This window comes from Phaethon aethereus (assembly GCF_964289735.1).
Source record: "Phaethon aethereus genome assembly, chromosome: 1".
Lineage (NCBI taxonomy): Eukaryota > Metazoa > Chordata > Aves > Phaethontiformes > Phaethontidae > Phaethon > Phaethon aethereus.
In genome coordinates, this window is record NC_138575.1 from 115303013 (window position 1) to 115368109 (window position 65097).

The window sequence follows — 65097 nt, forward strand, 5'->3', positions numbered from 1 at the left end:
GAGACAAAGGGCACAATGACTGTAAAACTGAACTTGATGAATTTCTGAACTGAATTACATGTATCTATCTCCTACCACAGCAGAGGAAGGGATACACTGATGAAAGGAGTGCTTTCCAGACTGATGTCCCTAAAATGCCACAAACTGCACCTGCATAAACTCCCTGCTTGGGCTTATTGCAACATCCAAACAAGCTTGTGGGCAGTGTTTGGTTATCCAAGAGTAGGGGAATGCAAACCTTCTGAAACCTCCAAAAGGCCTCCAACAAGCACTTGGACTAGGAAACAGTGCCTGGGGAACATTTCCACACAGAGATAAGTTTAATTGCAGACATCAGCATTTTGTTGGGGAGGCTGCCTTGTCCAAAATTTTGCTGTGTGTGCATATGTCATTTCAACCCTAACAGCTAGCAAAAAAGGATCAGCTGGTGCTTTAGATTCCAAAGCCAAATGCTGTAAATATCTACAATAAATGCTGTTCCACACATGAGTAATTCCTTTGGCTCTGTCTGTGCTGTCTCTGGGACCATGAGTCAGGGAGCACAAGTACGAACCCTGACCTGCTCTTTGTGGGCCTATATTGCTGTCAAGGGAATATCCAAAGCCCAGCTACCTCCAAGCCCCGAACTCTCCCTGTTGCACGTGAAATTAGGCTTTGCTATGGGAAGTAGCTTGTTTGTCCCAGGGTAGAATGGGATGAGGGGTAGAAAGGCCTCTCATCTCGTTAAGGGAAAAGGAAACCCTGCTGAAAGCATAACCTGCTTCACTGCACTGAATTTGTTCTTGCCCAAGATGAAACCAGTCGACCACTGACCTTTTCAAAGGGACATTGATCCTAATCCTATTTTAAACCATCTGTGGAAAAGGCAGGGTTTTACGGCTATATTTGGTTATTAGTTACCATGTACCAGGTACCATGGGCATAATATTTAATGTGCACTTCTAATTCTATGGCATCAGTGTAGGTGTTAAGTTGAATTTTTGGATGCTCAGGGTTTTTTGTGGTTTTGATATATGATCTGTTTTTAGAGCTAGCAAGGAATATGGAACAAAGACAGAATATAAACAATTAATTTATGGTCATGTTAGGAGTCAGAAGAAAGAAATTTGGTGATATAGGGTGTGACTGGGATTCATAGATAATTATCTTATAAAATAGCATGAACATTGGCCAAAGTTGGAAAAAAACAGTGTTTCTAAATAGGAAAATATTTTGCTGCTGGGGATTTGGGGATTTGTGTGGTAAGAAAGGGCTGGGGGGTTCTGTTTGCAGCATGGAAACACTCCCAGCAATTCATCCTCACATTGAGTTTCTTTGTCATCTGACTACTGCCACTCAGCTGTGTACGGTCTTCTCTTAACTGTGGCTGTAGGGAGGGCTGGAAGCATTTTGATACTGGAAGAAGACTAAAATCTCGTAATTAAAGTCACACACTTTAAAAAAAAAATCCTGAAAGAGAATTAACAAAATGCAGCAGACTTGAGCTGTCACATAGGTGCCTGCTGCCTATCAAGGTAATCTGCAGTTATCATGAACCAAACAGTGTAAGCAGAGGGTGAAATTTGATTGATTTTACGAGGATGCACATATACTCCCGCACCATAGGAGTGCCCTAAAGGAGTTTGTAGAAACCTCAGTATCTGTCCTGTTTCAGAGAGCTACTGCGGGGAAGGCTCTCCGACCCATTTTTGCTTCAATTCTGAAAGCTAGTACAAGATCGACACAGGCACTTCCCGTACCCAGCAGCTCCACAACAGCCTTGTGCCAAGCAAGAGGCCTAAGCGTGTATTTTCTCACCCAGCTGTCGAGCATCAGTCTGCCTCTGTGGTGCCACTACACCCGCCGTCACCTGTTGTACCACCTTGCCTTCACCTCACTGATTCTGCCAGGCTGGTCCCACCGTGCCAAATAGTGCCCCCGCTCCTGCACCCCTGACTCACATGGCCTGACATCAGTGCAGCCCCCTTCATCACTGTTTGTTCTTTAGAGAGCTTATACACATGGGAAAGCAAAATCTTATGGAGAGCTGTAATCTAGAATAACCCCCCCAAAACTCTCTAGACTCAAGTTCAGGGGCTTTGTAACACAAGGCTTGCTAGCCACATGAATGATGGCAAGTGTGTAATTGATTTGATTAAGTTGTTCTGTAGTATTAGGACCACCCAAAAGATGGCACTAAACAACCTTTAGTCACACACACACATACACACACACACACACACGCGAAATTTGCTAATAATGTGCAAAGTAGTAGTTCACTAGCTTAATTCTGTAATTTTGTGTGCAAAAGTAGAAGTCATCTTAGATAATTCTATGTTAGACCTACAGGAAAATTGAGGACAAACACTTTTATATAAGCAGATAAACTTTGTACTGTAAATATTACTTTTCTAGACCCACATGAAAGCATTCATACTTTTGTAAACATGACACCGACATTTGGTGAGCAGCGCAAATGTGTTAAAATTACTTGGAAGCTAGGCACTGCACTTACTTACTTAAAATATTTGTTTCTTTAAGGAGCTACTGATGCCATTGCTGTATATTGACCTTTGTAAATCTCTGGTTATTGGGCCAGAAGTGCTTTTATTTAGTGAGTGCAATGTGGAGTCATTCTACTAATGCCCAGAGAGCTGCATGGAATAACAAGTGTTAGCAAGGGGAAGCTCCGGCCTATTGTCACTACTTTTTTTTATTTTTAAATCAGCTTAGCTGGTCTGCAATGGGAAGAACAAGACACGTTTCTACTAGTCACCTTCCATTTTATGATGTAATAGTTGAAGGGGGAAAAAAATCCCTTTCATTTTTATAACCTCTGAAAACTCAGTCAAGGGATTTAATTTATAATAAACCCTAAAGATGAGAGTGTTCAGAAAAAGTGCTGGAGGAGGAATCCTCAGGTCCTGTAGGAGTAGTTTTTTACTATGACTTCAGTTTCATGATTTTAATCAAATACCACGTGTTAATAACAAATGATACAAATGAAAGAAAACCACTTTTTCTTCAGAAATCATTTGGGTACCAAAAGGAGTTGAGAGATCTGGTGCCTTCCACAAATGTTTGATTCCCCTGTATTGTGAGACTTCTTTTTTGAATGTGGTTGCCTGTAAACCTACAGCCTAAGGTAGAAGGATAAAAAGAAACTTCCCAGGAACCAGGACAGACGTAGTGGGAATCAAGCAGTGTAAAGTCTGCTGGATACAAAAACTTCTTTCACTGCTTTCTCCAAAGCTTGTCCCCTTGACGAGTCTCATATTTTGCTCACTTCTGCCTTTCTTGCTGCCACAGCCAGCATGGATGCATACAGTCTTGAGCTCTCCATAGCTCAGTGCACTGATGACATTAAAGGCATTTAAATCAACTGTATCAGCTGAGAAAAGGGAGTCAAGGTTTTACATTTGGGTAGGTCTTTTTTTTCTTTTTTCTTTTTTTGGACAGGTAAGGTAAGGCATTTGTCTCATACAATAATTTGGTTATAATATGGTTAAATTATAACCTCTATTTGGTTATAATAAAAAAAAGAAACTTGGATGTCGGTCTTCAGGGAATGAGCTGGAGCATATTCAAGAGAATTTAGTGGCACCTGCAGAAAAACAGTGCACAGTCATGGAAGCACCAGCTGTCTTGATTGCATTTATTCACTGTGGGGTTAAGAAGCCAAAAAAGAAGAGACAACAGAAATATGCTTACAGTGAATGGGCGAGGAGCTGGGTTCTCTTTGTGCTTGCAGCACAGCAACAAGATCTACTCACTGAGAGATTCTGCACAACACATAGCATTCAAAGCCACCATATATTTCACCATTACATTTTGGATCTCATTGTCACAGCTTGTTGAAGCTAAAGGCTTACCAATATTAGATGTGTAACAGGGATACTGAGTTGTAATAACCAGTGTGAATATGTAATTCAGTAACTGACTTTAAAAGCTCCGTAGTAATGTACGATTTTAATATTGTATATCAAGGCTAAGTGAAACAAATACTGCCGCATCTCTCCAACGCCTTCATAATTTGATTTTAAACAATTTCATATTAGTAAAAAAACCTGCAAATAAGTATTTGCATGCAAATTAGATCACTCCACAGGGCAGGGGGAGGGAAGCAAAGCATTTTTCTGACAGTCATTGCAGTATGTAAAACCTTCATATTCTGAGGGGTTTTGAATTCACTGCAGATATTTCCTATACTAAAGACCATGTGTAGTTTCTTATACAAGCTTAAAGATAACTTTGCAATGAAGTAAGAGCTGGAAGACATAAGGGGGAGGGATGATAGGGAGGGAGAGAGTCTGAACTGGAACATTACTAATTCTCACAATGGTAGCTCAGTGAAAAAAAATGCTGCAGAACAAACCTGCCTTCATCCAGTCAATTTTTGGAAAGAATTATAGCCATTGGAACTGAGTTTTTACTTGAAAACTCTGTGGAAACAGGATACTGCTCCCAAGCACTTTCAGCCCTTTTGAGACCTGGAATGAGATTCATCTCACTCAGCTTCAGACATCTGCACTGTAGCTGTCTACATCTGAACCCTATGTCCCTTTGTCATGGGAAAGAAATAGACATTTGTAATGTGCAATTCATCCAACCTATTATGGACGTCTACTGTAGGGTGAAATGAATAGCATGTGTGAAGTGCCCATTTTCTCTCTGTTGAATCTAAAGGCACCTACAAAGACTATTTCAGATGCAGATTCAGAAGTCCATGAGAGGAAACCCCTCCCCAGTGTCACGATTTTTTTTTTTTTTCAATTTTTGAAAGACTATGAAACAGTTGCTATAGCTTTATGAGCTTAGACTTAAAAAAATGAATAAGAGGAACAGTGCAATGCACCCTTGGCAGATAACATGCCACTGGAATAATTTATGACAGCACTGTTTGTCTTCATGGACCAACTTGCATAGAAGTCAACCATTGTACCACAAAGCTGTCTGTAGAGCAGTCTGAGGCCAGGGTTGGCTTTGTCTGGTCAAAGGTGGAAGCCTTCTCCACATCTTATAACCTAGATGGTCTCCATCACCTTTATGGCCAATGGAGAGAAAAAAGAGCCTGTGGGGCACAGCTCATCTTATCCTAAGGTCAATGGTAAAAGCCACAAATCTTGTACCTTTCAAGTACCTACTCTTCCCTGTGAGTTAGCCAAGGTGCCTGGGTTGACTAGTTAAAGGCACTTCAAGAGCTGCTGTAGGCAGGCCCAGGGCTGCAGGGAACTGCTTCTGTGGATGCAGCTGCACGAGGGGACTTGAATGAAAAAAATGAGAATGTCAACCTGATGCTGAAAGCAGCTGTTAAATACCCTGGCAAAAGAGGAACAGTTGTTTTATATTGCTATTTTGGAACCTGGAAGCCCATGGTACGTTTGTGGCTCTGCTTCTGCTCACTGTGTGACTTAAAACAGGATAATTATGACTTTTATGTCTTCCAGTTGCTTCATCTGGGAAACAGGGGTAAGGATATCTTCTGGTGCCTCTTTGTTTGTCATCACTTCATTTGACCTGCATAAGCACAGGCAAATTCTGAAATCTTGCAGCTCAACTTCACACTTAAGGGAAACTTGGGGATATTTGATTAGGATTATGCTTCGAATGGAGACACTTTCTTTTAGCTAGCTTAGTCCTGGATCAACCCAGCATAACTTGTTTGGGGAGAAAAACCAAGCAATGAATTAATCAGTGAACCCTTGGAGATACAAACTTTGTGCTGTTTTGCAGCATCTTGTGTATATGCTTTGCTTTGCTTTGCATTTCTTTTCATTCTCCTGTTGCCACAATGCGTGCTGGCTCAAGTTTGGGAACTGGAGACAAGAGCAGGGGCAGACATCCCTGCTGGTGTGCAGCCTTCCTCTTTTTTGGAACTACTCTGCAGAGAGGGCTCGTGTAACTCCACCATTAGCCACAAAACTCACACGCTAAGAACATGTGTGACGGGGCCACTTGATGACTCCTGCCATTAAGCTAACCAGTGCGAAGGGATTTCTAAATACTCTCAAGTGCTATTGCAATAGCTGTCTATGTTTTTTGTATAAAAAAAGCTAAAATGCCTAACATAGCTATACGTCACTTGCACGGAGGCAGTGAAAATAATTTTGATGGCAAAATTCTCAGTGAGGTAGGTACCTCATGGGGATAAAAAGGGTTTTAATCAGTGAAAACTGCATTGACACAGAATACTAGGCAATATTTCACTGATTAAAACTGTCCTGTTGTTGAGCTTGCAAGCAAAACCTTAGTAATACTGGCCTCACAATTTTGAATTGGGCCTGTGTCTCTGCTGTTACTTTTCCTTCCGCTCGAATTTTCATAATTTCAGGTTTGTCTGCTGTATGTGCCTTTGGGTGCTTATGCTGTCTACACTGTGTTTCTGCAATTTGTTTAGAAAATATTTTGTAGGCTGAAGCTACTGTAGTGGAAATTATTAATGGTCACAATATGTGCAGTGCCTGATTAGTACTGGAACTTGAGCCTTCTTCTCACACCCAGCCAAAAACCTCAAAGTGACTTGTATCATCATGGTTGTGTTACATTTTAATAAAACTTCTAAATTCAATCTGTAAGAGAATTCCTGCTTTGTAAGTGGCAGTTTGTCTCATTGTTATCATGATTCTTGATTCATTCAATTTTTTGACATTCTTGTACATTTGTATTCATTCGCCATACATGGGCTTGAAAGAGCAGCACATTAGAGTGCTGAAGTGGTCTGTTACAATGTTTTCTCATAATAAGAGAGCATGAAATCATCCAACTATCTGCTGGAAAATGTGCTAATTATTTTCTGAGTGGGTAAAAGGTCACAGCCAATGGAGCAAGGGAAAGACAAGCAAGCTCCACATAATTGCATCGGAATTATGCCTAAGGTGGGAAAATAATATTTATAAATACAGCCCATAAAAATAATTTTAAAGCATTTATAAAATATAAGAATTGTAAGAATTATTCTGTGTCAAGACCAGAAAGGCCTACTCAGACTTCTGGTGCTAGCAAAGAATAGGAACATTTTCTTTTTAAATTTGTAAGGCAAACTTTGATCACCATGCAGGAAATACACCAGACTTAAGAAATCCTGCTACTGACCTCTGTGGTAGAATAAAACTAAGGGAGAAGGGGAAATAACTCACCAACGTTTTAATTACTATTATGCCAAGACTTTTAAGAGAGTTTGAATCCCAAACGTGCATTCTAAGAAAGGAAAACATTTTCTTTCATTGAACAGGCCTGGGGGGTGGCTGGTTTCCCCTCCCCCCGCCCCGACACCTCCCTGAGAGGTTTGGTTTTTTTTTTTTTCTTGCATGTACGTGTAAAAATACAAAGTAATTTGTAAGAAGTTCACTTAATTCCTCACTCTCAGCTCACATTTGTTACAGATTTTGTTTGGCTTCCAGTTTGCCAGAAGGGAAGGGAAGAGTGTGCTCCAGCCAGGGAATGTTGCTGTCCACTGAAAAAAGTCTTTAGATGGAGGAGCTCTTTTTCATGGGTGGATTGTGGCTTTTGGCAGCAGAGGTGGCAGGAAGCAGTTGCTATAACTACTATACCATTAAAAAAAAAAAAAAGCTTTAAGTAAAGAGACATTTTTGAAATTATGCTTTTATTAACAGTCCTGGTAGAATCAATCAGTTCAATATGATGGGTGACAGGATACTGAATGTTGTCTCTTGGGTACATGCTAAGGATATGCTTTTAGGGCTATATTCAGGCATTGGCTTGTAAGGTACATAGGGGAGAAAAATATGTAGACAGCCAGAGAACTGAACATAATCTGCTGTGCGTGGGATTTCAGGGCTTGGCTAGAATCACACTATGGTGATAAAAAACAGACTAAAAAAATAATAATATATGTTTTTCAAAAACTTTAAGGATGGGATTTACAAATTCACTGAAATGATTTAGAAACATCAGTTACATTTTAAGTCAACACTAAGGACTCTGCCTTAAGTGTAGACATAATTTAATGTTTATCTATATTCAAGTGACAGATACTGCTCAGATAAAAAGCCCAGATATAGTTAGTTAACACTGAATATTACTGGATTAGACCCAGGGATGGTTTATATTGGGTCAAACCCAGCTGAAGGTTTTTCATCCTCAACATTACACCACACATTATTGTCACTGGCAAATTGCTTTGGCACTTTTTTCGTGTGGTGTTGGAATCAGAAAACATTTCACACTGCTAAAATAACCTCCGTCTGCTGCCATATGGATACCACTGCAGTTTTTGTGGTCCTCTAGCTACTTTCCTTCAGTGCTTTGAGACGTGTCCCAAATGACCAAGTTAGTTATTTACTCACGGGATCTTTACTGAACTAGTCAGGTGAATTGGACTCATACCCCTGTGTAAACACCGGTTCTCAGAAAGGCTGTATCCCTTAATTCTCACAAGTTTCTGGGGTCAGCACCTATGAGACTGTCCCTCAATGAGCCTTTGTAACCCATGGTCATGGTGCACCTTCAGCCGGGTCCCTTACTGTGGTCCCACGGAGAGGAGAAATGCTCCCATGTTCCTGCTTAGCTCGGCCAGCGGCCTTCTCTTGTGTAAGGACATCAAGAGCCCTTGGGGTATTTGTTAGTCAAGCTTAAGTCTAAATCCCTTGTCTGTGAGGTGTGTTTCCTGCACGTACATCTTACTGACCTGACCACGTGTATGGAAGAAACTTTCTAGTCTACCAACTAACCCTTTGCTTTAAAGGCAAGTGTTACATCAGGAATGATGCAATGTTGATTGATGTTACAGTCAATGACTGATTGACTGCCACCCCTTTGTGAGCTGCAATATATATTACAGCTACAATTGCTTCCATGCAAGAGTAGGGACCTCCTGGCATATCTAATTCAATACATCAACTATGACTTTGTTTCAAGCTTTAAAAAGGCTTAAAATGATAAACCCATCCAGGCTAGCGTCCTCAGGGGTCCTAGTAACAATATCCACATTATCATAAATAATTGGGCTATGAAGTCTTCAGCTACTAGTTCTAATGGAATGCCATATTTATCCTTATAGAATCAAAAATTTTTGTTCCATACATTTATCTGATAAGTTTAGTCTTGTATGAAATTATCCTAAACTGCCCGAGCTCCCTTCTTAGTTACTTCTTGTCCCTTGCTGTGTCTAACTGAAAAGTAAAACATTTTTTTTCCTCTATTGCTACTTCATTCTTTCATTTTAGCTGTTCTGCTTTGTATTTTGAAGTTTATCCCAATATACGGATTTCTACAAGATCCAGATTAACTTCCTGCTTTCCCAAGTTTTTGGATGCTGCATGGTTATGGCTAACATCCAGATTCCAGGTAGAAGAGATAACTGTAGATACTGTTCCTTGTTGGAGCTTTTTCCTCCTTTTTCTTTTGTAGTTGTAAATGAGGGGTAACTACGTCTCCTAATTTTTTTGCCAGTGTCTTTTTTTTCGAAGATGTTAGGTTGTTATCATCCTCTTTTACACATTTATAGAAATCTGACTATCTCTGAAAACAAACCAGGTGATGATTTAGCTAAACATTATGAATGCAGCCAAAGGAAATGTCTCCTGGGGTAGAAGGTGCAGGCTCCGCGGAACAGGAGCCGGAGACTGGAGTCATACTGGAGAGGCCTTCAGCGGGCTGAGGCAGGCAGAGACCTTTTGGAGGCAAAGTTGTTCCACAGTAACCTCACAACTTGTCTTAGCTTCTGGCTCTGGCTCTGCCTTGCCTTAAGAAACTATTTTTGGGGAAAAAAATAGTCAAAAATACACAATGAACTCACCCCAAAATAATAATTATTTTGATGGAGAGGGAAACAGAACATCTTTTGCTGCTTTCTCCTCTCCTCTGAAGGAAGAGTTCTTCATATATCATGCTTCAGTTCAGCGTTCCGTTTTAGCCCGATGAAGGGCTAGCGCTTTGATGGTGATTTCCTGCAGGCATGAAGAGGCTGAGGTTTACACAGAGAGGTCCTGCTGCTTCCTGTCTCCCTTCCAAGTGAAGCTGAAGAGCATTACAGCGTGCCTGTACAGCCAAGAGTCTGACTGTGTATTTTGGCATTTGAATGCCAGACTGGTTGGTAATTTCCCCTTAAATCCTCTCATAGCTCAAATTCCTGTCGAAAGAACCTATATCTCCGTAGCCGCTGGTTTACCATATGGAGCCTGTCTGTGCTATCCGCGGCCGCTCTGCCATTCGGTTTACCCCTCAGAAGCAATGCCATTTCACGTGCTTTTATTCGGTTGTGCGCAGCATATACTTAAAATGAAATATTGGCTGAAACCCCTCTGGATGGCTGTCAGATCTTAGCATGCCACATAAATATCAGTGTGAAAACATTCCTCCCAGCCCACACAGAATGCATCTAACACTGTTTTTTCTGGACAAAACCATCCTTAAGTACAGTGAGGCCTTCAGCAAAGGACCACTTCCAGTGGGCAGGGCCCTGTCTTAAATTGACCACTTTAAAGTTCTCTGAAAGTTTCCAGTATAATTTTCGTTACCCTTTAGTTACAGACCACCTTTACTAGGTAACTAAGCTTTTTTGCCAACCCGTTGGGTAGCTGCCACCTAAGCAATTGCCTCAGGTGGCCTGCTGCCAGCTTTCAACTATTTCAAGATGCGAGTTACCTGATGCTCTCGGGCACCATGGGACGACGTTCGCTGCGCCCATGCCTTCCTGCTTACCGAGCAGCTGTTCCTCTGTGGTACCTTCACGGCTTTATGGCTGCACGGGGCCGGTTTCTGATGGGCCTCTCTGCTGGACTGCCGGTCGAGTGCAATTTGCACATTTTTTTTGCAGGGACGTGCACTTTATGCGCTCTAACACATGCGTACGGCCCTTCTGCGGTTACCAGCACGGCTAGAGCAGAATTTACGTCTGCGAACCTCACCGGGGCGTACGGCCTTCGACCGCTACAGCAGATAAAACAGAATTCCCAGCGGGAACGCCCAGCTCCCGTCAGCACAGGGCCCGGGCACAGCACCTGCTACCGCAGCACCCTAAAGCTTATAAGGAGTTAAGTGCCTCAGTGCCTCCAGAGCAAAAAATGTAAAACCCGTTTTGACTGTGCCTCTCTCAAAACGACACCACCGGTGTGTAAGGCGGCGGGGGAGGAAGACGACTGGCAGAGCCGGCGCTATAAAAAGGACCGATTTCTGATGCAGGGGAGGCCGCTCCTTCGGCGCCCGTCTGGCCGCAGCCACCGCTCACGGGGAAGCGTGGCCGCCAACCTGAGTCTGTTCAGCAGAACTCGGGCGTATGCGGTCGGAGGCGTGTGGGAGGGTTTGGCTTTAACTCTACAGATTCGGGTCCTTTAGGCAAAGTCTTACTGAGACAGAGGAGTACGTGGAAGGCGTACAACAAAGACACACCGGTGGACCAAATTACAGGTAGGCAAAAATAGACGCTTACGAGCTTCCTGCGGCAAAATGCATTAAAGCCAATGAAGGTTACAGAATGCAACGCTTCTCACCCCTTACGCCTTCTGAGGCACCCCACTCTCTCCCACACCTAAATGCACATTCATGCTCCAGAATTTCACTCCCCTTTCCTGTCTTACAGTATTTGTTTAGCAATACTTGGAGCACTGAGACTATGGTGGCCATGGCCGCGCTGGCCGTTTTAATAAGCTCGCACATGACTGCCACAACAAAGCTTTCTTGAGCGGCTGCTTAAGAAAATGTCCGTGCGCTTTCACTTAGATGTACTTTTCCCAGAATAATGAAGGGAAAGCAAATAGGTTGCTGCCGTGGTCCTCCAAGCATGGAAAATAATAATTTTTCCTCGGCTTTTGTTAAGTTGTTTTTCCCACACATTTTCTCTTCAACCCCATCCTTGGGTCAACTTAGAATGCTGAGTGGTCTAAGTATGATGAATTTATTGCTTTAAACTTCACAGACCACAGCACGAGAAGAGTGAGGTCACGGTGTAAGCAATGTGGAAAGACTCAAACATTTTCTAGTTTAATTATTGGGTATATTTTGAGGTTTCCAAAAGTTATGTTTTTTTTTAAAAGGATCAGTTTGGCTAGAGGACTGAAACTGGATCAAATCCATCTTTCATCCCCACCTAAAAATGAGATTTAGGTCTACAAGTTCAGAGTCTTGGGAACAGAAGTCTCCCTCCTCACATGTAATTATGTATAGTTTCTGAAGAGGTGAAATGTTGCATTATGAAGAGATGGAAAATACATTAAGAGAGAATGAGTTCATCTTCCTGATACAGAACAGTCCCTGCACAGTAATGGGATTATGACAGCCTTGGACATTTGAGAAAGTCTATACTGCTGTCTCTGCTCTATTTGATTTGTATACGAATGGATTTCCGTTCCCAGTAATGGCTCTCTCTGAGCTACTGCAAAGTCTAACATGGGAAATAAAAATGGAATTTCGGGAAGATAGGACCTGCCATAATCAGCCGGTGACACTGCAGCTTGCTATGCTGACAAGAATACAGAGGAGGTACTGTAGCGTCTCCGAGGCAGTAACACCTATGGAGATCTCAAAGGGACAAAAAATATCCCAAAGCAGAGGACAAGGTTGTGGCTTCGTTTGCATGTCTGCTATTTCTGCCTGCAGGTGGGCAAGGGGAGAGACAAGGACCTGGTGGAGGTTTTGCTCTGCCCCAGGACGCTGGCTGAGGGAAGGTGCAGGGAGGGATGAAAACCCATTAGCCAATTTTTACTGAAGACCGTGTGCAGCAGCAGACGCATCTCCCCAAACTCTTTAGGCAGGATGATAAAGCTGCCTTCTAGCACAGGTTTTTCCCTGCCCCCTTCACTGATGTTGACCACTGTACTCTTTCTGATGGGCAGTGACCATTTTATAAACAACCAGTGTAAATGTATAATCAAGGTTTTCTGAAACATCTACACATATAGACTATGTAACAGTAATATTACAAATATGTAATATTGTGCGTATATATAGGCATACACTGTACCAAGCACCAGCAGGACCGCTGTCTTGTACTGTGGTTTAAGCAGATTTATATAGAATGTAACATCATTAGACAATTTTTTTCTGAAGACCTTGGGCCTCTCTATAGGTACTGGCAGCTCTGCAAACCTTCACTGCTGTTGTTTGAACAACATAGGAAGAAAAGCTATTGCTAGGCATATGTAAATTGTTTCTGTAAATAAGAACTGATTTCATTTACAATTTGTAAAACAAAATAAAGCAAAAACCTCCACATTAAGGCAAAATCCAAAATTCATGAAAATGGCAGCAATCAATAGACTAGACATGCACATGGGGCAAGATTTAGACAGGATGAATCTGCTTTCACTTTTGGAAGGAAAGCATCATTTTCAGGAACAAGAAGAACTCCAACTCAGTGTTGTGGAATGAGAAAGGATAACTAAGAAATCACCATGAAAATTGAATTATAATGCATAATAATACCGTGCTATTAGAAAAAAGTAAGTCTTGGTAATAAGAGCCACAGTTCAACTGAAGTGTGTATACAACTCTCTCTCACCAGCCCAATCCCCTAATTACTGCTTTTATCTTCCCTTTGACACATCCACAGACAGGAACTCTGAGAGGCACCGAGTGCCGCTTTCTGCTCTTCCCCGTTATATTTCATGAACTCTCAAAACCAACTTGACAGAACTCCACCCCACCACAACTAAAGTGCAATGTTTACATACAGAAAGAACGTTTACGACTTAATGTAAGCATCAGCTCAATCTCTTTGTGCTCGCCTGTCTCTAGTGGGGCAGAAATGGCAAACGGCAGCCCACAAACATACCATATAGAACAAATATTTTGGACCTATGATACAGTTTATATTTATTACTTTTACTGAACTCACAGAATCAAATGTTTTAAGATTACAGCTGGTAAATTATACATATGTAATAGTTTACAAAAAATATTGGCCTTCAATGTGTCATAGTACAGTGTAGACCTTGTACAATTCAGTTCAAATGAATTTATATTTTGCATAACATACTATTTATGATGTAAACTGGCTGACATAGTAGTGCTCTAAAAATGTTAATTCTCTTCGATTAGACACATACCAGGAAGAAAAAAGTTTTGTGACACATCTTGGTTTTTCAGAGGGTACTGGTATTTCAGTCAAGTTATCTGTGATGCACAAAGTGACACCTGCCAGAATACGCTGACTCCAATAGAGTGTATAAAGAAAGAGGCACATGAAACAAACTAAGCAAAACCAAACGATGTGCTTTCCCTTTAGTCTTCCCTACAATACCTCTCTCGTTTTATCTGATGTTGGGCAGATGACCTGGCAATAGAAATTAAATGGGTTTATTGCTATACAGGAGTATTACGCTGTCTCCAACTTACTTGAAATCAGTATATTCTTTCCTGTATCTGATGGGATTTCAACAACACATTTATGTTTGACTGTAAGCATGTTTCATATGATAAACTATCTGAAAATTTCACAGTCCATATGATAAATTGTGTAAACCAGTTCCTATAAATTAGAAGACAAATTATGCTGTCACCTAAAGTGGTATAAGTCTGAAGCAGCTCCTGCAAAGCCAATGATGTAATGAAGTTACTCTGAATTTACATAGGTATAACTAAAACCGGTGTAACTATTTTGCCCTGCGAGTGAGAGTAATGGAGACCCAAATACTCGTTTGTGTATATATGTACATGTATGTGTTTATATATACACAAATATAGACATGCACACACAAAAAATGCGCATTTGCATTTAGCCACAGTCAAATTCTACACATGCCCATGTATGTGTTTCAACATGGACTATGCACAGCTGATGTACATGGACATGATTTTAGTGTCCCTACAGTGACCGCGAGCCTCCATCTAGACAGACAACTTCCAGGGCAAATGACATTGTGAGTTTTGGTTTGGACCTGCAGCTCCGCAGTGTGCAAGAGCAGCCGGACAGTATCGAGATGTTTGGTACGGTGTACCTGGAGATAAGTTCTTATACCACTCACTGGGAAGACTAAGAATATGTTTGGGGCATTTCAAAATTTTGTACGCTCTCACTGAAAACTTGCACTTGAAGGGGAACAAACCCCTTCAAACAAGCAATTTTTTTCTGAAAATTGCAGCCCATGCTCAGGGAATCTAATTTTGCCTCTTGCCATAGGCTCCATCTTCCTTGGTGACAAAGAACAGCATGGCATTCACTACCACGAGGAGAAACCCTCACCTAAACCTATTGCTGAAACCCCACAATTGCTGATATTTCATCCTTACAAATCCTGTTTAAAGCCAGCTTTAGAGATTGTGAAAATCAAGGCTTATAGTCATTCCCTGACATTTTGGAGTGGGTCTTCAGTGAGGAAGCATCACCCACTGGCCATCGCAATTTCATCTCAAGCCTTGTGGCTGGCTCTGGGTCTTCGGTAGTGCCTGGACAGCAGCAGACACTGGCCAGAGAGGCTGAGCTGGAATTTAACTTGTGTGAATGTGGGCATTGATAAGCAAGATAACTTTAAACAGTTTGAAGTAGGTTATTTGCAGTCGGTAGGACCGCCTTCTGTGGCTACAGAAGTCATTTGTATTGTTAAATAAACTGACTGTAGAAAAGCTGTAGGTTTGTCTGTACTGCATCTTTGTCCTTACACTGGGCCCAATACAAGTTCCCTTGAGTTCAGCAGTTAGTTGTACTGGATGAAAAGCGGAAGCAAACAGATACTGTTATTTTCAAGGAAACCCTGGGAACACATGCTTTGCTGGCTTTATTGCGTCTAACTTTGCCTGGTGTGCTGCAAAGAGCTAGAATACAATGAAACAAAACATTGCAAAGCCTTCCAAATTGGACTTTGGACTTTTTACATCCATATATACATACTTATATATGTATATAAACGGTGGAAAGACTGAAAAAGTAGCTTTTTTAATGGTTCAGTCTTCATAAACCAAATCATACGTTGTTTCAGCTACATTTTTAGAGGCACACAAGACCTTCTCTGTAGTGTTTTCACCTAAACATAAGCAGCTGCATGAGAGAAGACTCACTTGCCACCCTGACAACTCAGAGAAACTTCATTCACATGTAAAGGACTCTCACTTAATGACAAGCCTGAACTTGCTCCCGCTGAAGCAAAGGGTAAGAATGACTCCTGCCAGCTTCGGTGGTAAATCACCGAGGCATGCAGCATGAATTCGTGCACCCACGCGCAGCGAGTCTGTGGTCTGACTGCTTTAGGAGCTGGTATGGGTTTTGTTGGGTCCACAGACCTCTGTGACTTGCTAGCTGAGAGATTCTCAAAGTAAGTGAAGTGTAACAAGGAGCTTTGAGCATGAAGTGTCACAAAATTAAAAATCTACAACTTCTCTAAGAAAAAGATGGTAGCAGAAAAAGAATATACATCTATACAGTGTGCACACATGTATACACATATACTCCTGTTTCATGCAGAAAGCTTTCTAAATAAAAACATACAAAAAATAACCAGTGCCATACATTATGTAAACTCATAAGGCATACTTTAAACACAAATTCAAAGCATAAATTAAAAGAGAGCGAGAAAGAGAGAGACAGAGACGATAGCAAAACATTTTAAATATAGAATTTGCACAATTGGTATTTCTGTTAAATAAGAATAAATAAATTCATTACATCCGTTCACATACCAGTTGTAAAAACAATAAATTATTTTATTTTTTTCAGTGCTGTGTTGCTTTTTTTTTTTTTTTTACAATTGTGATTAATCCACAAGATTAGTCCCTCTCCCCCTTGTGATAAAACTGTTTCCACAGGAGGGCAGCTGAATTTAATTTCTTGTATGCAGTCAAACCAAAGACGACAGGCTGTTTCATAGGAGAATGTCTTATTTGAGAAGCAGATGCTCTAAAACCCACCAATGCTCAGGGGTCCAACTCCACCCAAGGGCATTGGAGATGTGTCCCAAAAAGTCAAGAGTGAATTAATACTGAGGATTGTTTCTTCTTATGCAAAGAGCAATACTCTGGGTTTCTAGCCCCTAGATGCATTTTATGAATCCTGTTTGGCAATACTCGGTAGTAACGTAAGTAATGACATAACAGTGCGAGTGGCAAGGAATTTAGCCAAGAGCAGAAGTTGAAATGACAAAGTCACACACCTTGCACCACGTTTTCATTCATTAGTCACATGAAATAACTGTAACTGACAAAAGCAAGGTTTGGAATTGGAGTCCAATTACAAAGAATGGCTAAAAGTGTTAACTAGAGCAGGCTGACCTAGTTTATCTTACACTTGTAGGGTTGCTTCCTTGGTCTGTCCCCTTTGCCCTCTCACCATATAAAGGCAACTGCTTTTTGCTCATGCTAATTTGCTTCATTACTGCACTGGAGAAAAGGGAAAAATCACTATAGTGGTTTGTTCTCATATTTATTTATTTATTTTTTATAAATAAACTCTGTCTATGAAAAAAGATACTCTTGATCTAAGGAAGCTTTAAATTTATACCCGCGTATGGTATTACTCTTCTGGAGCCTGAATAGCATCCAAAAGCTTTATTCATCCTGTTGAACATATAATAAATTATTACTATGATGCAAACACAAATACTTGCACATTCTGTCTCTATTATGATAGAACACAGGAAAAACAAATGCCACTAAATACAGCAGCTGTATGTCAAGACAAATATTAAGTCTATGCTGAGACACATTAAGTCTCCTTATTTTTCCTCTCACGATGGTTTCTTTTTGTTATGAACTTTTTTGAGAGGTTCTAGAACATGTGTAATACATATACAAGTATAAAAATTAGATTACCTGAAAGGAAAATAAGACTCTTCAAAGTGATCTTATGTTAACAGGTAGAGAAGGCATAAATCCTAACTTTCCAGAACTCTGCAAATATTCAGAGCCTTGATCTCAGTTCTTAGGGTGGGATCACAGATTAAGTGGGGAATTTTCCTCAAGATCCACAGTTTTGCATAGGACTACTCCTAATAAGAAGGCCACACCATTTTTGAAAGCTGAAGATGACTAGTAACATTCGTTGGCAATTGATTTTGACAGAGAAGGAGGCCCTGCCCCTATTACTGTTTATTTAGAACAGGGTACAAAAATAGATACTTCTCCAGGTTTTATAGTTGTAGATGTAGCAATTCCATGCTGTTTTGAAATCATCACATGCTTTCTAAGAGTTCATACAAACATGCCACAGTTGCAAAAACATGTTTGTGTCAGCCTGGAGCGAGACCTGCCCTTCTTGCTACACTTACGAACAAGTTTTCTTCACTGATTTAACGACTGGGATTTTCAGAAGAGCCTGAGGTATTTCAGTGCTCAAGTACACTGACTTACAGCTGTGAGGCTTGTCTCAAAATCCTCCTGCAGTCTCGTACTCTCCTGTGTGGATGAATGAAGGAATAAAAGACAGATGGGATTCTATGTTCATCAGCGCATTATAACCATTTCTTCCAGTACCTGTTATTCTAAGGCTTAATTCAAAGCCTGCTGGTATAAAAGGAAGCCATTTTAACAGGGTTGCTATCAGGCCTCCACCTGTTACCCGCATGAGGTGGAATGCCCATCCTCGGTCACAGAACTTCTGCCAGACAATAATGGGATTCAGAAGTTGCTGCCAGTGAAAACTATTACCAGCTACTGCCTGTACTGTGGAAACAGTCTTATTGATATTGGGCAAGTCCTCCACATCCTGATGTGGTTTGACTTCCTAGTCACCCCTCTTCCTCCCAAACGGTAAATACACAGAACATGAATGCTTTAAAAAAAACCAAAACCACACACAAAACAATCAAAGAAGACAAATAGTTACAAACTTTTGCTGGTAAGATGAATACCAGAGTTAGACATGATGGACAAAACAGTGATAAAATATTAACTGCTTGCTGTGTTTTTTTTGACCTTTATAGCCTCTTCAAAAGATGTAGGTACATTACACATTGTTAGATTCAAGGTGGAAGCCATAGAGAAAATAACAGAGAAAGCAGTTGAACACAGCCTCAGAATATCTGAGTTAGAAGACACTTGATTATCTCACCTGTAATTTTTGGTTCTCTAAATAGTTTCTACAAAATACAGTATGCCTTTGTTTTATGGAAAGAAGCTAGCAGCTATTGTTCATCGGCAACAAGGACCCTAAGCTGCGACGCAGCTGGAACTAGTGGAAGGTTTACAAGCAAAGTGTACACAAATTCTTTCTAGCAGCCAAATCCTCCTTCTGTGTGTGTCTGACATACACATGGTGAGGAGTTGCTGATGGTGCTGGTATTTGAGCAACGTACATGTCGGGATCCCTGGTTTGCAAGCTGCTGCAATGCTCTTTCTGAGAATTTCTTGGTGGAAACACAGTATTTGTCATAGAATAATGATCTGTAGTCAGGAAATTCCTAGCATGAACATGTTTCCTTTTGTCAAAACCAAAAGGTATTACTTTTTAAAACCAGCAGCAAGCTCTTCATTTTCCAGTAAAACATCTGCAGCCCCTTCTGAAGAATGGACCAAGTCCACAAGGGCTGCAGATATACTTTGGTCAATCACTTTGCTTATGTAGTTTGTCTTTAGATTTTTTTAACAGAACCAAGTGATATAAAGTGACATACCAAATGAAAGATATTTACAAAACAGTATAAAATAAGCTACTGTGGTATCATGGGTACATGTGATGTTTCCTAAGGACATACTGTATTAGAGGTAGGTGAAAAAGGGGAGATGATTCTGTAACCTTCAAATATCCCAGGATCCTCCATTCACTAGTTTTTCTTCTTTTGCATTATTTTATTTTATATTTTTGCAGACACAGAGGGCTTGTAACAACTTTAATGCTTTGTTTTTGACACATTAAGATCACCCTACTATTATTTAAAGCAGTGCACATCTTCATTTGGTCCAAATTAGGCAGATTCTGCCCATAATTTGAGACTCTGTGTAAGTACATTGAAGCCTTTGCTTCTCTCTGGGCAGACCTAAAACCAGTATGTCAACAATGGCTTAATCAAACCTCTTTTAAAGAAGATCACAACCACAGGTTAACACTTTTTCAACAAGCACTGTTTAAAAGCTGACGGTCTCTGAGAGAGAAGACATCCCTTAGCTAATTTTCCATGCCCGTCTTTGCACTGGACAGTCCTGGTGTGCCATCCTGTGTCGCATGTTCGAGAACAAGAAAGCCACGGCCCCGTCACCCAGCGGGGTTGCATGAGCTGTGGAGTTACTTTGCTGCTGCTGCTGCCACTGCTGGTGACAGAGTTAGTCATTTGCCCTTGCTTCTTTGGCACAAAGAAACTATAGCGGACATCCACTGGCTGAGTTGGATCAGTTGCAAGTATCTGCACAATAAGAACGTCTTTTGTGGCAGAGTGTCCCATTGCGTGCAGGAAATCATCTTTGTGACTCCAGCCGCTGTAGTTCATGACAGTCCCATTGATGTCAATGATTGTTTCTGAAGTGGAGATCATATATTTTCCATTGACAAGGTACTCACCGTTCTTCTTTTTCAGGGCCAGGTAGGCAGTGAACCTGCTCTGGTCCTTAGTCTTGAACTGCCGAACTTTGATGTGGGTTGCCCCTTCCGGGATTTTCACTATATCTGTGTAGCCCTTGCTGAATAAGGGAGAATTAAAAAAAGGAGTATTCAGTAGCTAGGAAGAAATAAGCCTCAAGTATTACTGCAAAGCCTAATGAAGTCACTGACAGGACACATCTTGCTTTGTTTTAGTTCATCTGAATCCATCTGGCTTGAGGCTCACCTAAGATTAATTTAACCAGGTCCCACTCTTTGTTGATTATATTGCTTTTTATGTTCTTGAAGAAATTTCTACTGCACTTATTTCAAATTGCTTAATCTTTAGCTTTAGTAATGATTTTATGTGAGTCAGATACAAGAGGAATGAAAAATAACAGATAGCTTATATATTTCAGCAAAGGGTGGGAGATATGAAATATGATGCACGCTTTGCCTGCCAAGGAAAGATAATGACATATGCATTGGTTACAGCTGTTTCTCGCTGTCTTTGCTGTAATGATGATTAAGGAAAGCATAAGCAGAGTAACAGCTGGATAGAGGTACCTTGGGAACATGTAAAAATAATCTTGTTCACTGAGAAAAAATTTGTTTACTTTGAAATTCATAAAGCTGAAGATTAATTGTCAAGTGTCTATTATGAGGTGCACCCAAATGTTTAATCTGTACCATCACAGAGTCCTCTCAGTTGCTACTTATGAAGTATCTTAATTCAGGTTTAGAAAAAGGTATTTAACTCTTCTACTGAAAGTGACAAACATTCAAAACCTGCAAGTGTGCTGGAACTTATCACTATCTCAAGTATGTTATTTATTTTAACTTTACTGATATATAGAAAAAAACTGGATGCTATACATAGCTACAAGCTACCAGCTGGACTTCGGAGACATGTATTTTCATTTCTAAACTTATGACAAAACAATTCTGCAAGTGTCTTGTATCTGAAAAGTTTAGTGCTGGAACTTCTGGAAAAAAAGGAATGAGAAAATATACAAAAAATATATAAAAGTGATGGGGTCTCCCTTGGGATTGTTTAAAGAACAGACTGCTAGTTTCAAGAATTTTTGGCTGCACAAGAGACTGCTCAGACTACAGAATAAACGCTTGTGCTATTCCCCTATTTCCACCAGTTACAGGACAATGACTGAAACTCCATTGATTTAGCACCTCCATAAACCTGGAGGAATATGGTGCGAAAAACAGCTCTACAGCACTGCGCAAGTATTTTTACATAACAGTTGCCAAAATAACTCCGTTTAAACATGTTATTAAAGTTGCAAAATCACTTGTTCAAAACTAAAAGCAATGCTGGAGACTTCAAGTCATCTGCACAAAGAATTGTAAAACTCCATGTGCACAAAGAAGCACGTGCAGCCTTAATTCTCCTCTTTCCCAACTTCTGACAATTTGGCTTTACAGCCTTTAATAAAAAGTTCTTGGGAAACAAGTTTTCCAGCAAATTATGTTTTGACCGCTTTAAAAGAAAAAAGTACAAACAAATGTTGTTGTGGCAATTATCTGCAATGGTAAATACTAGTTTCCACATGTACATTTAATAGTTTCCCTGTACACTTAACGTACAGGTTGCTACAGTTTGGTTTATAATGGACACCAGTGCAAGAGCTGCTATTTTTCAGTGGAGAAAAAATAATTTTACTTCAGCCACTGCCCTTTCATATGTAAAAACAGTTTACAGACAATTAAGATTTCACTATGTTAATGAGGGTTTTATTTTAAAGTCAATTGCTTGCATAAGGGCATACTCTCAAACCGCGTTTCCAGTAAAAAATAACTTGTCATCACTCCAAAATACAATCAGAATCAAGTTAGAACATACTTGTTACTTACAGGTTGACTATTACTTCCTAAGTGGGACAACTTTTTGAACGCATTGAGTTTGAATTAACATATTACTCTCTGATGAGTCTCATTTCAGTTAAAGGCATGATTTGAGGAGTAAGATGGTAACTTCATAGGAATAACAGAACCTCACCATTTCCAAGTATGTCTATGTTACAAATCTGACCTCACTGAAATTCATGGCGTCCTTTTAATGTTTTTGCTGGAGCCTGGATTCAGATTCATCATTAACAAATCACATGAGGTATACCTCGCACTGTCCTCTTCATATAGACATCCCAGATATTTCAATATTTACAAATTGGAAAAAGATTTGGTTTATGTAATTACTAATTTGCATGGAAAGTCATTCTTTTTGGCAGAGGTGTTTTGGCATCCTTAGATGAGTAATCATTGGTTTACCAGGAAGAAGATTAGTTATGTTTATTTTTAGAAACATAGCAATTAGCTATGCCTTATTTTAGGCAGACCTCCTATTAATGGGGTGCTCATCTGTACCACTGGCACTTTGTGTCAGGAATGAACTGGATACAGTTTTGCCCGTTGATTATTTGCCATTTTTGGGGTAATGCTAAGAGGCCAGCTGTAAACATCTGGAAAGTGCAATAAGCACAGGCAATGTACTTTTTTGCTCAATCTTCATATGAAAGTAAATGGCATTTAGAGACAGAAAGCAAGCAAGCACATAGCAGAGTTACTATTTGCATAACAAGATACATTTACTCAGGATCAATACCTCTTTTTGGTAAAGGTTCCCATGACTTTCGTGCAGCTGGAATTGTCTCCTCCACACACCCCGCATTTGTCGTACTGGAGCTTTGAACCGATGATGCCATCACAACCAGTTCGGATGCATTTTCCCCGGACGCAGACTGAATTACTGTACGGTCGACATTCAGTACCATCAGTTACCTAGGCAATCAAATGACCGTTAGTTAAAACTACCATGGAAAAGATTTGCTTTTGTGATTCTAACTGGCAAAACCCAGTTATTTATTTGTGTCACCTCCTCAGAACAGAGTGCCTGCCCTGACAGCCCAGCCTGTTTCTCTAACATTCCCAGCACAAAAGCAGATGAAACTTAGCAAAGGGCTGAAATCAATGACAGGTAACTCCACTGTAAGACACTAAAATGACCCTGGCTTTAGTGATGATCTCACAGCTTTTTAATAATAACAATAGCCGTACTTGTAGATAGCCTTGCATTTGAGCTACCTACATCTAAATGTTACCTTCGTAACATTTAAAGGCAGAAAACTGCAAGTACAAGCGTGGGAGACATTTCAGTTGGAACTGCATCTGATACAACAAACCAACCACAAGTCACATCTATATTAATTGGCTAATTATTCTATATTAATTGGCTCCATAAGAGTTACTCTGGACTCCCTTAACATAATTCAGGGTAAAACTTATTCTTTTACTCATAGTACTCTTTCTCCTCCAGAAAATGCCAGAATGACAGATGACTCTCCAAGCAGAAACCCTTTTATCTACTACTGAAAACAAACTAGTGCAGAGTGCACTGAGAGGCCCATATTTTTCATGAATCCACATACTTAGATGTGGAAAAACTTACCTCATTTTAGAGGCCCATTCTGGTCCTAATGTGTATGTGTGTGTATATATATATCCTATACATAAAGGATAACCGGTGGATCAAACCATTAAATCTAATCACACAGTTAAATCTTTGAATCACATTATTAACTTCTTTTCCCTTCTTGTAGGGAAAGATTTCTAAGATACAGGACACTTCTAAACTGGAGCGTGAAATCACGACTGAAGGTGCCGTTACCTTCTGAGAAAATACCACATAATAACCAGTTCCTTTGGCTCGGCAGGTAAGCTTGCAAACGTCTCCAGGAAGTACTCCAGCATACTTGGGGACCCATTCAACAAACGTCTTGACACCCTTTGCGTCAGACTGATAGCCATTCCTTGCTTCACACTGCTCTTGTCGAAAAGATTTAGCTGTAGAATTATTCACATCATTAGTGACTATTTCAGACCATGCTGCAAATATCATTATGCCCATCTATTATTCCAATTTCTTTTTTACATAATTTTTAAGTTATGTCACTTCACCTCTTTACTTAGAACTGGCCTTCAAATCCTTCAACTGTTTTAGCTTGGAAATCTTCCCATGACATAATAAGCGTTAAAGGACTAAAGTTTGCATTACGGTTCATTTTCCAGGATTGAAATTTCTTTTCATTCAAGTGTCCTTTCTGTATGGCGTCAGGGTGGGGATGGGAAAAGAATTACGGTATTGTATTAATGTTGAATGTCTTGCCTTGGTAAATACGTTTTGGAGAAACTACAATGGACCTTTGTTGTTTCCTTTCACAGTCGATGTTCAATATTTACTATCTATGAACACAGAGGCTGGAGCATGAAGGCACTTTGGCATGAAGGCACTTACCATTTGCTGGGCAGGGTGCAACGTTGCAGGAGCGGTAGATGGCCCTCTTGCCGGTGCAGTACCGGCCGTTGTTTCTTGGGGCTGGGTTATTGCAGTGACGATAAGCAAACTGAACTCCTCCGCCACAGGTACGGGAGCACTGTCCCCAAGGTCCCCAGGACCCCCAGTTACCATGGCTTGAAGCCTGAAATACATGGAACAGTGGGAAGTAAGGACATCACCCATGTGTGAATAAAGGTGCTATATCTTAAAGACATTGTGAATGTTTTCCTCAAATGAAGGCGATTCCTTAATCATTTTAATCAGGGATAAAAGGCCTTAGGAGCCTTCTTTCTCCCAACAGAGTTCATTTCTGTCTTTTATCTGCACATTGATGACATCTCACTTGGCACTGCGCTTGCAAAGGCAATACTAGGCCTTGCTCTGTGCAGACAACTTCAGCCCATTTCATGGTAGACACACATGCACCAGAAATAGTGTCCATATTCCCATGTGCTGCGCTCTTTTTTTTTTGCTATTCCCATCAATAGACTCCCTTACACTGGCTCCAGGGGATTCAGCTGCCAGGCTACATTTATAAGGCTAATCCATGATTAATTAAATGCAATTGCTGTGATGTGTAGGTATTGCTCTGAACTACTGGCAAGAGATGGAGTTGTCAGATACAGTTTTCAACTCTGCTAAACTGGCTCCCTAAGAAGAGTATTGCAACAACTTACTGGTACTGCATGAAGAGGAAGTATGTAATTCTATAAAAAAGGGTGTTACAAGACCTGTAGCTTTATTTGAATGACTGTTGTAGTTTGTAACTATCACAAAGTTCTACAAGTCCGTATCTCTCCTGCGGGTGTAACAGAAGGGGCAGTGCTACCGTCTACCCAGTAAATTTAGAAGTATCTGAACTGTGTAGCTTACAATTCTCAAGAGCCTAAGGACTCTTTAAATGTATGAAGTTGACAGAGGAGACTCTGTCACTGCAGGTACAAACTCTTCTGCTCCAGAAATTTTATTCTGGATGAACTTCATTGATCTTTCTCTTCACTAGAATTAGGGCCCTGGGACCTTTTGGGTAAGGGCTGCAAATTAGATTTACAGATTTAATTTTTCTCACAGTCCATTACCAAGAAGTCAGGAAGCTATGAATAGGTCCTTGACAATCTGTTTGCATGTCCCGAAACCTGACTTACTGAATGGGCAAATCCTCCACTCTGAAGAGATGCTCCTAGTTTTCCAGGAATGAAGGCTTTAATACTTCAAGGAGAAAATATGCTTCCTGAAACTCAGCAGCATTTTTCCTATATCCCTCACCAGTAACACTCCATTTACATGCTAAAAAATAAGGCAGCTTTCAATCTGACTTCCATAAAGTCCCTTTCACTCCCACAAAAATCAGTGCCTTTGAGGATCATGCCTTCTAGAATTCCCTAGGGTCACAGCCAGGAACTTACTGAGTAGTATTTCTTCTTGGTTTTGTCAACACATTTTCCCTGGAGGCAGATTCTCCCTTTTCCGCATGGTGTTCCCTCCACAGCAGGAAGCTTCTTAGTCAGACAAACCATCTGACCTTGGCGCACAACTGCACACCAGAGGCGAGAGCACACATCCATACCAGGACAGACTGTGTATTCGGGTCCAAACGCCAGTTTGCACTGGCGAATGGCATCGTAGGTTTGTCCCGGAAGTTCCTCGGGGCCCAAGATCTGCTTTCTTGGTTGGTCCAGCAAACAGTTACCTAAACAAGCAAACCAACCTATTATTACTCATTTCCTATTTTTCTCTGCAGTGCTGCAAATCTGTCAGTCAAGTTAGGCAGACCAATAATGACAGCAAACGTCATTTGAAGGATGCTGACGTGAATGGAAAGGCTCTCTGAGGCATCATCAGGTTTTGGCCAAGGTCACACAATTGCAACTGTATTCTAACCCAGCAGTGCACCAGGTGTCAAGCTGTCTATTTCCAATCCAAGGGTGTAAATGAGTTTTACTCGGGTCTCTTTGGCCTTTCGTTCTGGTTTGTTTTATTTGAATTGACTCTGAACACATTTGACTCTATCAATTTGAAATTTAAGGACTGATCAAGACTCATGGCAAAGTAAGCAAAGTTGTCACATGAATTTTGAGACAGAATGTCAGCAATGGTAAAGCTTCTAAAGGGGTGCCAGAAAAATCACAAAAACCAGACTTGTAGCCAATGAGGCACTTAAAAGAAAAAAAACATAAAAAACCCCCAACAGATCAAAAGAAAAATACATGCTGCATATCAAAACTAATGTTGGTGGTGAATCTGGACTGGATATTCCTTATAAGGAATGATACTTGGCTGCTTCTGGAACTAGTTTGTAGAGGGCTATCCATTTTATACAAAAATACATAAATAACAAAGAAAAGAAAATGTAGCATAAACATAAAGTATTGAATATCTGTTTTGAGATATATTGCAGAGGTCAAGGTTTGTCTGGCACACTCTAGAAATGAGAACTCACATTTAGGTACTAGAGGGTCTACTGATAGCCTTTTTTTTACTGTTGAAAAACTTACTTGTTGACATGCAGAACTATTTATTCAGTGTAACCTTTTTTACACTTCATGAAAGGGATATATGGTCTGGCCAAGCTTCACTTATCCTTGGCCAAAATAACTTACCACAATTTACCTCACTTTGGAACCTCGACCAGTGTTCTTCAGTTAGATCATGGGTGAAAAAAGGCTATCTATTTACACAAAATTGGAATAGAATTTCAAGCTATGGCAGTGAATTTAAACAAGCCAAGTATCCCATCTCTCAATGGCTTGTGTTTTCCCTCCAGAACACACACTACAGCTGTTCTTCTTTTCCTCTACAGACTAAGGCCAATTATCCAAATCAGCCAAAAATTCTTTCTGCATCATCACTTACTTACTACCAAAAAACTCTCTGTCTTGTTAAACTTGTTCTGTTTGTCCTTTGCTCACCCTGATTTTCCCTAACCTTATCTTTAATCTGGATTATACTGACTTTTTTAATGAAGACAAAGTACGCCAATGCTAACTAACTGATGAACTGAGTGTCATGAGATAAAGATAATTAAAAGTACCCTAGTGTTCAAAGCCTGCTGTAGAGTAAAATATAAAGTCATGGCAAAGAGTGAGGAAGCACTTTTTTTTTTTCCCTGCAGTTTCTGAAAAGGACATCATTAGCAAAAGTTGCTGTCAAAAATACACTCTCTAAAAGCAAAGAACAGTGGAAGTCCTACTTCATATACCTTGTGATGGGGGGAAGTTAGTACTGTGTTAGGGCTGTGATGGGAATGCACTAGCACGTCAACATTTAGTGGTATACACTACTATAATATGTATATATTGCAGTGTTTATCAAATTCCCAAGTGCAACCATTATTCAGTATTTTAAAACATTGTAATAACACATAATTTTGCCATGACAGACACTGTTGCCCGTCACTGAGCTGTACCCTGACTGACATGACTAGAAATATAAATTTAGAGAAAAAAGAAAAAAAGTATGTGCATCCTTGCATATACTTGATTTGCCAATCATTTTAGTTAACACATAGGTATTTTTTCCCCTTCAGAATACAGGGGAAGGAGATGCAAAGTTCTCCTTAACTGCTACTGCTCTGAGGAAACACGTATAATGTCTATAAAGCCAGGTGTTCCAGCTGATCTCACATAATAAATTCAAAACTGAAGATAGGAAAGGCCCTTAAGGCTTCCCCACAGGAAAAAATAAAAAACATTTAAATTTATAGATAGTAGGAGTAGTAATCTATGCTTAGACAGGTTGCAATGAAGTGCAGGTGTTTTCACCACCAGCTGGTCCAACCTCCTACTTGTAACGGTCAGAAAAGACAGAGTTAAGGAGTTGGAGAATGGTTTGCCCTGGTTTAGAGGCGCAGAGTGCGCTTCAAGTCACTACCTTGCACTGCGACATGTGAAGCATGTATATACTGCTATTCCCATTTTTTGTCCTGAGTACCAAAGAACATCTGTGTGCCCTGGAATAGAGTAACATTGTTGTCTGATGACAGTGTTAATTAAGCCATCTCATTACCTCTCCTGTTATGTGCAATATATCTTGGGAAAAAAAGGCAGAGTAAGATCTGTGCAGGAAGCAGATAACCAGGATATAAATTAATTAAAATAGAAATAGTCCCTTTTCAGGTTGCACAGAGCACCGAGCACTCCAACAAACACAATAAATCACAAGCAATCACACCACAGCCTAGTGGTTGGCATGACAATAAAGGCAATTAGCACCGTAGGAGAGGGTTGGCTAAAAGCAGATGGAAATAAATGTCACTGTCTTCTGGACACTAACTCAGCCTTTTCTTCCTAAATGTCAAACTGCTGTCTGGGGTCATCTCATGAGTGTAAAACAAATGGTGATATCATGACAATGATGTTCATGGTTCTCAGAGTGGGCCTCAGGAGACAGGGAATCAGCACCTTGATCCTCCCCAGACCTCCTGGTTGACCTTGGATAAGACATTTATATTGGGATTTATTTAGCTGACTGTATGTAATGCTAGTGTCTGCAATTCAGTCAGCTATCAGATGTTTCACTACGCAGGCAAACGAGTTTATGGTGTTATTCAGCACCACTAATGCAACTCATAAGATCAGTAAAACCATTTATGCCATTGATTAGACCCCTCTGCACTACAATGGGAACTTAAATATCAGTTTAGGAGTAGCTACCTACATAGTAAATGTCCACATTTTATAAGATGAGTCTGCTCCCCAACATCACTTTCCAAATTTAGAAAATAAGAAGATCAGTACTTGATAAAGTGATGTTAAGGAGTTAGAGGGTCAAGACTATGATGTTTGCTGCTACAGCAGTATGGGGTGAACATCTAAATCTATATGTGAACCTTACTTAAAGCTTTGATAAGTCATGGATTATTCTTTTGTAGCAGAATGCTGCTCACAGATCCAAACTTTGGGACTTCATTCACATTTCATTATGCTTAGCCATAAGGAACAACAGATGAAGCACTTTATTTATTTCCCCACAACAGTGCTGCCTTGCCCTGTTTGTCACAAAGCACAATTCATAAGCTCATGCCCACTCAGACCAAAAGCCCGCTGCAAACTGCTTATGCTGCCTATCAGCGAATGGAAGAGTCTTCTCTTGTTCAGTGTTTCCCACATAAGCTTCCTGTGACTATGCAAAATCCGGCCACAAACATCCTAAAAGAAAGCCTGGCATAAGAATATCTGTATTGTTTTGTGGCAACTGCTATTTTCTGCCTTCCTCATCTACATTATGCCTGCGGAACTGCTCAAAATTACACCTGAATGGATAAGGGTTTTTTTTCCCCTGCCTAGCAGCACTTGAGAGAGAGAGGATTTTCTTCTTTCTATGGGGAGACTGCAGGGGAGCACCGTCTTGTAAACAAAAAGGGAGGGAAAACACTGCAACTACACGACAGTACATCTGCCCCAGATAAGGGTAAAAACAGAAGCAGACACATGCGTATTCTGAAGGGAACACGGAAATAGGGCACGTTTGCACTGTTTTGTTACCAGCCCAAAGCAGTCTGGAAGGCAGCGTCATGCTCTGCTGGGATTACGTGGTTTCTAGTAAACTCAGCGTACATTACAAATGGGAATTATGGAGCTGTGGATTCATTCACTGACTGGAAGAAGAAAATAAAACCAGAAGTTCCCTTCCTAAAATAACGCATGTCCTTTCAGGACAATAATCTGAAGAAATCACAATTTAAACCATTGACTTCCATTTTTACTTCACAGTGTTCATGTTCTGTTAAGACAAAACTTTGATTTAACATAAATAACTGAAAAATTATAAACTTCAACAGAAAAGGAAGACTTACTTAGAAAAGGTCTCTGAAGGCCTTGATCTATCAAGAAAGGAAATTCCCTAAACATTGTGTATTTGAAATCACACCAATAGCATCAGTAATAAAATTAATTCCCTGAGCACTATGGATGTCTATAGTAAGAGCTTCAAACTTTCTGTGAATTATTTTATCACATAGATAACTCTTTGGGACCACACACCTGAGTGATAACTACTCAAGAGTATTAGAAAGGGCAATGTACCCTAAGCTATCCATTAACAGACTGACACATCCTAAGCCCTTTACGTGTAGCAAAGAATACATGACTTTGTGAAAAGTGTCAGCAGCTGAGGACCGCTAAACTTCATGTACAGGAGAACAGCACCATACTGAACAAGGATACCATAATGCAGCTCTGAAGGATCTGAAGCTCCTACCTACTTTTACTGAAAAAACTGGCAGAGTTATATTCTTCGACCTGTAGGACTGATTGTTACAACCCCTCCTTACTTTCCACAGTGAGACTGGGATCAGCTCATGGCTAAGGGTCCAAATTTCAAGCACCCCCCCAAGTAGAAACAAGCCAAAGGTGAGGTGGGTGGGAGAAGTGCTCTCGTTGCTTTCTTTATTCTTGGAGAAAGTAGCTAGTTGGACACATAGGAAAGAGAAGAAGTCAGGTCACAGAAAAAGGGAAAAAATGAGAACAACCTTTTCTAATTCTAAAACCTTTCTCCTCCTGCAGGAGGAGAAGAACGTAAGAGGAAACATAGTTCAGAGTTCCTTGCACCATCTAAGAGGTCATTCATGGATGGCGACGGAGGCCTCTTTTTTTTTACCCCAGTGAACTGTACTGTACCTCAAAAAGGAAAGTTCTCTGCATATGTGGAAACCAACTTGGTAATATTAAATCAATGCCAGAGCAGTATGGACCATAAAACAGGACAGTACAGATTAATGGATCTAATAAAATTGAGAGAAAAAATGAAGTCATTCTCCAATAGAGGAAAAGAGGAGAAAATATTTCAGAGCACTGAAATTAGCCGACAAAATATTTAAAAGCAAAGCAACCTTTACATTCAGCAGACATCGCATACTCTTTATCCATAACCATTTTGGTTACCATAACAACTTGATCCATTCACTCAATTATGTCATTTTTATCTCAGCATTTTGGAATTTGAATGGTTTGTTTAAGAACTGCAGTTGCTTTGGGAGCACAATGAAGACTTTAAAATTCATTAGAGTGAAGACTATGCTTTTTTATTACTACTTTTGGAAAATGAAAGTTTTGCACTTATTCTCCAAAGGGTAAATGACATATTTAACAAATACTAGTTACATGACTTGGAAGGTAAGCTCCTGGGGCAGAAGTAATCTTTTATCATATAGAGCACAGAGGAGTCCTAATTCTTGCTTACAGTCCCTCTACATAAGCATAATAAATACAATGGCACTATAAACATAATAAATATAATGGCTTTATAAATATAATTAATGTCATTAATGGTAACAAGAACACATAGACTCTGTAGTCTAACGCTAAGTAGACCATTTTAATTTCTGTGAGGAAAAAGGTATTTCCTTGTGTCTTCTGTTTAAAGTCATATCTGCAGCATTTAGGAAGACAAGATTAATTTCATGCTTTTAAAAAAACCTCTCCATGTTCCAAACCAAATTATTGCCAACACACACTCCATCAACTCTTTCTTTTCTGTTGCATTTGAACCATGCAAAGGGAGGGTGAGGCTCTGCCAGCCTTTTAGACCTTTGCCTTGTTTTGCAAGCACTTCCAACATAGTCCTGAAGATGAGCAAGGAATGAACAAGCTAGTATAAAATGTTCTTATTAAAAAAATAGATCACAGTAAGACCTAACATGTAGCTGACATAAGGTGTCATAATACATACCATGACCATCATCAAAAAATTCTGTTATAGTTGCTGAAGTGCATTTAGACCAGGGTTTTGAAGCATCAATGCTAGTCAGAATGGAGGACATCAGGCGCTTATCTTCCATAGAGCCAAAGTTCTCCTCACAAAATTTGGAGTCATCATGGGAAAGCCCAAGCAAGTGCCCTATAGAAATAAAACAAATAAAAAAAATGGTATGACTATCCATAATAGAGTTTACCAGCTGGAGATGACAGTCAGGTGAAATGAATTGTATAATTAATTCTCGAATTTTGAACAGCAGCCCAAAGCAGGCCACTTGAAATGTGGTATCTCTGCTTGAAGGCAAAAAAGCTGTAACAGTTTACAGCATTACATATAGTAAGGAAGTAATGCCATCAGCTGACATGTTATCGAGCTGTGCTAATTGAAACCTGATGAAGACTGAACGACTAATACTTCACTCTGTAAAGATGTTCTGCAACTGTCTAGAAAGGTGCCACAATACCTTTCTAAATGGACAAAAATGCCAGTCTTTATGCAGCAACTAAGCAAACTGTATGTAAATTCTTAAAGTGTACTTCTCGCTGAAGTTCAAGTACCCTCTACAATACATCAAGCAACCTGAATAATGTTTTCAAATAGTCTCTTGCATGTAGAGAGTCTTGTTTTGTTGGAGGGTGATTTTTAGTATTGTTTCGGTTAGGGTTTTAGTTTTGCTGGTTTTTATTTTTACATGTGTATGTTATTGGATACTTATACTCCAGAACACAAAATAATGTGCACACAAAGCAGCACAGATGGAACTTGCAAAAATCCTTCATGTCCAGGGCAGTTCAGTCCAGTGCTAGATGAGTTCTTGTAAGTGTGACAGCAATCTTTTCTGCAAATCAGCGATCCCCATCTTCTCTAGTCTCTAGGCAGTAATACATTGCAGGCAACGCATTTGTTCCCTCTGTAAACATCAGGTTTAACTTCAATTTCCATGCCCACACTGGATTATTTCACAGCCAACTTGCTATCCAAGAGCCAGAAGACTGAATGGGAACCAAAGCTGCAGGGAGCTCAAACCTGAACGTAACACTCACAGTCTTCAACCTAGGTCAGGAGATGATTGATCGGACATCCAGGGCTACAAGAAGAGTGCTTAAATGATAAAGACAAAGACCACAAATCAAAGCCACTGCAGAGAAATAAACCTGATGCCCTCAAACAGCAGCTGAAGAGACAGATTGTATTATTCTGCAATAACTAAAAGCCTTCCATGCACCATTGGCTTCATGTTTTGGTATTACTGCTGTAGACTAGCTGTAAGGTGACCCAAGCAGGGTTCTGGTGTACATAGTAATAGGCATGACAATAGTAATAACAACAATAACGTCCAGAATACAGACTGGAAAAGAAGAAAATCAGCAAATTTTAGCTATTTGCCTTATATAAACTTGCTGTTATGTTGTTTTCATCTGCTTTGAGGGAGAAGCCAAGAGGAAAGAGATGGAGGCAGCACTCGCTGCTGAGCTGTATCTGAGATTGGGAAAGTAGCTACCTGACCAGAAGTGTGTGTTAAGGCTGTAGGAGATCAGAAATGAGGGCTTCTGTCCTGTGAGAGAAGCCAAGGTATCATCTGGCAGCATTACACCCAGTGACGCTGTGTTCCTGACCTAAGGATGGAGCTTCAGGAAAAGTGACAACAGGACTTTGATCTATCCCTTCTAGTTGTACCAGTTGTCTCAGATGAACGAGAACAGCCAGTCTGTCTTCTGCAGCTACCGAATTCCCACTGGAGGGGAGGTGGGAGGAGGGCGTTTCTCTTTTTTTCTCTCTTCCCCTGATGTGCACACATTTACCAACTTCATTCAAATAGAGTTACTATTTGAATAAAAGGCCCTGTAGTATTATAAGTGCTAGCGAGAATTTATTCAAAGAACCTGGGTTAACACTGATGAGAGTGTTATGGTTCTCAGAGTCTCCCTGTTACTACTGTTGCTAATCGCTACTGCAGTGCTGTATCACAAGTAAGTTGCTGCAAAACCGTAATGAATCAAACTTTCATTACTGAAGGCATGTCTAATTACTGGTGTGTTTTATGTGCAACCTTTGGGCTTATTTTATTCTGATAGGTAAAACTACTTTCCTTTAGCGATACTTATTATATATGGGCCAGATAATGTTATTTTTATTCTGCACTGAGACACAACCGAGTAACCGGAGGTATATGTCAAGTTTCAATATGATATAGCTCAATGTAAATATTTGCTCTGAAGAGATGACATCTTTGTTTTATTCAAGCCAAATGCTGGTGTTGAGCAAAATAATTCACTAGTAAGATTATAATTTCAAGCAGAGACATTTCTCAGACAGAGTAACCAAATAACCAGTGCATCCCTTCTAACCTATAGAATAAATTTGGTGGAAATGTCACAGGCGAAGTGTTTAATGAATCAGCAGCTACTGTGCCAATGAGGACTACCTCTGACTTTGACAAAGTCCTAGACACTGACAACGAGCGTCTTCAGGAAACGCAAAGATGATGTTATTTTTGGCTGCCGTTCTACACCACGTTACCGCTATGCCTGTATGCACGCTAAGCGGCACCAGGTCACACCTCATGTCTGAGAACTATGAGCAGAGCTGACCAGTTAATGAACCTCAACACATGCCTAGTAGTAACGTAACGAAATAACTGAAAACTAACATTTTATGCTGACATTAAGTAACTCCTTGGAGCATGTTTCACCAGTGTTCTGCTAACTTAAGCAAACATTTATTAGAGAGGACTTTAGCCCCATCCCTTAGCTTTTGTTGACATACCCCTGAACATGCAGCGCAGCTCCCCATTTTAATCGGGACCGCACTCACAGTGCTTTGTAGAGCTGTTCAGGAGTTTCTTGTACTTTACTTGAATCTGTGCACTTGAATATGCATATATTACCAATCGTAGAGAAATATTTGCAAAAAATTAGCCCAGCAAGCACGAAAGCACTGTACTGGTTGACCCACATCTCACTATAGCAACCTTCTCTGCAACAACCTGTATGCCTAAAGGTGGCAGGAAAGAATGCTTTTGTGTTTAATGTCCCAAGACTTCTCATAGTTGTAACGCTGCAAAAAATTATTTCACTGCAGCATACTTGTGAAATAAGGTAATGAGGTTCTGTCAGTGGAAAAGGAGTTTTGTTTCTAAGGTACTAAACAGCTCTGGGTGAATAACAAAAGCTGGAGGTTTGTTCAAACAGTTTGTCTGAATAACATCATATGGCACACAATGCACGTTCACTGTAGGATATGAATAATAGTTGGGTGCAAACCAGCAATTTGAGAACCGAATTTTTCAGAACGCTCAACATTTAATAGCACCACTCAGAACTACTCAAAGCTCTGTGGTGTGAAGGATTCAGTCTTGTAGGGCAGAACTCAAGTTTCTCAACCTTAACAGGCTCTGATACCGCTCTGCAACACTCCACCCATTTAAGATACAAGGTCACTCCCTACAGGAATCCCCTTCCTGCATAACCCTACTTCACCTTTCGTAACTTTGTTCGTCTTACCTGACGGACATCCCACATGAGCCCATAACAGAAGACTTAATACAGTGCAGATACGCACAGGTCTTGTTCACGCTGATGCTTCTGAATGTGCAACCTGGGTATCTCTGAGTTCCTCTGCCACCTATGACACTCTTTTAACACGGTTTTTGCATGTCTAAGTTCCTCCTTGCACCAACTTCATCAGACCTGGCTTCAGAAAGACCCTTTCGTCTTCCTTTCTCTTCTTTGTCTTTTCGCTTTTCAGCCCCCGCTCCTCCTGCAGTGCAATTTGTAAGCAACCTCACCTTAGACTACCTGCTGCCAGAGCAATCTGGTCGTGGGAATCCTGGGCTGGGCAATGCAAAGGCCCCTGGAACAGGCCAGGGAGTCTATTCTGCTTTAGCTTGCTCCTGGCTTCCCTGCCTAAAGATGGTATCATTTCGTTCCCTCTCTACTCTGAGAGATGAGCTGGCTCTGCGGAGAATGTAACTGCTGAGCTGTGGACTGAGGTTGTTCTTCTTCCGTCCTTTTTTCCTCCTCCATGTAGACAAAAAAAATACCCTTTAGATAGGAGAAAGCTTGCAGCCAAACTTCAAGCTCTTCACTTTGAGCAGAGAGACTGCAAATTTTTCCATAAAATGATTGCAAATTAGTCTCCCTCTCAGAAATGGCTGGACAGTCTCTGTGGAGAAGTTCGGAATGCTTCTCAGGCAACTACACAGCACAGGACATTTCATCCCAAATACTTTGGCAAAAGCACCGGAAACTGAAGCAGAGTCATCTTCTGGAGAGTGTCAAGCTTTTAATTAGAGTGCAGTGAAACTTCTATACTTTACAATGATAAATGGGGTAAACTGAGGACATACTTCATTAACAGTTTCTACTTTGTCGTATTAAATCAAGCCATTGTTCTAATGCATGACAAGAACTAGTCACTAACTTGGCATACTTAAGCTTTTTGAGGAGAAGCTTCCCAAAGTATTTGTGAGTCTCTCCTGTTATTTTTTAAATTTTCAAATATAATTTTAAAAAATTATGATGAGGAAAGAAGCAGTAAGTAGCAAAGAATTTAAAAAATATACAATTCTGTCAGTATTTGAGCTTCTAAATTAGCTACCAGTGACATTAGCGGCAGTAATATCTGTTAATGGTATTAAATATATGTATTCTATCTGTCCATACTGACTTGTCCAAGAACTAAAGAAGGGACACTTCCCTTCCTATTTGAAAGATCTCCCCCACCTCATGTCCATGAACATGCTGGTGTAACCACATATGGCTCAGGACATTAAGGTGGCTTCTGGCACTCACTGGTGAAGTGCTTCTTTTCATCAAAACCAATGTGAAAAAGTGACAGGTGATCCCTCAAGTGATCCTGTATGTCAGCATCATTCCAGCGAAAGCTTTGGGCAAAAGCAAAGGCTTAATGAACACAAATCTTATAATGAAGGCTTTTAAAAACTATGCCAATTTTAGCACCACAACATTTTGTACTGCTATGAACTTCAAACCAGGCTATTGAAAAAGGAAAAAAAAAAAAAGACTCCCAGCAGCTGTGTAAAATGATGACTGATTGAGAATGGGTTAGTAGATCATCTGATGTTTTCTACTTAATGAAGCATCTTACTGGTGTTGACAGTTCCCACTGAGTGAAAATGACATAATATAATTTTACCAGCAGGATGGTGTTTAGTTAAGTTATGCTGTAGGAATGCACAAAATGGTAAAAGAAACAGATGGCAAGGAGGCAGGGTTTACCCTCGTGCAAGTGAAGAGCAGCTAGCCTTCTTGTAAATTGGTTCCCTCCCATGCGACCAACCAGCTAAATGACTGACAGCCTTTCCTCACCACCTTCCTTCGCCCCTTGAGGTAAGACAAAGAGCGACTACCTCAGCAAGCTGCTGAAAGCAGTATGAAAGCAACCTGCAGGCTTTGGACCCTAGTGTATTCTGGAACATCATCTGCAAGGGACTCTTGGCACAGCTCAGTCTGTTTAGATCCTGAAAGCAAGAAATGAAGAAGTCAACGGCAGTCAGCAATCCCTGCATCCCAGTTCACCTGCACTCTCTGCATTCTTGACAGTGAACCTTGCACTGCACAAGCCTTCCTACCCCAAAGACTACTGAAGATCAACACCTGCTTTACAGCCCAACAGGAGATAATACCTGCAATGGGTTCAAAAAGAATTCCTATACCTTGTAGGAATGGGGTGTATATTCCTAAAATAAGGTGGGAATTCTCCAGCGCAATTATGACAAGTCAGCTAAAACTTCCATCCTGTTTAAATATCAGGAGACAAAGAGCTCTGCAGGTAAATCGGGAGCGCATCAGTGCTATGTTGGGTGTGTGGTGAAGCACATTGCACTGCAGCTATTTTCTTCCCAGGTGTGCTGGGAAGCAAAACTTTTTTATTTCTGAATTTTCTTAAAATACATTGCCAGACTATCTGTGGAGGTTCTCTGTGTCAACAGCATGCAAAAATTACTCTAATCTCATTTGCCTTCCACTGGTATCTCAGGTACAGGAATAAAGAAAACAAAAAGCACCCTAACATACAGCAGCTAAAACCCAGCTTTTGCTAAAAAACAAATTGTGGCAGCTCTTTCTTCTGGGGAAAAAAACCCAACCTTGCTTATGGACATACACAGATCTTCCTTGCTTGAACTGAAGAGCATGTCAAAGTACAGCTCTTGCACCAAATTTGAGCACAGGACACATGCAAAGTGACACAGCACGCTAAAAAATGCTGTAGGCATTGTAATTTGTTTTCTTAGAAAAGCTCAGCTCCGATGAAGCATGTGTTTTTCAGTGAGGTCATGCCTTTCACCTAATTTTCAGTGGGGATGACTGGGGTACAAAAGAAGGTCAAGTGATTTGCCCAAGGTTACCCAGTGAGTCATTTGCTCTCACGGGACCAGGATTCAGAAAACTCCTGGCTCAACATTCCTTGGTCTAATCACCAGCCCATACCTTCTGCACAAGCCTCTCGCTCTCTCCTTCACTAAAAAAGAATTGCATGTGATAACTCTTTTAAAATAAAAGCATTTCTTTCTGCATGTACTGTTTTTCTAACTTGTGCGAGTACTTGGCTCCTTGTTAAGAACTGCATACTGGTATCACTCAGAAATCTTCTTGAAGTCATGGGAATTTTGCATTAAAAATGATGGACCTAAACAATAACTATTAATAAAGTTGTTTTCTTAAAAAACAGAAGTGTTTTGAATTACAAAAGCTTACAAAAAACATGCATAGAATGTAAAACTGGCTATTATTCTTTCTTCATACTTGAACTTTCCTTCCAATTTTCTTTTCTTTGACTGCTATCCACCACTTGTGAAAAAAAAAAGAAAAAAAAAAAAAAAAATCACTCTCTCTTTTAAATCTCCAGCCCAGAGGCAGTTTTTAATATTTCTGGCTTAAAAGAGTTCTTCAGACTGAATGAAACAATAGTCTGAAGTGCAGCTTCTTTTCAGGAGCAGACATTAAAAAAAACCCACAATCAGACATTCATACACCAGTCCTGCAGACTTTACACAAAACAAACTTCTGCTGAAACGGCTTGTTGTAACAGACTTCTGTGGGAGATCACAGATACATCACCCTCGTCAGACAGACAATTTGCAGGCAAGATTCTGTCCAGGCAATGTGAACTAGGCAATCAGAAACCACTGTGTCCACATAGACTCAAATAATCATTAAAAAGATGTGGTCTTGGAGGTCCACGCTACATCTGCTATCCTAATTAATGGGGCATGTGGAAGATAAATATTAATTTTAATGAAAAGTGGGACATGGTGACACCCATTTCACATCTGTCCAACTCAGAGTAACTCAGAAAGAATATAATTAATGGTAGCTCATGGTAAATGAATGAACTCTGGGAGAGTAGGTAGTGCAAAAATGTAAAAATTGCATTGCCTGTTGCCTGTTTTTGGGTAATCCTGCCTTCCTCTCAGTACTTGAAGTACCTTCCATACAAAACCTACATGATCATATTGGCAGTATTTACCTGCTGAGGAGGAAAGTAATCCCTGCTTTCCCCTGCAGTCTGGAAGGCTGGGGGTTCAGGCACACACAGCTGAAGTGGACTTCTTTTAGAATCATAGAATCATGTAGGTTGGAAAAGACCTTAAGATCATTGAGTCCAACCGTAAACCTAACACTGCCAAGTCCACCACTAAACCATGTCCCTAAAATAATTTTTGATAATGGTTGTTCTGAAACATTAGGCAAAACCCAGTTTAATTCTCAATTCCTGTATGGTTGCAGAGACACTGATATATCACTCTACATATTTGGCTTTAAGTTATGATGTTTCAGGATCCATAGCAGCTTTTCAAAGCACAGGGCTTGTTTAATCTAATTTTCATGAGGTTACATGTACACAAAGATCAGCACAACTCCAGAATACCTCTGAAAACTCAGGCAATGCTGCTGCTGTGTCTGAGTCACTTCCTGAAGCCTCTGGTTGAGAACTTGGCCCTCCATCGCCTCACTTTTCTGTCAGAATTGCTTCATGGACACTAAGAAGGCAAAGATCCCAAATCTACTCAGACTTAAAAGTACATGGGAGATAAAGAAAAGCTCAAGCACATTCAGAACCTGAGGCTTTGATTTTTCTACATCATATCAATTTCCCCCTTCCATCTCTCCGCTTTTCCATACAAACCCTCTCAGCTTCACTAAAAAAGGTTTGTTTTAAGCACCATGTGTGCTGCAGGTGGAAAAATTATATATTACATATAACATTGTAAGTTAATCAAAATATTGTTGGGCAAGCCAAGAATTTTTAACCTAAGTTTTAAACAGCAACCTTTTGTACAGCTGATGTTTGTGTTTTGAAGCATCAGTTAAATTTTCTGACCCACTCCTCATCTCTTGTGACGGCTTAGTTTTGACTGCCCATCTTTTCTCTTAACCAAGGGGGATATGTTCATGAGGGCTTAATTCAAGAGCTTTTGCAAGCAGAAGTTTAGATAGAACCTTGAAAAGGGTTCAAAGAGAAGGCATCAAGCAGTTTTCCTGATGTATGTCATCAGAGAAGACTTGGATGAATGTACTCGCTCTCTTTCTTTTTTGTTGTTTTAAGAAAGCAAATCTGCCTAATTATGATTACCTGGATATTTGCCTAAACTTTGTCTGTCATGAAGGAAACATAATACGAAAGTCAGACAACCTTCACCATTTTTTCACGGGCCTACGATATTCTGTGCCCTTGGCAATGTATCTCCCTTGAAATGAAAGGCTACAAAAGATTTGTACCTATCAACTCTGAAGCTTGTCTTTATCTGCTTTATCTTGACAGCCTAGGAATCAAAGGGCTATGTGTTCAGCAGTGGAAAAGAAAAGATGACTGTATGTAGTTACTTTGAGTGTATACAAAATGAGCACATGTGGTAAAATATGGAATGAAAGTATTTTTTGACTCTTCTATGTACATCAAAAGCAAGACAACCATTTAACTATCAATCAGACACATTATTCTTGGTTTCAGTTTATTCTGAAGAAGTGTCCGAATCATACAGTTTGCTATGAAGGTTACACAGGTTAGACATGGTAGACATGGCCCTCTTTCTACAGAGACCTACAAGTCAAACAGAGACTCGGGCTCTGAATAAATAATTTCAGCCTACTCGGAACTCAGCAAAATGGTATGTATTTCACTGAACTGCCAGAGTAGGGACTCCAGGAGTGATATCTCACTTCTAAAATTATTTCTTTACATAAAATTATGCTCTCTAATAAAGCACTACACTTTGCTGACAGTGCTCACGATATTTTTGTCCTCAGTGATAGCAGATGCCAGAGAATGACAACATGCTGAAGAATATTTGGTATTAAACACGTTATTTTCTAGTTTTAGTTTCTGTATAGTTCCTTCATTTTAGGTGTTACACAATATAGCTGTGGAGGAAGTTGTGATAACTTCTCATAACCATGGAAAATGAGGCTGAGAGGAGACCTTGAAAAGCCATCTTGTGCATCCCTCTGCCCTAGGGTAGGATCAGCGTCCCCTAAGCCACAGCTGTTTTAGCCAGCCAGCTCCTGCAAACCTCCAGTAATGGAGATTTCACAGCCTCCTCAAGCAATTCATTCCTGCACTTAACTGTCCTTCTGGTTAGATGATTTTGGCTAACGCTTAAAGTAAATCTCCCTTGCTGCAACTTAAGGCTATTGACCCTTGTGCTGTCCCAGGTGGACACGGAGAATGATTTATTACGCAAATTTTCGCAACAATTTTTTAAATATATTTGAACACTGCTTTTATGCCCCCCTTTGGCCTTCCCTTCTCTAAAGTCACATGTAAAAGATAAAAGAAAACTAATGAACAGAGGTTTAATTAGTTCCATGTAGCAATTTTAAAGCTATATTCTAAAAATAAAATTCTTGGAAAGAACATCAGTAAACCATATTACTCAGGAGGATAGAAGGAGTAATAGCATGCCAGCATGGTTGCATAAAAGAGAAATAGGAACTTTGCAAAAGGTCAAATGAACATTACCACTGAGCAAAAAGGCAGCGCTTTCTTTGTATTGCCTCTTAAAAAAAAAGAAAAATTCGCCAAGATTGATGGAAAGAATAAAGATACATATAATTTATTAGACCCGTGTAACTCTCACTGAACCAAACTGGAGCTTTGCCTGCTTAAAGACTGCAGGAAGGATGCTTTTGTATTTAAGGACTAGATTGAAACTCAAGAGACAAGTTTAATCCTTGGCTTTCCTTGAGACTTCCTTTCTGATTTTGGGATATTACCTATTGATAAAACAAGCAGTAGCTCCACTTATTTTCTCTTGAACTCTTCTCATTTTGTTTTTGTAGATGACAAACCCTTTAGGATGGTGGGCTGTCTGTCCCTGCAGGACACCAGCATAGGAGAAGCCAAAGTCAGCAGAAACTTCTGACTGCGACTGCATCACAAAATGCAACACCAGGCTACTAAACAAGGAATTGTCATGTACTGGCTATATCCCATTGTAAGAGATGTTAAACCTAACTTCAAATTCATTGACTGTGTCTGTTAGTGATGTTGGATCATGCTTATCTTCGTGGGATGCATAGGTTGGCTTATAATTCAACACTGTAAAAGCAACAAAATCTCCAACCCAAAAGTCTAGAGTATTAGAGTGAGAACCTAGTTATTTTTGTTTCATGATGGTTATTTTAATAAGGGATATATGAAGAAGCAATATGCTAGTGCCGACCTATGAAAAATATTAAATAAATGTTGAGATTATGAGCAATCACAGGTTCTTTAATGCTTTTCTCCTGATGTCTCTGTGAAGCAGGGAAGTGCATGAAATAAGGAAACATAATATTTTTTACAGACAATAGGCTGATGATAACAAAGACTTGGAGAATGTCTACATACTGTGCCTAAGCTAGCTAAGATATCCCTGCAAAGCTATGGAGGCATAGCTGAAGATGTTGCTTCAAGTCAAAAAAGACATCCATATGCCACAACATGGAGCTGAACTGATGATTTCAGGCAAAAATACAGAAGATTATTTTTGTGACAGCAAAGCTACTGCTGTCCACACTGATAGCAGCACATCCCTTGCTAGAAAATAACCATATATGGATTTACTATTAGTGGCTGGATGTCTTAAAAGGCTATGATTTAAAAATAACATTTATGCTATTAGCACTGCTCCCCTCTATTCTGAGGAGAAATTGGATTATCATGTTCAAAGTTACAAGGATTCCTCCTGTTTTTTGTTGCATTATTCTCATTTTCTGCATTTGACATTGGAGAAAAATTATTTCTGATTTTCCTACATACAAGTAGGACAAGATTCATGTCCTACCTCATCAGTCTTTATATATGGATCTCCATCTCGTATTGTCAGCTGATCAGTTGTACTAAGAATTTGGTTGCATCTATTTCTTTCTGTGCTCTCATTCACAGTTCTCTGGAGATTCTGTCTGTTATTGCTGCTCATTCATATTCTCCCCCTCAAAAACCACTTGTCAAAATCCATCTATTTTATCTGAAAGAAGTCAAATAAACATCTAACACATAATGTAGTAGAAACCCTGGCAACACAAGCAGCAGGCTTTATTCTGTAGCAGGCTGCTTTTTGGCTTCCAGTGCACGTATCCAACCTGAGCCCCTGGGCCGTGCATCGTCGTGTTTGGTTGAGCTGCAATTCCATTTACTTTGGTTGCCTTCCAGAGAAAGAATATGATCCTCAGAAATGCTCTTGGTTCCTTCAGGGAAGAAACAAGAGCATTCAGATCCCCTTGAAGTCAAAGTAAGGACACACAGCCATTCTCCGGATCAAGTCCATGTTAATGATGCTGCATCTGCTACGCGTGCAGCAGGGTTATTTAAAAAACTGCAGATGATGCCTCTGATTCGCTTAGTGGCTCACCTTGCTCTTCCTCCTGACAGAAAGAATCATCTTAGGCTTAGAGCCTTTAGCATCCCCTCTGCCTTGCAGGGCATCTCCTACGTTGCCAGGTGAATTCCACCGAATAACTAAGCTGCTGTAAATTAAAGCTACACCCTACCCACAGGGCAGGGGGAACTTTAAAACTTCTGAATCGTAGGACGAAATCTGCTCTCCAAATAAAATAAAGCAAGGTTTTCCCCAAAGTGCTTAACTAAAGGGTATCCATGCCACACTTTTATTTTTCATCTTTTTTTGACCTTTAATTTAATGTAAGTACTCAAGCAATTTTAGCTGTGTTTTCTTCTCAACTTCTCCCACTTTAGGCCACACACACAAAGATCATTCTGTGACTTGACACCCTTCCTTTCTTAAAATCTTATGGTGAGGAGAAAAAAAAGGGGATGTTATTTTAAACAACCTCAAACTACAGTTTTTTTGTCCATTAGGGTACTTATTTCTTAATTTCAACTCATGCTTTTTTTACATTGAAAATTATAGCTTTTACAGATTCCTGTAAATGTCTAGGTATGAAAATGGTTCTTTTTCAAAAATATGCTTCTAGATCACTAAAAATAATACACTTGCCTTTACACTTTCTTCGTGTGAAATTCAAAGTAACAGTATGTATATTTACTGCTCATCCCTATCTTTATTGATCTATGTTCTTTCAATTTTAATCTATCTGGACATGTATTTATTGCTGATAGAATGGTAGTCTGGACACATTACTCACCTCTTCACACACCAGATAATGATGATGCCGTCAATACTGGCATCCGAAGAAGGTCCCTCATCCAACTTCACCAATGCCTATTAACCTTCAACAATATGCGTCACTTCTGGATGCAAGGACATACAAGCACTGCCTCTAGCAGACTGGCCTTTCAGTGATAGGCTAAGTTTGCCAATCTATCTACTTGTCCCAGTTTACTCCGGGTTCGTGATGGGTCATTAGCTTCACAGCATCCAGTCATTCTCTGATGTGAAGCTGTATTTGATGTACTGCCTTACTTATCTACAAATGCTCTGAATTAGTGATTTCAGAGGGTTTTTTCTTTTGCACTTATATTCTTGCTTATTAAAATAAAATTTCTGGTTTGGAGACTCATTCTGCCACGACACTTTATGTTTTCATGCAACACATGACTTCTCTCCAGCCACTACTGATTTAATTTCTTTGTGGCACCATAAGAGCAGTAGGGTTAGGTTCACTAATTGTTGAAGGGTCAGGCCACTGACATGCCAGCTGCTTTTTCATTCTTGGTGACCTCTGGTTGCTAAGCCAGGTATATATAAGGCACACAGCTCTTGGGCTCTACCTGCTAGCTACTTGAAAATTGAACTACTGCAATGATACTCCCAAAGCAAACTTTACTTTGGTTTGGCATGACATACAAGGCAATTCAGAAACTGGCGCGCTCTGAACGTTCTCCTTTCCTTGTTATTTCCTTCCAAGAATGTTAAAAATAAAAAATATTCTCCACTTTTAAATTGCTGTTCACTCACCAAAGCGAAGAGCCCATATACCAAATGTATTTCCAGTGAACACAGCTCACAAAACACTAGTAAACTAAAAATAATCAAGGTGGCAGCAGTGTCTCTCATCTACCATGACAGATGTAATGTCCCAGAATATGAACTTTCTTCTGTCTATCTAATTCTATCTTAAATCCTTCTGAAGGATATATGTAAGGCTCCTAAATTAAACTGCTGTCCACTGAGGTGGAAACTGAAAGTTAAACAGTTTTTTGACCAAACCTGTATCACCTAAATACTATTTCACTTATTTTAGGATTCACATTAGTATCATATTTTACCATAAAGGTGGAAATTCAGTACACTCGGACAAATACTAAATGCTTTTTCCACAACAGGCTTCTCTGCAGGTAATGCATCGTCCCAAGAAAAAGTTTCATAACAGCAGAGCATGCAAGCAGTTCAAAAAGGTGAGTTATTTTCCACTGTGTATGCACTAAATGCATGCAAATTATGGTAGATGGGCCGAATGCTTTCTGAGGAGGGACATGTATTGACATTTTTGGACAGTAGCAGCAGCCTTTGAATTTTCACTTCAACTACTGCTTAGAAACGACACTGTCAGAAAGGAAACACCTACTGTGAGCCTTCACTTGCTTTCTGATCCCTTATTAGTTAACCCTGAAGTGCATATGTATACAGCCTTAATCCCCAAGTGAGTATCTGGACCAGGGGAAATCTGGAATTAATCGCAGAGTATTTTGGTTACTAATGCAGCTGTTACAAGTGTTTGATTTGGCAAGCGAATAGAAAAGGCACTGCATACCAATTTCGTGAGCCACTGTAAAAGCTGCATGGAGGCCATCATCTTCAATCACTGCACAGCTGCGCTCAGGAGAGCATATGGTCCCAACGTCTGCCATTCCCAGAGTATCACATGAATGATGCCCACATAAATCCTGCCCAGGAAGGAAAAAAAAAATAAAGTCATTAAAATAAAGTTTTACACCCATAGGTAACAACAGGTTAAAGTCACCAGCCCTTTGCAAACAGTAGAACCTGGATAAAAACATCAATATAAGCTTCCGTTTAAAGATGTCAATGCAGTAAAGTTAGTGGCAATATTTTCATTGACTTCAACAGGATTTGTATATATTCTGTAATTAATTATTGTTATTTAAATTTGTATTTCTGCAATGCATACAGAGGCTCAAACTTGCATTAAGTACTCAAAATACATGCTGTAGAAGCATTTTTTCAACAACAATCAAAATAGAAGAAATATTTTCTTTATCTACAGAAGGTGAACCAAGGCACAGAGAAAAAGCTTCAGACTCCTGATCAGTCCTTGAACCAAAGATCACCCTTCTTTTCAAAAGGCAAGTCTTATACTTGCACATAAAGAAATGAGATTTTTATATATTAAACCTCATCTCACATCTGTCAAGTAGTACAATGTTTAATAATGTATTGCCCGATATACCAAGTATTTAAGCAATTCTCAGAGTTTGCTTAAAGAGTTAGTGATGTGACAGAGTGTAAAATCCCTAGACTTACTAGTGCAACAACTTGATCACATGTTTCCTACTTGTAGATATGGGGTGTCTCCAAAAAACATGCAGGTAGCATTAAGTTTTTTCTTTCCATTCCAGGATGATAACGATAATGATGATAATGATAATGATAATGATGAAGGTAACTTTGGTCAGACTTTGATCATCATCAGCAATAACTTTTCAGTGCTTCTACTGAAAATACTAGAAGAATACTACTCTGAATGTACATGTATATGCTTTTTTGATTTAGAAAAAAAAGTAGGTACCAAGCCATTTGGAACACTCCTAGACATTTCATTGTCGTTGAATGAAAATATCATTTTCAAGGCATGACAGTATTATCAAATGTTATTATCACGATGATCAAAGAGTACCTTTTTTCCCTTCATTTTTAAGCCTCTCTTCTTCCCTTGAGATTTCCTTTTATAATGACTTTCTTTCATGAAGCCTTTCATAATTAATCCATCTGAATAACAGATATCCTGTATGAGGCTCCAGGTCAACAGTGTTCACTGATTATGACAGTTTCAAATTTAGGCAAATGGGAAAATGCACAGGATTCAAATCCCACTGAAGTCAAAGAAAAACACACTGAGTTCACAGATACTGTGACAGAGCAACTCTTTACAAAAAAGTGCAATTTTTTTTAAAAAAGAAATTTTCAAGCTAAAATTACATAGCAATATTATATACATGGAACAAGATCAGTTCTTCTGGCTTCCAGGTATCTGGGAACTCTTTTTGGTAAGTGCACTGTTGGTGCTACTTAATGTCAAGATTTAAATGCTGCAGTACCAATGAAAAAAACAGTCTCACAAGGATAGAAGGAATAAAGTTCAAAAGTACTTCAATTCTCAAATTTTCACAGGTATAATCCATGGTTTAAGAAAAACTTCCATTCTCTAGCAATGCAGATAATATGCAGGGAATTTTTTCTCTAACCCCCCTGGCTCCCAACCTTGAGATGCAATTAGCTCCCCAGACTTTGCTTCTGGCTCTGCATAGGTTATGGGAAGGTACAGGATAAGGATGCCCATTTTCAACTACTTTAAAAGAAATGCAATTTTTTCCAGTTTTATTCAGGCAAATAAACTTTATACCATTTTCAGCATTTCTGGACCAATGGTGGAAGAGGCCCTAAGTGAGGTCACGTTACTATAGTGTCTATCATCTGGGGCACATTCAACAAGGAAGATGCAATACTTGAACTCCTTTTACTTTTGCTTAGGTTCGTATCCATTTAGCCCTTTATGTATCACTTCCCAATCTCGCCTTTTCAGTCTAAGGGTACATTTTACATAATAGTAAAACTCTATGTAAATGTAACTCTAAGTGGTTTACCTACAGTAGCATGAGTAACAAAACTCAGAAGCAATGCATGTGCACAGTACCAACAAAAATACCTTTTCATGGTGATATAATCGGTCTAAATAAATGAGTGTAAGCTGTATAGGAAATAAGATACCTTTATACCAGTGCAATTTGACCTGAATCCACACAAGCAGCTGAACTGGAATTGTTAACAAGAAACAAAAAGCATGTAAATAAGACAGGAAGCAGCTTACTGGAGGAAGTCTAAATTACTCTCGGGTTGATAGTGCCAAGAATAGTATAAAATACATTACTTAAGGCCCTGTCTTTGCATGCAGATTCTGTGTCATTTGGTCTTTTCTTGTATTTGGGTGTTATTATTACGTAGATACTTACATCAATACTGCTCCAAGTATGGGCACAATTATATCAGCACACAGATGTCTTATGCCAGTGCATGATTTATTTCCATTTACATACAAGAAGAAGCTATGCCAGTGACGTGGCTATGAAGCTATACCAGCAGACAAAACCAGACCTCACAATGATTCTCCAGATTTGATAACACAACTATAAATAAAAGAATATAATCTTTCTAAGCAGACAATCTCATAAAATTCCTTAGAGTTACTTCTGATGGGATGTGTGGACTATGGAAAATTACAACAGAGATGTTAACCATAAACAGCCTTGCTGACTCTTGGCTGGTTAGTACAGGATTGCATTACGCCACCTTCATTAGACATCAAGAAAATAGCTATGTATGTATGCAAGCACTAATGGACATAGCAATGTTTGGTTACTTTTCATATGTTACGTGTTACTGACATTTTACCACACAACATGTCCGGGTTTTCCTCAGAACTCATCACTTCATCAAACCACCGTTCCTCCATTTCTATCATTTCCCAGCGTATGACCCATGGTGAAATACACAGAACAGGTTATCTGGAGAGGAGGTAGATGCCCCATCCCTGGAAACATTCAAGGTCAGGTTGGACGGGGCTCTGAGCAAGCTGGTCTAGTTGAAGATGTCCTGCTCATTGCAGGGGGATTGGACTAGATGGCCTTTAAAGGTCCCTTCTAAGCCAAACTGTTCTATGATTCTGTGATCTCAGCATCCCACTAGTAACTTCCAAAGCAGTGTTCATCTGCTTAACAGTTCCTTAGACAAAACAAAGCAGGCTTTATGCTTTCTTTATAAAAAGCTTCAGGTCAGATAAAATAAATTTCTTGAAGGGCTGTATTAGTTAATTGTTGCTCCTAGGAAATCCCAGAGCAGAAGATAAGTGATTCTGAAAATTGCTTATCTGTAAAATTACCTAGCTCCTCCAACACCCCACAAACAGCTGGAAAACAGCTGTCCTCAGATGGTGTGGGACCAACGATCCCCGTAAAGGAGAAGAGAGGAGAGCGACCACACTGTGGTCACAAGGCGGCGGACAGTGATACAGCAAAGCCCCATTCCCTTCAGTCAGCTCCATGACCACATCCGCGCTGCCTCCCCAGTGGTCTGAGCAAGGCGGCGTGGGGAGCCCTGCGGCCGCCTGCCGAATCCCAGCTGGGCAGTGCTGGAGGAGGCTTGTGAAGGATCTTGGAAACAAGGACAGGGAGTATTTTCTGGCATTAGCTTCTTTGTATGAAGCTGTTATTGGAGGGATGTTTATGGGTTGCCCATCTGCTGGTAGAGCAGGGCATGTGTTGGCTATGCTTTGAACAGAGAGCATGTGCTGAGCCTTCTGGTTTTCGTTGCAGACTTCAGCCCTCAGCAACTGCATGAGGATGCATTTTGTAAGCTAATGCTGACATTGTCAATAATCACTCAGGCAGAATAGTGAAGACTCAGCTCCGTTATGTTCTCAACTTATAGCCTCAATTATGCTTTATTTCTCTTGCCTCTGCATGATTTGGACTTCAATATATTTCTACTCATAGCATCACATAGTACATATTATATACAAAATTGAAGCCTATCAGGTGGCATCTCTGAGACAAATATTCTGAAAAGTTTGCTACGAGGTCAAGTCACCGTTCCCTAGCTACATGGTCCTTCCCAACAGCACGATTTCGAGTGACGATATCGAAAATCACTCCTGTTTACATTTCCACCGATTTAAATCTTTACAGCAAAATTTCTTTTGACTGAAACCTCCTGTAGCTGTACTGGACATGGATTATCTGTTACCAGCATCAATAGCCATTTTTTAGTTTTTCTGGACAGTCTTGGAAAGCAGTCTCAGACTTCTATGAAGTAAAGTTTCTGGGAGTACTTTAGAAGTTTTTATTTCCCTTGAAAATATTTTTTTGGGGGTTAAAAACAGGCCCTGCTGTAGTGATGCAATCTAAAAAAAATCTGTGTGGGTCTCCTCAACTTTTCATACTCCAGCTACAGCATGAAGAAAGCAGGGACTCACATGATACTCAAAATCAGTTTCCAATGATTATTTCGCTCTGGTGTGTGGCTTCTATTTAAAAAGTTAATTGCTTACTCAGATCTGTCTACTCATTTAATTGTCTCCAAGTAGCGGCAGAAACTTTGAAGAATAAGTGTTTCTTGATATTTCTAAAGAAGGAATGCAGAGTCTGGCCCTTAATCTGTGTTACAGTAGTTTCAAAATAGAAGAATGACTAGGAAACGCATTTGCTACACAGAAGGCAATAGATGTCAAGACTTAAGCTTTGGCAAAGGAATGACTTCGGAAAACTGAGCTGTACATCATAAGACTACTAGTTAATTAGACAGCTTATTAAAGGCCAAGTTTTCTTGGCATTCATAAGTACATCAAGAGCAGTTGGCTGTTTGCCATGTATACGTGGCATTGTTGTGAATGAAGATAACTGTCGTGGCTCCCTGCTAGAGCACTTAATTTATTTTACCTGAAATTCTTTGATTTGAGCAGTAGGCTTAAAAACAAGAATAAACTGCTTAGTGAAACCTGATATTATGCCAGATACCTGTGGACTGGATCCAAAACAGGATTTAAGCACCAAGGCGGACAGTTTGGTGGAATGTAAGGGCAGAAGAACAAAATTGGCTCACATGTTCTCTGGTCTTTGAGTTATCCACCCTTCACAGGGCTTGCAGTTTGTGACCTGATGGGCCCCAAAGTGCCACAGTTTTACAGTCCTGAGCAGCTTAGCATTTAGCTTATACTGAAGCTTGACTGGGGTTGAGATGCTTAATGTTTCTCAATCTTTGCCCCTGAGGGAAGCCAAGCCTACAGACGTTCTCAGATCAGATGGACAAGAAACCAACAGGATTAGGCTTTCTACCAGGCACAGCTGCACATCACCTTTTAAAGGTAACAGCTTTTACATCTCGGTGTGTTTGTTCGCTTGCTTTTCTGCCTTTCTTTACAATGGCTCATCAGTTAAAGCCTTTGCCCAGTAGGAAGGTGATCAGGATGAACTTGGGATGAGGGATGAGGATACTTAGAAGCATGTTTCTTAGGAGAGCGCCCTATGGTCTACCCCAGGGTATGGTCTGCAGCGAAGGCCTGCACGTGCCCCAGCGCGCAGGGAGTTGCGGCTCCTCCTGTTGCAGCCCGTGTGCCAAAGGTCCTCCTAGCCCAGGCTGCAGTTAGTGCTTATGGCACGTGGTGAAGGGACTTCATTTTTGGTGCCTATTCCTCAGCCTGCTTCTGTATTTTACACTGAGCAGTCCTTTGGTAAATTACAGAAACAGCCTTCTCTCCGTGCTCTGGGAACACAGGCCACCTTGCTCTAAGCGGCGTGCTCCAGTCAGTGGCTTCAGGTCACGATTTTTCTCCTTCTCACCATATGAATCTTGAATTACTCGCTGAACAGTGACATAGCTTTGGTCAGGGAGGTGGAAAGTTTCCTTAACACCTGGAACAGCTTACAACCTACCAGTTAAGGACCTCTCCTGGGAGGTGGGCGATACAACCCTAAAATCCCTCAAGCAGAGGAAGGAATTAAATACGACTTTCCGACTTCCTGCAGCAGCGTTCCCACCGCAGGCCTGTAAAGGGAGGGTGGGGTCAGGCGGTATTTGGGACCCACGCATCCACCCTCCCGTGCCCCGCTCCGCAAAGTGGGTGAAAGTTCATTAATGGCACAGCAACGCAGAACGGCACACGTGGAGGAAAGTAAGGTTCACCCAAACAGCAAGTATTACAGGTATCACTCAAGGAGCACATATGTCTGGAAGCCAAAAGGAGCGCAAGACCCAAGACATACGACCACAAAAGGTACTGAAAATAAGGGCGAACTGGTGAACAAAGTAATTAGGAAATCATCTATTTTACCTCTCAACCAATTTCAAAAGAGAGAGTTTACACGCCAAAATGGGTGGAATGCTGCCTTGGAGGAAGCCTGCTGTGAAAAATCCTCTTCCTGAGACACGGGTGGGTCTCACTCATGGGGGTGTCCAGCTTATGGCAGCAGGGAGAGGGCCTGGCCATTGCTGTGAAGCGAGGAAGGCCCTCCTGTCAGACTCACTGGGATACTGCTTTGTCCTCCCATGGCCATATTTTGAGAAGAAAGACTGAAGTCCAGTTACCTTTTGAGGAAAACAGGAGTGGTGATACCTGCCATACCTACCAAAACAAAAATCCCATCTTTTCCTCCAGTAGTTTAACTTAAAAATTGAGGTTGTCTTCCTTTCAGGTTAATATGATAAACACAGGCCTGAGTTTTGGTAGTTTTGAATGTCAAATGTAGAGCGCTGTCTTTCTGAGTTCTGGGTAAGGTGAAATTCAAGAAAACCCAATGTATGGGTGACGTCCTGTTGGGCTAAACATCCATGTTTAGCACATGCATGCTGCTCTTCCTGGCTTCAGAAACTACCTCCTCACCAGACTGGGTATTTAGGCATGTTCTCACTCTCCCCTTGTAAGGTACCGGGACCCTAGGCCCTCGTCATCAAGGACATGGCAACAAAGTGTTAGAGCCTAAACTGGATGAAGCTTTTATGCTCTCAATGTACCTATTAACAAAACTTCTTTTTTTCCTAAAGCACATAAAGAAAATGCAGCAGCATTATGCAAACCACAGATTATTAAAAAATATTGACAAAACGCACATAAAGATTTTGGGCTCTGAATGGGGAGGGGAAGGGCGAACAAAATTTCAGTCATGAAACTGGTGAAGAGGGAAAAATGTGCGATTTAACTTGCCTAACCCATAGTGCCTCTGTGGGGAAACTCCACACAATCTCTGCAGATCAGTGTGAATCATGCTACTTCTCCCGCACAAATAATGCCCCACTTTATTTTCCCCAGGGATATTATCTAAATGTATTAGATTTGCAGCAAAATTGGTGAAAATACTGTGAAACTGGTAGACACATCACATTCTAATTTCTTCAGAGGAATAATAATAAACATTAGTGAAATATATTCTATTGACCATTGGTACAGTGAACTGTTTTAGTAATATGGAATAATAATTGCGGGAAGATGATAATATAGGAAAGAAAGAAACTAGAGCCAAAGAAAGTGTGTGCTCCACACAATGAAATGATCATCTATAGGGCTGAGATAATCCAAAGCTTGCTGTTAAATTTCAGATTGACAGTTAAACTAAATCACACACACAAGACCCATATAATTACTGTGTGGAAAAAGGCAGGACAGAGGCCTTTGACTCTCGTATGAACTTTTTGTCAGAGCCAGGCATGATGGTACTATCACAGATGATGTTAACAAGCACTTAGGAAAGTATTTTTTCTCGCTCTTGTTGCCTGTGTCTACTGTGAGAAATATCTATTTTAATTTTCACATGATTCAGAACTGGGGGGAAAGGAAAGGAAGAGAACTGGATTTTGTCCAAATGCATTCAACAGTTCACTTGAAATTTAACTAAGGGTCACTAATGAAATAGATTGGATGAATACTAGAGGATAATTACGGAGCAGGCTAGAGCTTGGAAAAGAACAGTCTGAGTTCAAGTGCAGCTTGCAAGCCACATCTAATACATTTTTCTACTGTGACAAGTATTCTGGCAAGTATTTTGTTGCACCCATAAAAACCTGAAGACTGAAGATAACTCGTTTCCAGCTTCCGAGAACTGCTCACAATAAAAAAGCCTGAAACAGACTAAATTCTAAATTTGTTGTTGACTTCATTGACTCTGAGAACAAAGGGAGCTAATCTCCAGGGGGAGAGGGCTTTACAAGCTCTTCCTCCTTCCCACCACCCAGCCGCTTCTCTACCACCGCACGGGGCAGAGGACTCACCTGCCCACCAGATGATCGAATCCTGGCATCACCATATTCCATGGAGGATGCATGCAGCCCAAAAATTCACAACTGCGGTCAAGGACTCAACCACAAAGCAGCTGAACAGCAGGGGACCCATGTATTCTTTAAGGCTATTATGGCCAAACTGAGAGCTCTCACGGTATTTATTAGAAAGCAATCACCTTTTGGCACTGACAAATCAGACCTCTGTCAGGCTAAATATTGGCCATCATGGGTCAAAATGACAGATTGAGACCACTGGGAAAACATATTTCTCCTGACCAGGTTTTGGGAATTTAAAATAATCACTGTGGAACCCAACTAAGCTTCTGCAATATTTAGCGACAGGCAATTCCTGTGCCCATTAAATATTTTTAAAATCTCATACACAGGTGATAATAATGACCAGACATGCTAACTGTAGCTTTCCTCGCAGTTACAGAGTAAACGTAGGATTCACTGCAGTTAACGGATGGTTACATAGTCCTTGCCACCACTGGTAAGAAATATAGAGCATTAAAATAGTTTTAACACCAATTTTCTGTGAACTGAACTCATGTTCATATTCATTTACTATCTTCTATGCTCTGCAGCATGATTGCTTTAAAGCCCTTATCAAGTTAAATGCAGATTATGATCAAAAGCGAGTGGATGTTTTAATCCGGAATCAGTAAATCTCCTTCTAAAAATCTTTTTGCATGGGAAGTACTTCCTAGTATGAATGATGATGATAATAATTTGAACTGTCAGTACTAACTTTAAGGGAGAGCTGCCAGCATAAGCTTAGCCTATCAATGGTTATTAATTTATCGTTAAACAAGTAATGACAACAGAAGAGCAGGAAGCGATGGTGCTGAATTCTGACGGGATTCTTCCTTTATAAGGAACTCGAGTAAAGCTATCTTTTCAGAGAGCCTCTTTTGGTGTCAAAAAGAACATTCAAGTAAACGTCACTCCAGAACGAAGGTAATTATTATATTTGAGACCTGTATGGTAACAGGCATGCATAATTTAGATTCTAACTACACATAAACAGATACATACAGCTGAGGACATGTGTTCGGCTGACAAACGATTTGCAAATATTATTCTGTTTACACAGAGACACAAAGTTCAAGGTGGCCTCAGTTAGTAAACAAAGACGGAAAATGTACCTCACACATTTACCCCATGCCTGAAAAACAAGCCATTTAGAAGACATCTGGATGTTCAAAAATTAGCATGACGGTATTCAGAGCCCATCAAAACATGCAGCCATAGCTTGGCGTCTAGTAGCTAAGCAACGTACTTCATACATTCAAAACACAGTTGTAAAAGTTGGATCCTCCTGCCAGTTGCTGCCACTCTCATTGAAAAGCTAAACTGGAAAAAATCTCTCCTTAGTTCAAAGTGGGGCTGTTTTCTCCAGGAAACATCTCTACTGCTTTTTCATCCTTTAACCCTTTTTGTGTTTACATTCCAAGAGGAGCAAACAGATTCATGTTGACACTTCAAGTATAAGCCTATAAAAATCGTGTGGACTCACACATACTCCCTGCAAAGAGCGTCATGAACACATGCAGCAAGAAACTGCAGTCTTGTTCTTACTGAGTCAAATAATGAAATGTAATGACAAAAAACGTCTGTGTGCACACAGCAAATCATTAAAGCAGATTAAGTTATGCTGAATTGCACTGAGGAGCTAATCCCATACTTAAACGTGTTAAAATGTAAACCAAGAAAAGGGAAGCCTGTGCTTTTTTCTTGCAAGGCATTTACATCCCTAAGTAACAGCGCAGGCAGTATTTGCATCTTAAGAGTGGAAGGGGACCACAGGAACTGTGACATTTTGTTTAGTTTACGTACTACTTACATCCAAAAGAAGTTACTCTATGCATGGAAGATGCATTGCTAAGGACTCTTTGAAAGTGGATTACTGATTAGCAGCACACTCTTATTCTGGCAGGAGGGCATCCACGCAAAGAATTACAGATAAGCATCTGTAAAGCAAGTGCACTTTAAATTCACATCCTATCTCAATCCAAATTAACTTAATAATTGATGTTAAGATTCACAGTCTGCCACCCTAAGAGTGTCTGAATTGTAATAAATCCCAGGGAAAAAAAATGTGAATATCGTCAGAGAAAAATACTCTTTAGTGAGAAGTGATGGATTCTGGCCCAGGCTTAATTAATAAGCCATTAGAAAGGATGTTTATAGAAAAAAACCAAGAGCATTCTGACCCAGCCCAGGTAGCCTGCTTTCATTCAGATTATAATGATAAAAAAATGAAAGCTTGCAAATTGGACCAATGGGCTTTAAACTGCTAAAAAAGGCTCCTGCTGTACAAGTGATGCCTGACTGACACAGAACCTAATGTTTCAACTATTTACAGCTATAAAAGCAAGCCAGGCGCTTTTTTTCCTCCTTCTGGAGCAACTCCTTCCACAAACCATCCAAAGCATCCTTTTTGGCAGGCTTCTATGATGTAGAAAAGCAGGAGGACTCAAACGAATGGAAAGTCATGCAGTTATTTTTTTCGTACTTGGGGAAGGGAAAAAAAGAAAACACCAAACCCAAACCGCTGAAGGGATATTCTTACAGAAGAACTTCACTGCATAAACTCAGCCACATGTCTACTAGAGCAATGTCCCTTAACGACCTCTGGCAATGCAATTCATTAACAACGAGGCAAGGGAGCAAGACACAGCTCTGCATGGGTAAGACCGGCTGGATGCGACCCACAGTTGATCACGACACCCATTTTTCACTTGGGCAGCGAGAAAGAGACTGCATCCCCTTACCACCAGCCCAACTCACTCAACTTCTGCAGCTCTGTTTACCTGCGGTTTGCATTTATGTCCTACCCTTGAACCACAAGCGCTGCCGGCTTCCAGTGCGGCGGAGCCATTCTTGCTGGAAATAGCACCTCAACGCACTCAACAAGGAAGTCGCGCGTACTTTTAAGGTGTTCTCTGCCATTTTCACTAGCAGGTTTGTTCGGGGACTAGTTTAGGCTAGGGAGTGCTATCAGCCCTTTGCCTGGACCACCTCTCCTGGAGACAGAGGGGCTGTGTGTGAAACATCTCACTGGGAAAGATGGAACAACGTCACCTCTCAAGCAGAGATAAGTTAGGTGGCCTCAGACGAGTCCCCCAATCAGGCAAATTACCACCTCTCCACCTGCCAGGAGTCCCAGCACCGCACTGGCACGAATGACCACATACCCTGCAGTGGGGATGACCTCGCAGAGGAGGGGGCACACACAAATGCAAACACAGTTTGTTGGGTTTTCAAACCCTCTTCCATCCCCGGCAGCTGTGCACATGGGTGCCAGTCCCCAAAATGCAGTGCAACCTGCCGGGAGGCAACCACAGGGCAAAGCAGGGCAGTGTGGCTGGAGGGCTGCCAGGGCGGCCTCACCGCAGCCCAGTCACCCCCCAACACACCGTTCGAGGGACACCGAGTCGCCGTTGGTCGGGGTGATGCCTACCTCGCGGGTGAAGAGGATGGCGGCATCGTAGTGCTCGTCATGGTCGTCGTCGAGGCGGTTGTGCTGGTGCTGCCACTTGCAGAAGTTCTTGAGGGTGGTGGCGGCGTTCCTGTTGACCTCCAGCCCCTTCTCCTTCTCACCCAGGGCCACCACCTTCACCACGGCCAGCCGGACATGGTTCTCCAGGCTGGCGTGGGCGTAGAGCCGGGAGGCGATGGAGGACAAGGTGAGCAAGTAGTGCTGCAGCCCCTTCCCGTACTTGCGGACCATGGAGGCGTCGGCCACCAGCAGCAGCTCCACCTGCCGGGCCCGGGAGACGGAGCGACGCCGCCGCCGCCGCCGCCGGCCGTCCCCCGCCGCCGCCGCCGGGTCGCGGGTCTCGCAGCTGGTGCGGGCCGGCACCGTCTCGAAGCTGAACCGGTCCCTGCGGAAGAGGTGGGGGGCGCGGGCCGGGCCCTCCCCGTAGATTCGCGGGCCGTCCGCCTCCCCGCCGCGCCGCGCCGGCCTGACGGTGTAGCGGGAGCGGCCCACGGCGAAGAAGCCGTCGAGGCCGCCGCAGAGGTTGAAGACGGCCAGGGAGCGCGGGCTGCCGTCCACCGTGCCGCGGTAGTAGCAGCGCGGCGGCCCCCGCGCTCCCCGCGGCCCCGCCGCCTCGTCGCGCTCCAGGTCGAGGAGGAAGCGCTGGCCCCCAGCGTAGAGGACGTAGCCCGCCCTGCCGCCCCCCGCGTAGGTCGGGTCGAGGCGCCGCACGACGCCGCTGGCCCCGCGGGGCGGCGGAGGGCGGCGGGGCGGCCCGGGGGGAGGGCCGGGCCGGGGCTGGGGCGGCGGCAGAGCCGGGGCGGTGGCGGCGGCGGCGGCGGCGGGGGGCGGCGGCGCTCGGTCGTCGGCAGGTGCCGGCGGCTGGGCCAGAGCGAGGTGGAGCTCGGCGGCCAGCAGCAGGGAGAGCAGCTGGAGGAGCATGCTTGCCTCGCCGTCAGGAGCGGCCACAGTGGTGGTGGTGGTAATTAGTAGTAGTAGGAGTAATAATAATAATAATAATATTAATAATAATAAGAGTTGGGGAGGGTGCGGGGGAGGTGTGTGGAGAGAGCCGGTCGGCGGAGTGCGGCAACGTCGGTACGGGAAGGAGAGAAGGGAGAAGGAGGGGAAAGAAAAAAAAAAAAAAGGAGAAAAAAAAAAGAGTAAAAGAAAGTTTTCCCTCCCAAACTCGAGTCAAGTGTGAGTGGGAGAGAAAAAAATGTCAACAAAAGCCGCTCGCGTGTGAACTTTGTGTTTCTCTGCAGGGAAGAGCCGGGAGCACATGGAAGGAGAGAGGCAAAAAATCCCAAATCACTGCTGCTGGGGAGGCAAAGGCGGGGGGGGGGGAGGAAAAAGGAGGCTCTGAGGCTCGGACCCGGCAAGTAGAGAAGTTTGAGCACTTCCCACTCCTCTTCCACTTCTCTGCTGTAGTCACCGGATCATCACCATCACCAGCAGCAGGGGCAGGGGGGCAGGTCTGCTGCGGCGCGGCACTTTCTCGGGCTCCCGTGGCTCCCTTTCCTTCTTTTGCCCCCTTTAGTTTTGAAGAGAAGGAGGAGAAAGGGAGAGAAGAAATTCAGGCATCAAAAACCGCCTCGATCGTCTCCGGTGAGATGGTTAAAAAGGAAAAAAAAAAAGAAAAAAGGCAACAACAACAACAAAAAAAAAAAGCCCAAGAAGCGGAAAACGTCCCGGATTTTTGTAAAAGCCCCCTCCCTGTATCTTTTCTGTTGTTGTTGTTGTTATCCCCAGTCTGTCGATGTGAACAAGAGGAGAAGGGAGAGAAATGTGAAGATGAGAGGAGGTGGAACAATGAATTTATAGCGGAATGCCATCCTGCAATGGCAATTTCAACAATTCGTCACTGCAGGCTGCCTCTTAAAGGGAGAGCTTCAAAACCACCACTCCCACACTTCCTTCTCATTTAATCAGACAGAGGGAGAAACTTGAGGGGAGGGGGGAGGGGGGGCTGCGGGGGGAGGAGGAAAGGAGGGAGAGAGGGCGGCGGGAGAGGGGAAGAGAGGGAGGAAGCCGGGGAGGGGAGAGACACCGGGAGAGAAGATGTTTGCGTACGAAAACCGCCAGATTTCCTCCGAATCGCTTCAAGCCGCCGAGTCACCCGGGCTGTGAGGTGCCGCCGCCGGCGGGGGTCGGCGGGGCCGCGCGTACTCCCCGTCCTGCCCCCGCTTTTGCCGCTCCCGCCCGGCGCCGCTCGGCGCGGGAGGGGAGCAGGTCTGCTCCGGCTCCCGGAGAGGAGGGAAGCGGCCGCGGCTCTTTGCGACAGCGCCGGTGATGCGGGGGGGCCGTGGGGCTGCGGGGGGCGCGCCCCCGCCGCTGCCCGCCCCCGGCCCGTCCTGCCCCGGCCGCGGGGACGCGGCTCGCCCTCTGCCCCCGCACCTTCCTGGGGTGGGCGGCCGCACCAAACGGCCTCCCTTTGTGCGGGCGGCCGCGGCTCGCCTGCAGCCCGCCTGTCATTAAGTCCCGGCGAGCTGTCATCTTAGTTTGGGCGGACTGTGACCTCCCCCGAGGGGGAGAGCGGGCGGGGAGGAGTTGATGCTTGCTTTGACCTTTCGGATGACTTCAGATGCTGAGATCATCCCCCCGCTGACTGACACACGCACCCACTCGCCCCGTCCCCGGGCCTGCCTTCCTCCCCTTCCCCCTCCGACAGGGACACCGCACAGGGCCGATGTCCTGCCCTGCCCGCCTTAACCCTGCCCGCCGGGCGAGGGGCGGCCGGCACAGGGCTCGCTCGCTGCCGGGGCGCTGGAAGGCAGCCTGGGCTCCGGGAAGGCGAGAGGAGCGGGACCCCGCAGGAGGCGCGCCACTCGCAGCGCACCGAGTCACCCCACGGACACGTGGGAAACGAGGTGCTCGTCACCTCGTGTTTCCTCTCCACGTCCCGGGACGGGTGCCAGGAACAGGTGCTCTCTAGCTGCAGGACTCCAAAGGCGAGGCAGCTCTCCCCTCTCGTCCTAGCCTGCAAACAGCGTCTCAGCCCAACCACTCTGTCTGCAAGGGAATGATGTGCACATCTGTAATACGTCACAGGATCAGGACCGTGGTGACGGGCTGCGCAGAGAGTGGCATGGATGTATACATAGGCGTAGCTGTGCATGTGTATGTATACAGCACCCGCCTCTGTAGCTTCCACAGGTTGCTTCAAGAGTCTAACCCTTCTGTAAAGAACAGGTTAACTATTGCCACAAACGTTTCAAAAATTAATATTCTCATGTAAATGCTTACATTAACATAGCCCTGAGGTTATGCTTATGAAATATTTAACACACTGAAGTTTTGCAGGTGTTCTTTTTTCTTCTTCCATTTCTCCGGAAATGGTGATCCCTGCGAACAAAAGTTCATTTCTCGACCTCCTGGTATTTCTTTTTCTACATTTCAGTATTTTATCATCACCAAAAATTCTTGACTGGAATCAGTAAGTTCCAAAGTTAAGAGTTATGTATCAGGAAGGACACATGACATTTTTTGGGCATCGGTCCAGGACTATTTGACGTTTTAAAATTTAAACATTTTCGGAGTTACTTTAAACTAGTTATAAAGTTGAGACAGTCAAAAAAAAATTTAAAGGAGGGAGAGAGAAGAAGGAGAAGGCACATTTTGATTAAAAAAACAACCTGTAATTTGTCTCCCACTTTTTCTTGGATGGCTTTTACTTTTCATTTGAGCCTAGTGGATATCTGTTCAGCACCAACAATATGTTTATTGACTTCACTGGGACCTGAGCAAGCCCTGGATTTGCATGTATGTCTGGGTCCAAACTCCCAGATACCTCTGGGAGAGGTGCTAAAGATGAGATCTGGGATAAGGAATGTAGTTTGGATAACAACCTCAGAAACTCTCATTAAAAAAGTGCTAGTTTGTCAATGAAAAGGCATATGGGACACAAGAGGCCAGTGTAATGTTCTCCCATGCAAGAGCATAATTCCAACTGTCCGGCCATATAGCCTAGAAAAAACAGGAATGCTTAGAAGGGTTAGCAGTAATGAAATGGTGCATCTCACTGCTCGTCTCTTGTGTTGTCTTTGATTTCTTAAATGACAGGAAAAGTTGGCTAAGCTTCCACAGTGCCCGATTTCACTGAGCAAGGATCTAGGCTTTCCAGGAAGGTACAAATTAGCCTATGCAGATTACCACATACATTATGAAGTCTTTCCTATTTGCATTTCAAAACTGTAATAACTCAGCAATGCAAGAATGGAAAGATAGGTCAGTCATGCCTCATATAACAAGAGGAACCCTCTTCTAGTCTGAGAGTCTTGAAGTGCAAGGATAAATCACTTATTTAAACAAATCATCTTTTTCCTCCCGGTTTTGCCCTCTTAGCCTCTTTTTACAGTTACAACACTGCCTTTAAACAAGAAAGCCTGTTAGCTTGTCGCAAGTTGTGGATGGCACTAAATCCTTGTCAAACAGTTCTGACCTGGAAATCTCAAAGCTGACCTTTCCTAACCGAGAGCTGGAGAGACACAAATCCTCAGTTAGCTTTAAGGCACAATGCAAATTTTGTACTCTTTAGACCAAATTCAATCCTGATGTAAAAAGACGCAGTCCTCCTGAGTCTCTGGGAGCTGCAAGCTGCTTTCATTCAGGTTGTATTTCACCCCCTGGGTTTGTCCATGATACCCTTTTAGGATGCTTCAAGTAACAGCCCTGGTAGCTGGGGATTCCTGATTATATAGGTTTTTTAGCCACATAAGAAATTGCTCTAAGCGTTATAAAGACTCATATGGAGGAACAGCTTGATAGACATGGAGATACTGACAAAGTTGCTAATAATTTTACTCACATGTCCTTCAAACTGTCTTATAGAATGGTGCCATTTTTTCGATTTTCAGTCCCATTACTAGGGGTAGAAAACCATGAATCCAAGGTGTCAACACTTGGTCCTGTACCTGCCTACAGCCCCCTGATAGTAGTCAAGGCCTTGCAGAGATGTCCTACTCAACTCCGCCTGTCTTTCTCCATTAACTTAACTCTTACTCCTCGGGAATTAACAAAAATTCTGTTCAGCTTTTATTGTCCTGGTGTTAAGAGCGTCTGACATTTCTATGTAATTGCACTGGGGAGATAGCAATTACTACGGGACATATTATTTTCTATAAAATTATAGAAAGATCCAATCAAACCCAAGAAAACTGAGTGCTTAGTATGTTCGAAAGTGATATCAACCAAACAACGTTTGGCAGACTCATGATCGACACAGGCCTATGGCTGGGAACTGGACCCATGTTTGGGTAAGTTCCTATCCAAGAATAGCAACACGCTTCTTAACGTGAGACGGCTTTGTCCCTCCTGAGAATTGAAAGCCTCTGTTAACTTCATGGGGCATTTTAAATATGCATATCAGCAAGATCAAGCTTGCCTGCAACAGGAGGCTGTTCAAATCTTTATCCCCTGGAAATCGATCAGCGATACTTAAGCTGCCTCTTAAATCCACCGTGTTTTATTGGTCTTGTCAGCAGTTCTAACAACCCAAACATTGTGATTCTAATGTTCAAGTCTATTCACTTTAAAGCTTTCCTATGGTGATGCATTAAAACCACTGAAAACATTTATTTCTAAAGTGCTCATTATTAAATAAAATGCTCATTATTAAATAAAATACTCATTATAAGTGATTTTGCAAAGAACTCTTAAAGATTAATATTTTTGGTTTGTGTCCTGGAAAGGACGAGATATACCGGCATTTGGAATAAGTTATACAGCCTTTGACACCCTCCCTAGGACAGTGGCATAGTCAACATTGTCCCTTATTTGGACTATGTGTCTTTACGTGGCTCGAATGCTATGAAAACCCATTCAGATGGAGACCTCCTGGCGGTTCTTTTGACTGACTCTCCCTTGCTTGTTGATATTGAGATAGGTTTGTGGTTGATGAATAAGCCAACATCACCATTATTGGTGTATCCTTCATGCCAGTCTTACCAAATGCGTCAGGAACTGAGTGCTTCTGGAGACTGAGCTAACTTCTTCATCCTTCTCATATTGCATGTGGCAAAGGCGCTAGCGGGAAGCTCGCTATGGGCTGCACATTCTCTCATTTCCACAGCTGGCATTTGCTCTCCACATGGCTGGCATTTCTAAGGAGTCCAATACAAAGTTTTCATAGGCCCTAAGTTTTTTATTTAAAGGTCAAATAATGTCTACCTCAGGAAATGCAAACAATTAAAAACTGTTTTCACAATGAAGACACTGGCTGGTGTTCCTCAATGTGCGAGTTCCTGGATGGCATTAGTCAGGTAGTACCTTTTGTGCCTCTCACAAGCCACCATCGCATATGACCACCAGCTGTAGTTGCTGCAATTGGCCAGTGTTAGAATAAAAATGTCTTTAGTTACAATAAATTATGAACTTAAAGCAGTTACATTTGGTAAAAAAGGTCTTTTTGGTGTTAAGCACTGTAGCTTTAAGGCAAAATGTTATACTTGGTTCTTTATGGTCAATGACATCTTCTTCAACTACAGCCATGTGGGAGCAAAGGAGACGCCTTTGGCTTGGGGTTTATGTTTTTATAAGTGGCATGTGTAAGTAATGTATCAAGTATATAGCAGTTCCAGCAGGCTGAAAATTTTACATTTGACATCAGCTTCATTTTTCTATAAGGGCTAAGGAGGCAGCCGTAAGGGGTATAGTGTTAAAGCTGGGTTGGGCACTGTTTAAATAGCTGTATTGTTTTAGTCTAACAACACAAGAATATTGTGAATTTGTGCATACGTATCAAATTAAAATAGGAAACTGTCTGAGGC

At 41.6% G+C, this 65097-nt stretch overlaps 1 protein-coding gene across 1 annotated transcript; it reads right to left on the bottom strand.

Annotated features, from left to right (window-relative positions):
- Positions 1 to 19557: 19557 nt before the first annotated feature.
- Positions 19558 to 60246, bottom strand: ADAMTS5 (ADAM metallopeptidase with thrombospondin type 1 motif 5). Its single transcript, XM_082014034.1, has 8 exons — positions 58313 to 60246; positions 46598 to 46730; positions 32391 to 32558; positions 26129 to 26412; positions 24681 to 24864; positions 24054 to 24229; positions 22992 to 23167; positions 19558 to 20475 (listed from the first exon to the last, which is right to left on the bottom strand). Exons 1-8 carry the CDS (start codon positions 59270 to 59272, stop codon positions 19902 to 19904), a joined length of 2655 nt encoding a protein of 884 aa, XP_081870160.1. The 5' UTR covers positions 59273 to 60246; the 3' UTR covers positions 19558 to 19901.
- Between the last annotated feature and the right edge of the window lie 4851 nt (positions 60247 to 65097).

What these genes read in the sequence shown, in the direction of transcription:
- ADAMTS5 (XM_082014034.1), bottom strand. Translation starts at nt 59,272, where the DNA reads ATGCTCCTCCAGCTGCTCTCCCTGCTGCTGGCCGCCGAGCTCCACCTC. An exon ending in CCAAGAAGAAATACTACTCA is followed by an intron (nt 24,865 to 26,128) that starts GTAAGTTCCTGG and finishes CATGTATTTCAG; the next exon opens with GCTTCAAGCCATGGTAACTG. An exon ending in ATGTGGTATTTTCTCAGAAG is followed by an intron (nt 23,168 to 24,053) that starts GTAACGGCACCT and finishes TTGATTGCCTAG; the next exon opens with GTAACTGATGGTACTGAATG.